At 36.4% G+C, this 72,089-nt stretch overlaps 1 pseudogene; it reads left to right on the top strand.

Moving 5' to 3' along the window:
- The first annotated feature begins 33,691 nt into the window (after nt 1-33,691).
- Nucleotides 33,692-36,526, top strand: LOC123848875 (glyceraldehyde-3-phosphate dehydrogenase-like; annotated as a pseudogene).
- Nucleotides 36,527-72,089: the final 35,563 nt, after the last annotated feature.

Raw genomic sequence — 72,089 nt, 5'->3', positions numbered from 1 at the left:
TGAAGAATTGCTATGGATTTGAGGCCTGGTATAACAACCTTTGTCTCTCGGGCAACTAATACACCTCTGTTACCTCGAGTTACAAGACTCTAAGTTCTGTGACTGTGGGGATTGATCTACTTCATTCACCTCTGTGTTCCAATACATACAATGACATAGCTGGTTCTCAATAAATAGTTGTTTGATCACTCAAGAAGTGATAGCATAATGAATAAGTAAAGCATGATGGAAAAAGCACAGTACTTGAAGTGGAAAAGTTTACATATGAATCCTAGTTCCACCAATTACAGTTGGTGCTGACATTTTAGTTAACCTATGACTTAGTTGTATTATCTGTTAAATGGGGATAATAATACTCAGGACCCTAATTATGTTTATATGAGTAGATTGCAGATCAAATTACCTAACTCAGCAGCATAAACATGGACCCTTATTTTTACTATAAAGCAAACATTTCTACTAGAGGTACTTTAAGCATAAAACCTGCATTATATAGGAACATATATCAAGTGAATAGCTTGCTGATAAAAAGTCACGGCTTGTTTTGTTTAGAATCCTTATGAGTAAACCATTAGCTCTACCAGTCAGTAAGACACTCATTTCAGAACAATGCAATCGATTTAGAAATATTTAACATAGATAAGACACTGAATTCTAGACCAATGAAAGAAAATCCTTCCAGACTCTGGGAAAACATTTGTCTGATCTGATCCAAAAAAACATGAGAACAAATAATTCTTACTTTGCCTCAGCTACATGAGTAGAAAGTGAGGAGTAATGTGAGTAATACCAGTCTTGATATAAAATACCTATGGAAGCTTATCTATTGAGTAGATATCTGTTAGGGTTATTATCTAATTTAATCTTTACCAGAGAAAGAAGCATGAAATAATTATTGTTGAGAAAACTGAAGATGAGGCAAGTTTTTTTTGCCCAAGATCATAGGCTATATTAATCAGGAGAACAGTGATTTGAATTCAGGAGTGTTTGCTTCTAAATCACACCTTTCTCCACTAGGACAGTCTCATTCAAAGGAAGATAGGAAAAAAAAAAATTGTGTGGTTTTTTTTTTTTTTTTTTAGTCTTCAGAGTAATTATATTTGTGGTTCGAGAAAGTACAAGGCTTGTCAGAGGAACTTCTTTCTCTCTTTGAGAGTAGCCCACCTGGCAGAAAAAGGGACACTCACCCAGAGTGGGGCTTTCCGTTCCCATGCAGTATGAGGAACAGAAATCATGTCCCCTTGCTTCCTCCCCCCACATCTCTGATATCTGTTACTCTCACACCAGTTCTGCAGCACGATGTTGTTCTTGTAGGGACATTGCTCCAGGGTGGAAACTGTTTCCTCTGTGTCTTCTGGCTGGTTCATGAGGCAAAATTTAAGTTACTACTGAATATGAGCAAGAAAACCCTGCACTTTATTCATTGTTTTAGCATCTTTCCAATGGCATATAACATAATGAATGTTTGAAATATAATCATATTAGGGTCATTTAGTGGCCCATATGGTTAAATTGATGTACTTCTAAATATATAAACTCTACAAAATATCTTCAGGTTAGTGGTTTTCATTTAGTATAGTATTGTGTGATTGTGTTTCAGAATTCTGTTATTGAGCGTGATTCACAAAAAAAGTATTTATTTTTGGTGTACCTTCTCACTTCCAAATTTAAAGAAAGATTTTTCACAAAGTCATAGGACTCAGACAACTGCCTGAACAGCTCATTTTTAAGTGGCCTGCTCAACTAACATCTTTATTCTTTGCCTTCATCAAAAGTTGTAATTTATCAATTCCTAACTTTACATGCATGAAAATACTATGCAAGAATATGTTACCTGATATACTTGAAAATAATGTATTTTTAATTTATAACCTTCAAAGATATAAAGTTAGAAAAGAGAAAATTTTGTTACTCCAAAATTTTCAAGAAATTAAGGGTAAAAAATGTCAAAATTATTTTTCAATCATCTGCAAAAGAATTCATATTATATGTCTGTCTTGCTGGATTTCTTTGTTCTGCAGTTGATTTATCAAGATCCTTACTTTGTTAAAGGAAATGTTGGAAATGAATATGAAATTCTTCAAATCCCAGTAAGCTTTTAGTTGAGTATTAACTATAACTCTTAAAATTAGGTTAGATTTAATTTGATAATCTATTATGGCAGCACCTGTTCAGGGAAATAGGCTTATAATATAATTTCACTTATTTTCTACATATAATTTTAAAGAGTCAGAGTCCTGAAAAATGTGCAGTATTTCTAACTTAAATTATTGTAGCATTATTATATATGTGAACTTTTACATGTTGTAAAAGAGTTACATCAATCCCGTCTTGAATAATAAAAACATCAAAAATGTTAACACGGGGTACACATGACTAATAAAATTGGCTTTTCTGAAATATTGTGTTTCTAAAAATACCAAATCTAATAGACAAGGAGGTCACTAAAAAATCACAAACAAAGACTAGCTCAAAAGCCAAGTTATGTTACCACCAACGCTAGCAGATACTCACCTGTGGATCAGATTATTAAGATAAAGGCCATCTTATTCCAAAATCGAAACATAAATTTCTTACTTTCAAATTTATATACAACTTAAAATTTCAAAGCAATTATAATGATTATTTAAAGAAAAGCAAGTTTATCTTCAAATTTCAGGAGAATTAGTAAATATTCTGCATTGCTTTATAATTTTATATTCCAATTCCTAAGACTAAAAGTAAAATTAAAGGTAGGTGTAAATATTTTTATTCTTAATCTTACATAAAAATTTCAATTTCTACTCTATGTGCACTCTTGAAGCAGTTTATGCCTACATTTTTTAGACCCAACAGCAGAACCAGTTTACACTGTTTAAGTAATAAATCAGTCAAAGATTTTATCAAAGTGCCCAAAATATTCAGTAGAAAATGACAATTACAGGGGTGCCTGGGTGGCTCAGTTGGTTAAGCATCTGCCTTTGGCTCAGGTCATGATCCCAGCGTCCTGGGATCGAGCCCTGCATCGGGCTCCCTACTCAGTGGGGAGCCTGTTTCTCCCTCTCCCTGCTTATGCGCTCTCTCTCTCTGTCAAATAAATAAATAAAATCTTTTTTAAAAAATGACGATTACAAAACAAGTGTGGAATATGTACAGAATTAGATACAGAGCTAGGTAGAAATAAAATGTGTAAATATGTCTATATATAGGCATTTATCTGTCTTTAGATCTATTTGCAGATTAAAAAATTTCAGAAGGAAATATCATTGGAATTAACAGTGGTTACATTTGGATGGTGATATTAGGTCTGTATTTTATTTTCTATATATTCTAATTTTTCTGTAAGCCATATACACTCACTTTTCATAGGAAAACGTAATTTTAAAAATTTATCTTATGATATTGCAGCAGCAAATACTCTCTTAATATTTGCAATCATATCCCCTTGTGTCTGCAGCATGAGTAATGAAGTAAATCAAATGTCATGGCTGAAATCACAATGAAAAAGTCTTCTGTAAATAATTCCCTCACTTTTTTTAATATAACTGGAAAAAGTAGGAAAAAAAGGCATTTATTCAACAATGACCAAAAAATGAAAGACTGTATTACAGAAGAAAGAAAAATTGAGAGAAGAAGAGAACCATTGATTGGGTGTTATGTGTCATTCTGCTGTGATTGTAGTGAACATTCTGTCAACACTCAAATGAAGTCGAAGGATTGGCAGGATAGTGAGAATTTCATGTTAGTTCAACTGGAGAATTCTAACAAGTCATTTATCTCACAAAGGCTAATCTAACAAACTCTATTGCTCCATTGGGTAAATAGAGTCATTTGATACAGATGGTGCAGATTTTAGTACTGGAAGCTGAGAGAATAAGGGAATTCCTTCTGTTCTTCACACTCCCTAAAATGGCACCCTTTAAAAATGAGCAGTAGTAAGATAGAAAATTCTTGTAACCAGATACTGGCTTAACTATTTTTCTACATTCCAGTTTTCCCACAGCTGAGGCCATTCTTCATCTTTCAGGATCTAAGATGTGGTTCAACTTCTAAGATGCTGCTTATAAAAACTGGTTTCTTTGCTCCTGTCATCTTTCAATGCCATAATTTGAAGATACTACATCAAGCATCAAAGCAGCAGGTGGCCAAAAAACTAAAACACATATAATTGAAACACTACAATGCATAGATGGTTTTCTGAGAGTCAAAATTACTACATGGACTATTACTGTGCGCAGTAACAGCTTTATTAAAATCAATCTGGGTTTTCACCAAAAATGTTAGCAAATGTTCGGTCGATGAAAAGCATGATAATTTGACTAGTATTTACCATATATTAACCACTCAGTGTACCCCTAATATAATCACTGTCCTAAACTAAACATTTATCACTCAGAAATTTCTTTATTTTTTACTAGAGCTCTATGAGCCCTAAGGAGCAGTGCCTTCTTTGTCTATCTATGACATTGATATAAATAGTCTCATAAGTATTCTCCTACTACCTGATTTTTAATTTAATCTCTGACAATTAATTAATTTAGTCTATTTGTATTTGTGGAATTATTTTCACTATTTTAGTATGTGCTTTCTAAATATCCTGTTTCTGCATGCTTTTTTTAAATTCCTTTGGATTAATTTTCAAATTCCATTATCCAATTCATTTAGAAATTATATACTGTTTTAATTCTCTAGTGGTTATCCTTAATTTTTATTATGCATACTTATAACACAAGGATCTTAAAACATTAGAAAACCAATTACACTCTATATTCTTACCTATTATTTTACATTATTTGAATGCACCTTTCATTATCCTCCTCCATATTACTCATTATCATTGTATTATGCAGTCTATGTTTTTCAAAGTTGCCTAATGTTTACTACTTTCTTTCCTTGCTATTTCTTTTTGCATCTCAGTTCTTCTTTCAGAAATCTTTTTCTCCCCAAAGAATATACTTCAAACATTTTTTTAGAATGGTTGGATGGGTGATAAACTTTCCATTTTCAATATGTCCATAATTACATTTTTTCTCTTTCGTAAGTGACGATTTAGCTATATTGACTTATTTTATCTCAAAATAGCTAACATATTATCTTGTAGTTTTGTTTACTATTGTCACTATAAGAATTCTGCTCTAAACATCTAAAAGTCCAACCTGTGAACTTGATAAGATCAAATGCATTACAATCCCCAAATGTTATAACTTGTATGACATTTTATTATATTAAAAAGTAAGATAAAAAAAAAAAAGAAAAACCGGCAGCTGAGTCTTCTGATTTCCAGATCCACGTATAAGGAACTCGAAGTTGCCACTCCGTTCTAACAAGGGAAAATACTGAACAGACTAAAAAATGAACATCTTCTTAGATCTGTAAGAGAGGGGAGAACACAGGGGAAAAAACGTGCCCCCCAACCTGGAGAAACAGACCAGTGAATACAAGGAGTCTTGTCTTACTGCATCAGACTGGCGAGTGGAAACTGACCTAGGTACCAGTGCGGGGATAGGAAAACCTGAACTGTAATTGAGAAATTGCTGAAAGCTTAGTATAAACAACTATGAGAGTTAAAAAAAAAATCGGGGCGCCTGGGTGGCTCAGTCGTTAAGCGCCTGCCTTCGGCTCAGGTCATGGTCCCGGCGTCCCGGGATCGAGCCCTGCTTCAGGCTCCCTGCTCCGAAGCCTGCTTCTCTCTCTCCCGTTCCCCCTGCTGTGTTTCCTCTCTCGCTGTGTTTCTCTCTCTGTGTCAAATAAATAAATAAAATCTTAAAAAAAAAAAAAAAAAATAGAGGGACACCCAGTTTTGGAGGGGCTCACACAATATTGTGAGATTTACCTAGAGGAGCTCAATCAAGTTCCCAGAGTAAATATAAGAGAAAAATGCCCTCATGCTTTTGGCAAGGGAAGAAGATAAAGAAGCATCTTGAAATATGCCAGAGCACTCTGTTCTTAACAAGACCTGCCCTTAGGTAAAACTAGTTAATTAAAGCCTAACCTGCTGGAGTATTATCAGAGCTTAACTAACCTGAGGGAAGGAAAATACCCAACTGAGTAACAACTGAGGAACCTTTCAAAACAGAAAGTACAAGACCAGCTGAGTTCACTGGTGGATTCTACCAAACACTTAAGGAAAAATTTATACCAATTCTCTACAATTTCTTTCAGAGGATAGAAGCAGAGGGAATGCTTCCTAACTTATTCTATGAGGCGAGCATTATCCAAATACCAAACCCAGAAAAAGATATTACAAGCAAAGAAAACTACAGACCAATATAACTCCTGAACATGGATGCAAAAATTCTTATCAAAGCATTAGCAAATCTACTCCAATGAGGTATACAAGGAACTATACACTCTGATCAATTTTATTATCTATGCCAGTGATGAATAGTGATTTATGCCAGTATGCAAGGCTAGTTCAACACTGGAAAATTAATATAATCTATCATATCAACAAGCTAAAGAAGAAAAATCATATGGTCATATCAATTCATCTGTTCTCTATAAGAGAAACCTACTCTCTAGGGTTAAAGACTTTCCCAGAGTCTCATCCCATCTGGGGAAGGGCATTTCTCCCAGCTCCAGCTCCCCTTATTCTTCTTATCTCACCTAGAGGTGGGGACTGGGAAATAAATACTTGTGAATGTTATAACTTAGAGACATAGGCTCACTAAAAGGCTGAGATGAAATCATAAGATTATAGAAGGCTTCCCTTCCACCACACTTTACTATCACCCACAGGAATCCATTGTAATATCAGTGAATTATAACAGAAAAAGGTGCCAGGCTCAGACTCTGACTAAGGAGGAGTTCTCAGGGAAGCTCAAAGACAATGGGGGAGACACCAACAAGGACCCTAGAGGGATTTGAAACTTCTGGCACATAAATATTAGACATAGCAAACATTAAACACAACCAAACTCCGAGTCAAGCAACATAAATCCTCACACTAATGTCTTATGACCTTAGTTCTTATTCTTCAATAAGACAAATCTGGCTTTCAACTGAAAGCTACAAACCATGCCAAAAAGCAATTAAGAAAGGAGATCAAGCAAGCGTCAGAGCCAGACTCAGGTATAAAATTAATATGGATTTAACAGACAGGGAATTTTAAATGACTGTAACTAATATGTCAAGGACTCTAATTTAAAAACTAGACAACATGCAAGGACAGATGGGTAATGTAAGTAGAACATAGAAACCATAAGAAAGAATCTCTGTGACTCAGGATTTGGTATGGCTCCATAGATTTGACACGAAAAGTTCAGGCTATAAAAGAAAAAATAGATAAATTGAACTTCCTTAAAATTGAAAACTTTTGTTCTTCAAAGGATTTTATCAACACTGTCTAAAGACAACCTACAGAATGGGAAAAATATTTTCAAATCATATGTGTGTTAAGTATTTAATATCCAGAATATATAAACACAACAACAAAAAAGAGCAACAATCTAATTTAAAAATGGGCAAAGGACTCAGACATTTTTCCAAAGAAGATATACAAATGACCAACAAGCACATGAAGTGACGCTCAACATCATTGGTCATTAAGGAAATGCAAATTAAAACCACAATGAGATACACAATGAAAAACACAATGAGATTCACATCCATTAAGATGGCTTTAATCAAAGACAAACAAAAAAACAAAAAAGGAAAATAACAAATGTTGGCAAGAAGGTGGAGAAATAGGAAACCTCACACATTGCTGGTAAGAATATAAAATGATGCAGACTCTGTAGAAACAGATGAGCAGTTCCTTCAAATGTTAAACATAGAATTACTATATGACCTGGCAATTTCACTACTAGATATAAACCCAAAAGAAATGAAAACACAGGGCGCCTGGGTAGCTCAGTCAGTTCCAGCGTCTCCCTTTGGCTCCGGTCATGATCTTAAGGTCCTGGGGGACCCAGCCCCGTGTTGGGCTCCCTGCTCAGCAGGGTGTCTGTTTCTCCCTCTACCTCTCCTCCTGCTCATTCGCGTGCTCGCTCACGTGCTCTCACTCTCTCTCTCTCAATCCCCCTTTCTAATAAAAAAAAATAAAATACTTTAAAAAAGAAATGAAAACACATATCCTCACAGAAACTTGTACATGTTTATAGCAGCACTATTTATAATGACCAAAAGGTGGAAAAACACCAAATACCCATCAACAGATGAATGGATTGACAAATTGTGACATACACATAAAATATAATATCATTCAGCCATAAAAAGGAGTGAAGAACTGATACATGTGACAACTTGGATGAACCTCAAAAATAATATGCTAAGTGAAAGAAGCCAGGCATGAAAGTCGTATATTCTATTGTACCTTTGATATGCTGTATCCAGAATATGCAAATCTATACAGAAGGAAGGCAGATTAGTGGCCATCGGGGGATAAGGGCAAGGAGAAATAAGGAGTGATTGCTTAATTGATATGGGGTGTTTTTCTGGGGTGATGAAAACGTTTGAAACTAGAGTGAGCTGGTGGTTGTACAACATTGTAAATATTCTAAATACCCCTGGGTTGTCCACTTGAAAATAAATTGTATGCCATATGAATTTCAGACTTCCTATTTCCTCCTGATTCAGTCTTGGAAGATTGTATTTCTAGGAATGTATTCATTTCTTCTAGGTTGTCCAGTTTGTTGGTATAGAATTGTTTATAGTCGTCTATTAGTCTTACCTGCATGTAAAAGGAAATGATAGAAATCAAAAGCACTAAACAGACATGAAGAATACCTGTGACGCACGTTTCAGGAGGCTAGACAAAATTGAGGTGAACGAGATAGGCCAATAGTTACTAAACTGAAAATGAGGAGAAAAAAAAAAGAAAAAATGGGGGGGGGAACAAAACAGAACATCCAGTGGGGACAATTTCAAAGATATAGCATATATGTAATTAAAATATTAGAAAGAGAATAAAGACTGTAACAGAAAAAATACTAAAAATAATAATAGCTAAAAATTTTCCAAAATGAATAGCAGATACCAAATCATAGATCTAGAAAGCCCAAGAATACCAAACCAAAAAAATCAAAAAATCTACACCTTGGCATATGATATCAAAAGTGAAGAAAAAAGTGCAGAAAACTAAAGACAAAAAAATGCATCTTGAAAGAAGCTATGAGGAAGGGGTAATCATCTTACATAGGAAGGAACAAGGATAAGGTTTACAGAGGACTTCTCATTAAAACCATGCAAGTAAGAGGAGAATGAATTAAAATGTTTAAAAAAATGAAAGATAAAATTCACCCACCTATAATTCTATATCCAGGGAAATTACTCTTCACAAGTGAGGAAGAAACAAAGAATTTCTCACACAAACAAAAATTTAGGGAATTCACTGCCACTAGACCAGCCCTGCAAGAAACATTAAAAAAGTTCCTCAGGTATAAAAACAGTAAGATAGATCATAAATGGTCTACCTAAAAAAGAAAAAGCACTAGGGAAGAAATACATGAAGGTAAAATAAGATATTTTAATTTTTGTTACTAATTGATTTAAAAGATAACAATTTGCAATAAAACAAAAACAATGTGTTTGGTGATTATAGCAAGTGTTTAAGTTAAATGAATTACAGTTACATCATAAAAGGGCAGGAGAGAAGAACTGGAAACATTCTGTTATAAAGCCATATACTATATATGGCTATAAAGAACAGGACATCACAACTTAAGGAGAAACCAACTATTTTCTGCACCTCAATGAATAGCAACAGTCCTGGGCTTTACTTTTTTGTTCTTTATTCAAATGTCATCTCGGTTCTTGAAATATCTCTGAATGACACAAGACCTTAATTTGAGGACAGAAGATTTTAGCAAGTTTAACAAGAGCAAAACTTTAGAAAGAGAAAGCGAGTTCCGAGTAATTGGAAGAACAAAATCCTATTTCCAATTCCTAGGCAAAGTTACTAGTAACCTCTTTTTCTGCCCACATTTATTAAGGATCTAGCAAGTTTGTAGCACTGTTTTTGCCAAAAGAGAGAAGTAAAAAAAGAAATAGCAAAGAAAGAAAAAAGAAGAAGAAGAAGAAGAATACTGTATAGCATATGGTACTTGCTTTTGAAGAATTTAGGATTTAGACAGGGAAACAAATGTGCCATGTAAGAACTCTCTGTCCAGAAGTGGGGCTGCTGTAGGGAACAAAGTGGCTGAGTGTTTAGCTGTCCTCATCCTTTGTACATAGAATGGAGTGGCATTGGGAAGGATTTAGCATTCTTGTCAAGTGCAGCTGAGCTAGAAAACTGTTAGATGCCCTGCCAGACTGATTTGTTTGAAGGAAGACCCTTCCTCCAAGAGAAGGAAAGGCAGCTTTCTCCTGCCCTTCAGACTAAAATACGAAGGAGCTTACAGTTGGAAATAGGGGTTTTCTAATCTACAGTGAAAAGTGGGATGGAAGATAGGAAAATTGCTCTCCAAAACTTATAAGGGAAGGGCTGTTATTTTGCTTCTCTCTAAAGAGGCTCCTAGCTCTTTATGATGGCGCAGACACCCTCTTATCCAGCTCCCTGGAGGCCAGGTGCTGGTCAGTTAATCACAAAAATGCTGCGACAGAGGAAAATAATTACAAAATAAAAAAGAAATATACAAACGTTAAACAAGTTCCTCTAAAATAAGGCTTTATGTTACATATTCAGTCCATACTTCATTTTTTAAGTACCTCGATTAGAGTTTTATAGTCTTTCCAACACCAATCGTACCCATGATGCATATATTACAATTTCTAGTTTTTATTCTTTGAAGTTTCATGAACTTAAATGCACTTACAAAGCAACCCAACTGTAAAACCTAATTGGGTCTTTTAGTCCTCCCCCCTCTCCGCCTTTGAGTAGGCTTGCTAATATCTAATTCCATAGCAATCTTTAAATGGGATTCATATTAATGTCTGTCCACAACTTTTAACTTGTTTGGGGTGCATGTGTGTGCATGGACATGTCTGTGTGTGCTTCCATGGGCACGATTTCTGTTTTTTGTTTGTTTGTTTTTGTTTTACTGGTATAGAGACAATAAAATTCAATGCCTCCTTGTAATCGGTAAATTCAGAGAGATGTGAAAAGACATAAAATCTATAAAACTAGAATAGAATACTATACAAAAAATAACTTTCAGGGAACCATACAAATTACTGAATTTCAAAAGTAAAAGGAACTATAGTAGAGGAATAGATTTGAGGGAATCTTACAGGAAAAAAAAAAAAAAGAAAGACCAAGTGTGAGTTAGAAAGTTATAAGAAATGGTGTAGAAAATTAGAGTTAATCCGAAAGATAATTTTTGCCTAACAGTTCCTTAAGAATAAAACACACACACACACACACACACACACGTGACAGCCTTGTGAATATGAATAGAGCTTGTGAAATAGTGCACATCATGGTAGGAGGACCATGTGAACATTCGGACATTTCCCAGCAGCATCCTGAATGTCTTCACTTGTATGTTATTTCTTTTAAGGCTGTCAGTTTCTATAGAAAATATATTCAGTCTTCTTTCCGGAGGGTATAAACATGCTGTAAGCCCAGCAGTGGGAAAGGGACTGGGCTATCAGCATCATGTGGGTATACTTAAATTCTCCCTTCAGCTCTCCCACAGCAGTGTCTGTCATCCTGAGTAAGAACAGGTCTGGTTTGCTATCTCTGTATTGCAAACCTCCAGTCTTCCATCTGCTCAGGAAGAAGGATGCGCAATGGATGAAGAAAAGGATCCACCGCTTTACTCTTCCTTGCACAGACGGTCAACCAGTCCTTCTGTTTTTAACTCCACCTCCTCACCCTTGCTCCCAGAATTCTCTGGTATCTAAAATTTTGAACTTTTGTACAATTCTGTGCTACAAACTGCTTTCTTATTGGTTCCTTTTATGATGTCTTGAATGTTACCTTTCTCTGACCTTGTAAGTTAGTCACCATATGTCCATCTATGTGATTTCTTATTTGTTATTGTCTCCTTTCACGTTCTCTTTTTCATTATGGGCTTGTAACTTTTAGTCCTTTCCTGTCTTGGGATTGTAGGAAAGAGCATAGATAAGCACATGTGTTCAATTATTCCTATTCATTGGGTAGAATTCAACTTACCTCTTATGGAAGGAAATGTATTTATTCAAATTTTCTTGGCGCCTGGGTGGCTCAGTCGTTAAGCGTCTGCCTTCGGCTCAGGTCATGATCCCAGGGTCCTGGGATGGAGCCCTGCATTGGGCTCCCTGCTCAGCGGGAAGCCTGCTTCTCCCTCTCCCACTCCCCCTGCTTGTGTTCCCTCTCTCGCTGTCTCTCTGTCAGATAAATAAATAAAATCTTTAAAAAAAATTTTTCTTTGTTTATTTCATGCTTAATTAAATAACGGTATTAGAATAACAATCAGCATAAAGGTATTTGGTGAACAAAAACACATTTGGGGATGTATAGCTCACTCATGGGAGTAGAATGTATGCAGCCATTGTTCTTTAAAAAAGGGAGGGAGAAAAACATTGTTAAAATGTCTATGCTGCCCAGAGCAATCTATACCTTCAATGCCATCCCGATCAAAATGCCAATGACATTTTTCAAAGTGCTGGAACAAACAATCCTGAAATTTGTATGGAATCAGAAAAGACCCCGAATCACCAAGGAAACTTTGAAAAAGAAAAAAAAAAGCTGGGAGCATCACGTTGCCCAATTTCAAGCTATATTACAAAGCAGTGATCACCAAGACAGCATGGTACTGGCACAAAAACAGACATATAGACCAATGGAACAGAATAGAGAACCCAGATATGGACCCTCAACTCTACGGTCAAATAATCTTCGACAAAGCAGGAAAAAATATGCAGTGGAGAAAAGATAGTCTCTTCCATAAATAGGGCTGGGAAAATTGGACAGCTATATACAGAAGAATGAAACTCGACCATTCTCTAACACCATACACAAAGATAAACTCAAAATGGATGAAAGGGGCACCTGGGTGGCTCAGCCGTTAAGCGTCTACCTTCAGCTCAGGTCATGATCTCAGGGTCCTGGGATCGAGCCCCGCATCAGGCTCCCTGCTCAGTGGGAAGCCTGCTTCTCCCTCTCCCACTCTCCCTGCTTGTGTTCCGTCTCTCGCTGTGTCTCTCTCTCTGTCAAATAAATAAAATCTTAAAAAAAAAAAAATGGATGAAAGACCTCAGTATGAGACAGGAATCCATTAAAATCCTAGAGGAGAACATAGGCAGTAACCTCTTTGACATTGGCCACAGGAGCTTCTTTCAAAATACATCTCCAAAGGCTAGTGAAATAAAAGCAAAAATGAACTTTTGGGACTTCATCAAGATAAAAGGCTTCTGCACAGCAAAGGAAACAGGCAACAAAACAAAGAGGCAACCCACACAATGGGAGAAGATATTTGCAAATGACACAACAGATAAAGGGCTGGTATCCAAGATCTATAAAGAACTTCCCAAACTCAACATCCAAAAAACAAATAATGCAGTCAAAAAATGTGCAGAAGACATGAACAGACACTTCTCCAAAGAAGACATACAAATGGCTAACAGACACATGAAAAAATGTTCATCATCATTAGCCATCAGGTAAATCAAAACCACATTGAGATACCACCTTACACCAATTAGAATGGCCAAAATTGACAAAGCAAGAAACAACAAATGTTGGAGAGGTTGTGGAGAAAGGGGAACCCTCTTAGACTGTTGGTGGGAATGCAAGTTGGTATAGCCACTTTGGAAAACAGTGTGGAGGTGCCTCAAAAAATTAAAAATAGAGCTACCCTATGACCCAGCAATTGCACTGCTGGGTATTTACCCCAAAGACACAGATGTAGTGAAAAGAAGGGCTACATGCACCCCAATGTTCATCGCAGCAATATCTGCAATAGCCAAACTGTGGAAAGAGCGGAGATGCCCTTCAACAGACGAATGGATAAAGAAGATGTGGTCCATATATATAATGGAATATTACTCAACCATCAGAAAGGATGAATACCCAACTTTTACATCAACATGGATGGGACTGGAGGAGATTATGCTAAGTGAAATAAGTCAAGCAGAGAAAGTCAATTATCATATGGTTTCACTTATTTGGGAACATAAGGAATAGCATGGAGGACATCAGAAGGAAGGGAAAAATGAAGGGGGAGAAGTTGGAGGGAGAGACGAACCATGATAGACTATGGACTCTGAGAAACAAACTGAGGGTTTTAAAGGGGAGGGGGTTGGGGGAGGTGTTAGCCCGGTGAGGGGTATTAGGGAGAGCACGTACTGCATGGAGCACTGGGTATTATAAGAAAACAATGAATTGTGGATCATACATCAAAAACTAATGATGTATTGTATGGTAACTAACATAACATAATAAAATAAAATTTAAAAAAATAAAATAAAAATAAAAAATAAATCTAAATCAAAAGGTAAAAAAATAAATAAATAAAAGGGAGGGAGAGCCCTGGTTAATACAGGAAAGAGATTAAGAGGTTAGTTAACAAAATAGGTAGTTTAAATAGACATTTACCTATACTTAAAAAGCTCCAGTGAGGTGTGCCTGGGTGGCTCAGTCAGTTTAGCATCTGACTTTGGCACAGGGCATGATCTGAGTGGCGGGGAGGGGAAGTCTTGTGTCAGGCTCCCTGCTCAGCTGGAAGTCGGCTTCTCCCTCTCCCTCTGCCCCTCCCTCCCTCTCTCTCTCTAATAAATAAAAATAAAGTCTTTTAAAAAAGAAGCTCCAGTGACACCATATTTGAAGAGATGTTTCTAAGACTGCAAGGACAAAAAGAAGTTTTGACTTCATTTTGTAAGATAATAGTAAAAGACATTGGATATTTATTTGCAGTCCCAATTACTGTACTAAGTTAATGCTCCTCGGTAGGAAAGCTAAACACTCCTAACCAGTATACCAATTTGCTAGATTACCAATGTATTTCAGGGAATATTGAAATTTAGAGGTATAACAAACTATTAGTTTCTTTCTTCCATGACCATTTAAGAAATAATCTAAGCACATGTGACCTAGTTCACAGGATGTCAAGTTATGTTCACAAGTGCTTATTAAGACAATTCTGTTTAGAGAATTTTCTCTGACAATTTCAAATCCTAAAGCCAACTTAGGACCAGGCCAAACTCATCAATTTCCTCCCTCCCTGTTGTACAGAAAGGCAATCTTTTCCTTTGTATTCTCTACTTGCTCCACTTGCTATTTTCACCTGATCTTTCCCTTTTCTCAGTCATATAATAAACATATTGCTCTCCTTTTCTTCATACTACAATGGACCATCAAAAATATAGTAGTATACCCCATTAAAAAATAAGATGATATCTATACTGAATATAAATCTTGATTCAGATTATTTATATCTCACCATATTCCATAAAGGAATTCTTTAATTCCACAAAGGTTGCTCCAGAAGAATAGACTATGTATATTTCTATTTCTATGTATAAAGAGATTATTATAAATAATAGGCTTATGCTATTATGGAGGCTGAGAAGTCCCAGGATGTGTTGTCTGCAGGCAGGAAAGGTGGGGGTGTAGTCCTGAGAACAGGAGGATCAATGGTATGAGTCTCAGCCTGAAAGGTTAGGAAAAGACTGATGTCTTAGTTCAACAGTCAGGCACAGAAAGCAAATTTCCCCTTCATCTGCCTTTTTATTCTATTTAGACCCTCAGCGGATTGGATGATGCTTACCCACATTAGGGAGAGCAATTTGTTTTTCTCATTCTACCAATTCAAATACTAATCTCGTCTAGAAACACCCTCAAAGACACACCCAGATATCGAGTTTAATCTGGGCACTCCATGTCTCAGTCAAGTTGACACATAAAATTTTGCATCACAGATATATATCTGAATGGCTGTGTGTGCATACACATCATGGCCATAGAAAATGTCCTATATATGCATATCACATACACTCACAAACATGCACACACAAACGTAAATAATACGGTTTTCCAAACATATAATGGATGAAAGGAATGGGTAGAACACTAAAAGATCTTGGTTAGGTTTTTTTTTTTAATTTTGAAGATTAGTTTTTAATATAATCTTTTAAAAAACACATGGATTGGGTGCCTGGGTGGCTCAGTTGGTTAAGCGACTGCCTTCGGCTCAGGTCATGATCCCGGAGTCCCGGGATCGAGTCCGGCATCGGGCTCCCTGCTCGGCAGGGAGTCTGCTTCTTCCTCTGACCTTCCTCCCTCTCATGGTCTCTGTCTCTCATTCTCTCTCTCTCAAATAAATAAATAAAATCTTTAAAAATAAATAAATAAATAAAAAACACATGGATTATAAAACAATACAAATCTTTCAAAAATGCAGTTAAGGCTTGCATTTTTCTTCTAAATACTATTAAGAGAAATCGCATTGCATTTTTGTTTCACATAAGATATGTAACCTCTTGTAGTATTGTGGGTGGTTTTTAGTGAGAAGATCAGAACATTTCATTTGTAAGCTGAAACAACTATCAAATAACATTTTAAAACGAATATCAAATAACATATCTTAAAATCTTTTAAAATCTTCTAAAAGATCACAACTAAAAGAACATAATTTCTTCTTAAAGAACTATATTGGAATATACATTCATTATAAATCCAATTATTAGTAAAGATGTAATTACCTATTAAGTTTATTAAGTTGTTGGAACTCATTCTGTGGGTTCCAATAGATAACAAATGGAAGTTTCATGAAATTATGCATTTTAAAAGCTGATGGTAGTTTCTATTGTCAGGAATATATTGAAAAAATGTCATGTCCTATCTAGAAATATTACAAAATATGGCATTATCATTTGTTATTACTGAGCAGAGAAGTTTCAGATGCTTTAATAAGTGAACATTTTCTATGGCCATGATTTAAATAACATATAACATGATAGACTTGGTAAGTTTTCTTAACACTGTGAGAATACATTATTGTCAATGAAATAACAAAGCATTGCATAGTTATTATGTTAAGCAGTTAAACACAAAAGCTAAATGTGAAGTTGCAAGATAATCAAAATAGAAGTATAAAGTTAAATATATATACTTACACATATATATCCATATATATCCATATGTGTTTCTATATATGTGGGGGGGGAGGTGTCTGTCTATATGTATCTGTGTGTATCATTGCAGAGTGGTACTCCACTCTTAGCCCACAATCTTATATAATGCCTAAATACTTCTCATACTTTACTTTGTTGTTCTGTCAATTGAATTAAATTATATTTACCAATACGGAAGCAAGTTTTAAATGTTTTAGCTTAAAAATTATTTGGTTATTATTTTATATTATTTTTCAGATAAGTATAGGTTAAATAAAAGGCTTGAGTTAGAACTCTTTTTTTTTTATATTTTGGAACCATAATCTATATTTTGAATTAAAAAAAAAATGGTCTCTATTGGGCGCCTGGGTGGCTCAGTTGGTTAAGTGACTGCCTTCGGCTCAGGTCATGATCCTGGAGTCCCTGGATCTAGTCCCGCATCGGGCTCCCTGCTCGGCAGGGACTCTGCTTCTCCCTCTGACCCTCCCCCCTCTCATGTGCTCTCTCTCATTCTCTCTCTCAAATAAATAAATAAAATCTTAAAAAAAAAAAGGTCTCTATTACCTACATCAACAAATGACAATAAATTATTAATGATTTTTACTATCTATCCAATAAATCAAAACATTCTCTTGCTTCATTTAACACCATGCTTTTGGTCTTTCTAAAGATATAAAGACTCTGAATTTTAATTCCAGATATATAATATACAAGCTTTACTCTATTTCCTCATTAATTCAAGAAGTTATGGACTACATAATTTCCAAGTCTCTGACAACTCTTCATTGCTATTATTCTATGAATTACATGTAGTGTCTTGGTTGAAATGACCACCAGGAACTTTGACAATGGTCTTCCAAGATAAAGACAATATTGAGAGGCATCAGAGCATTTGTAATTTCTTTTTTTTATTATGTTAATCACTATACATCACATCATTAGTTTTTGATGTAGTGTTCCATGATTCATTGTTTGTGCATAACACCCAGTGCTCCATGCATTGCATTTGTGATTTCTAGTTTATACTGGCAGACTGAATAATCCACCTACATACCACACACACACACACACACAAACACACACACACACATGTCATATCCTAATTCCTGGAACCTCTGAATATCAATTTACAATGCCGAAAGGGGGCTTTGTAGATATGTTTAAGTTAAAGATTTTGACACGGGAGATCATGCTGGATATCCTGATGGGTCGGATGTAATCACAAAGGTCCTTATAAAGGGGATGCAGGAAGAGTCCAAATTAGAGGACATGTGATGACAAGCAAGAGATTGGAGTGATGCGCCACTGTGCCTGAGAAGGAGTTTGAGCCATGTCTACAAGCCAGAAGAGGTAATACAACAAATCCTCACCCGGAGCCTCCAACCCTGCCAATACCTTGACTTTAGCATCTAAGACTTATTTTGGACTTCTGACCTCCAGAACTGTAAGAAAATAAATCTGTGTTGCATTAAGCCACAGAGTTTGTGGTAATCTTTTGTAATAGTAATAGGAAACTAGTACATATGCCAAATGGAAGAAGAAATAAAGCTATTTGCATTGCTTCAAACAGTCGAAATCTTATAAAACTTCTTAAATAGAAATACTTCATAAAAATAAAAAATTTGCATTAAAAATTACTGTTTAACTTTTTTACCTTATAGTTAAATAATAGAATTTAAAAATGAAAGTAACTAAAGTTTAATCTCTAACTCAATTTTAACCATGAGCTTGTATGATTTGTTTAGCTGAATTTCTTGTTTTCATCTCTTTATTCCCATGTCGATATTAACAAGCCAAATATTGGAAAACTCCAGATAAAGGGTACTGTTGTTGTCACATTGCCAAGAGATTATGGCTGAAAGAGTCATATATAAAATCAACAAGCCCACAAAATATTTCACCAACCTAACCACAAACACCAAGTCACCTTCCAACCCCCACATCCCTTCTGCCATTCTCCATCTCCATAGGAAAAGAAAACATGTCCACAGCCACACACATTCCTAATTTAACTACACATAATGATTCCCATAAGATCCCCCAAAAAGTAGCAGGAAAGAGCGCTACCTACTAAAATTCCAACTGGCCCACCTGATTATGTTTTCTTTTAACCAAATGGGCAATTTGAAAAATCCATATGTACTTAAATTTACTTGGCCAAGCAGTAAGCTGATCTAAAGATACAATTTTTTTTAATAAATATCTTTACTAAAGTACCTGTTTTAGAACTAGACAAATAGATACACACGAATTCACCCAAAATATCACTGCATTTATTGTCTATTGTAACAAATTACTACAAACTTAATGACTTAAAACAACAGAATTTATTATCTTACAATTCAATAGGTCAGAGGTTTAACGCAGATCTCACAGGGCTAGCATCAAGGTGTTGGCAAGGCTGTGTTCCTTTTAGAAGCTTTAGGGAAAAACTGGTTTCTTTGACCCTTTCTGACTTCCAGAGGCCTCCTGCATTCATTGGCTCAAGGCTTCCTTCTTCCATCTCCAAAGACAGCAAAACACAGCTCTCTGACCCTTTCTTCCATTGTCACATCTCTCTATAACCACAGCCAGGAGATTCTCCACTTTTAAAGGATTTGTGTGATCAGATTGGCCCACCAGATATCCAGGAAAAGCTCCCCATCTCAAAGTCTGTATCTTTAATCATGTCTGCAAGTCTTCTTTGCCACGTGAGGTAACATATTCACAAGTTCGAGGAATGAAGATATGGACATTCTTGGGAGTCAGTATTCTGTCTGCCACACTCAAGTGCACACACACATACACACACACAAATTTAACTCCATGGGAGATTACTGTACATAGAAACATAATGACCATGGACTCGGAAAAACAAACTGAGGGTTCTAGAGGGGAGGGGGGAGGTGGGATGGGTTAGCCTGGTGATGGGTATTTAAGAGGGCATGTTCTGCATGGAGCACTGGGTGTCATATGCAAACAATGAATCATGGAACACTACATCAAAAACTAATGATGTAATGTATGGTGATTAACATAACATAATAATAATTAAAAAAAAGAAGCATAATGACCAAAAAACCAACCCATTTAACAAAATTACTGAAAAAGGAAGATATACCAGTTATTTTGTGTTACTTGATTAAATAAAACTAACAAGTCTCCCCCCAGAATTTGTTATTCTTTAGTTTGTTATTTAGACAGTTATCTTTCTTTCTTGGTATTTTGTTGGGGGTGGGGGGTGGAAAAGTGGGGACTTTGGGAAAAGGAGTGTTATCAAAACAAAAAGACCATCATTATGGATTCTGAAATTTCCTGTGTTGGAGAGGATAGAAACAAGACAGACACAAAGTAAAATGTCCTAGACATGTTACTACAAACAAACTCAACTACCCAGAGCTTTATTATTCTTTCGTTCATTCATTCATTCATTCATTCATTCCATTAATAAAGAAATATTATGTCTCTGCTAAGCTCCAGGTTTCCAATAGGAGGTATTGGAAATAGATGAGTAGGACAAATAACATCCCTGCCCTCATGTTTCTCACAGTCTAGCAGGAAAGGCTGATGTTAAAGAAATTATTTTCACAGGATTATGTAATAGGCTGGATTCAATTATAGGTGAAATCTCTAAGTGGACATCTAAAACCATGAAAGTAAAAAATAAGCATGTTCCTGATTGATCTCTTTGTTTCAAATGCTTACCTACTCTAATTTCAAACACATTATGGTGGTTTGAAAAATACTAACTGTGGATGGTGGTGAGATTTAACTTTTTGAAAGCAGACTTATACTAGATTCTATAATAGAAGCATAATTAAAATAGTGACTTTAGCTAAAAAGCATCAGATGATGTTAAATGTACGCCAACATGAAATTACTTTTAAAGCATAGCATTTGTTATCATCACATAGTATTTTAGCCAAGACTAATACTGGGCCTTGAGGTATGGAAACTGTTCCCAGTTCTGTGGTACACCATAGTTTTGGTTCTGTCCATCATGTGGCATACCACCAATTAAAATGACTGGACATACTGTTGCCAACACAGCTAATCATGTCTTTACATTAAATCATAACCCTCTACTTTGCATTGGCAGGAGAAAATTAAGGAGCAAAAGAAATTGTTGGGAAAGTTCCTTTTTGTACACATAGACATTTTTATAAACCAAAACTGTCTTTAAAAGTTTCACTCCTAAGTCTTCTAATCTTCTTACCAAAGATATATAATGTAATAATTTTATTTATATCTCTGTATCTCTTTCTCTGTTCCTTTCTCTCTTTCTCTCTCTCTCTCTATATATGCATATATATTTAAAATCAATATTTCAATATAATCAAAATCATACTACACAGTAGTTTACATTTTTTGCTTAAACATTTTAAGGCTTTCTAATGTTAATGCCTTTTCTAATGTGAAATGTACTTTGGAAACATAATAAAGTGACTAAAATATTCTACTATCCAGATTTCACTATAAATCATTTCATCTTTCCTTTCTTTGTAAAAGTTAGTTTACTACTTTGTTATTATAAATGAGGTTCTGATGTATATTCCTTTATACAAGTCTTTGTGTGTGTCTCTTGTCTTTATGATAAATTTCTACAAATGTAATTATGGGTCCACGAGTGTGAACATTTTATTGCTTTTTAGATAAAAATTATCCCAAAAGTTTATATCAATGTATTATTCTTACCAGACTATATTTCTCCTCACCCTTTTCAACACCAGATTTTTATGAGTTGATTTTTTTAAGTGTTTATTTTTCATCTTTGCTGTTTAATGGGAGGTGTGAATGCTCAGACTCTAAAATAGCCCCCAGTGATCCCTGCCTTTGGGTATTCATACCTTTGTGTGATTCCCTCCCCTTGAGTTGGGCTGGATTCCTGATTTAATTCTATTCAAAAGAATATTAAAGAATCAATGGGATATCACTTCCAAAATTAGGTTATAAAAAGAAGATAGCTTCGTCTTGGGCTCCCACATCCTCCCTCCTCCTCCCCACTCTGAGCCCCCTTCCCCTGCCTCTCTCAGGTTCCTTGTTCTGTTGAAAGCTGCTAGGTGTGAGTAGTCCTATGAAAAGATGTGTAAGGCAAAGGAACTAATATCTCTGGCCAATAGCCAGCGAGAACCAGAGGTCTGCCAACAGTCGCGTGTGTGATATTAAGATCAGATATTCTCCTAGTCATCATGAGATGACTCCTGTCCCTCCAACTAACACCTCCACGGCAACCTTGTAAGAGATTCTGAGCTAAAGGTACTGCCACACCTGGATTCTTCACCCACAGAAAACATAAGGTGATAAATATTTGTTGGGATGCCTGGGTGGCTCAGTCGGTTAAGCGTCTGCCTTTGGCTGGGGTCATGATCTCAAGGTCCTGGGATGGAGTCCAGCATGGGGCTCCTTGCTCAGTGGGGAGCCTGCTTCTCCCTCTACCTGCCTCTCTCTCACTCTCTCTCTCTCTGACAAATAAATAAATAAAATCTTAAAAAAATAAAATAAAATAAATGCTTGTTGTTCAAGCCACTAAATTTGGGGGTAATTAATTGCACAGGAATAGATAACTAAAACAGAAGAGAAGTAGTACTTTATAGTTATTTTAATTTTAATATCAATGAGAGGGAGATTTTTCTTTTTCATGAATTAGTATTGGTTGTGTTTTCGTGATTTATCTCTATATATTTTTGCTTTTTCCAATCCAGGCCATTACCTTCAATTTGTAAGAGTTCTTTGTATTTAAGAATTCTATTTCTCAGTCTGTCATGTATATTGCGAATGTTTTTTTCAAGTTACCTTTTGTTCTTTTATTATGCTTTGGGTGTTTTAACATAAACAATGTTTAAAACTATGGTCAAAACTATCTTTTTATATTTCAAGAGTAGCATCATTTCTTTGCTTAGAAAGCAAGCAATAAAGTTGTAATTGGTTATTAATATTACATATTTATCTTATATCCTGCCACTTAATGAATGTCCTTACTAGTTCCAATAGTTTATCAGCTGACCCTCTTGGATTTTTCTAGAAATACAATCATACACTCTGTTAATAATGATGGATTTTTATTCTTCCTGAGAGTCACAGCTTTTATATCTGTTCTTGTGTTATTTTTTGTCAAGAAACTTCAGAATTTAAATGATTAAGAGTAGTAATGAGTACTTTCATCCTTTGTTTTTTAGTTTAAAGGACTGAGCAAAATAGATCACCTTCAAGTAAACTGAATTTATTTAGTCATAACTGAGATACAAACAATTGTAAAATGCACTTTAGAACTGACAAAATACAATTGATGATAGTTTTATATTCATTAAGTTGCTTTGCTCTCTATTCCTAATGTATTAATAATTTTTATTTGTTTACATATTGACTCAATTGAGGTGATCATGTGGTATCTTCCCTTTGTCTTTGTGAAAGGTCCTGCTAAGTTACATGACTTCTACTAAAGCCAAACTTTCTGTGTTTATGTTCAATCCTGGTGGTTGTTTTATCTAAATGTCTATTGCCTATACTTAAGAGGTTCAATGACAATCTTCTTCCTTCTGCAAGTGAGGGGGGATTTAACTCTTTCATGAGGACAAGTAATTATTGCTAAATGAATCATTAAAAATCACAATTTTGCATTTTTTTAAAGATTTTTATTTATTTATTTATTTATTTGACAGAGAGAGACACAGCAAGAGAGGGAACACAAGCAAGGGGAGTGGGAGAGGGAGAAGCAGGCTTCCCGCGGAGCGAGGAGCCCGATGCGGGGCTCGATGCGGGGCTCGATCCCAGGACCCTGAGATCATGACCTGAGCCAAAGGCAGACGCTTAACAACTGAGCCACCCAGGCGCCCCACAATTTTGCATTTTAGTTTACTCCCATGGACTGATAACTCTTTCACCCCATCCCAAGGGACAAGGAAAGGGACCATGGTGCCAACACAAGCGTCAGGGCCGTTTCTGCCCCAAGCACATTTGATTGGTTGCCATCCAGTACATAATAGTACTGTTGTCATTCCACCCACGCGATCCCATTCTCACTAGCCGACATCTGCGAGAGCTGCTGCTGGCGATCCTAAATCCCAGACTTCCCACCCACCACCCTACTCCCACCACCAAAGAACTACACCAGAGGCTGTTACCTGGTCTCCCCAGCTGGCCCTGCTTTGGTATCTTTCCAGCAGCCATCATCTCTGTGCAGTCTCCTTTCTCAAAGAGCCTCAAGACTCTGGGCTAAAAAGTCAAGATGTAGAAGCAGGGAAAACCATGCAGCGTTCAACAGGACTCTGGGCTTATGGCAACTGAGGCTCAAGAATGATTATGATACAGAGGCCTCAGAATTTGGGGCTCAGGACTATTATGGTTCAGCTCTATTATGAATCTAACTATGCATTATAACTTTTTTTTTCTTAAGAGAAAATAGCTTACTGACCATTTAAACACTGTCTGTTCATAAGTTCGGGACTGTCTGCGCCAGTCAGAAGCCATTCACTGCTCTGATGCACTAGACTGGGAGTACTTCTGGCTCTGCTGAGATGCTGTGTATGAACCTGGCCAAAGGCTGCCTCTTCCCTTCTGGACCTCTGCGTTCTCATCCAACTTTAACTTTGCAACTATGCCTTATTCTCTCTTTTCTATGAGGAAGTCCGTTGGCTGGATTTTGTCCTAGAAGCCCTTGTTCTAAAGCTGTAAAGAGATAAATGTTTTTAGTGACATCAATCTCCCCTTTCTGTAAGTATTCTTCTTTCAGTTTACCCCTTACCTTCCTCTTTTTGTCAAGGAACTTAGTAACCTCATGTCTGCTCTCTTTTCTTCCTTAGCAGATTCTTTTCTGCAGTGATGATCTGGAAAATATGTTTATATTGAAATATAAACAAATAACACAAAAATTAAAGGGTAAATTCTCTTCTGGATATAGGCAATGAAATAGTGTTTTGAAAATTAGGAACAAAAAAAGAGTTCTAGTGACAACAAGTCAGGTGAGCAAAATGTCTACATCCCCAGGTCAGTAACGCCTCTTAAGTCATCCTATTCACAAGGCAAAGCCTGGTGTAAGACTTATATCTATAGAAGGTAGAACACACAATGATAACAGAATTCCTGGGGCCTGTAGCACTCACACACAATTGAATAAGCACCAAGAGACATTCTTCTTTCTTGCTGTTATTCTTTCATACAAGAATACAAGTGCATTTTCTTGATGGCTGATAGCTATATGTTTTTCATCATCACCTGGAAGATAAAGACACACTGTTTTTCCAAAATCAAGCACAAAATGTTTTACAAATATTTTAGAACCACAAGCTATTGATGATTGTTCAATCTGAATAATTTTTTTTAAATATAGAAAAGAATCTGGTACTCTGGCAAAACTTAATCAGTAAATTCTGAAATGATAACTATGTTTGAAAGCCTGATGAAAATCTGCCTGGTAAATTGTTCTATTTACCAAAAAAGAGTAATTATCTGGAAGCCAGTGCATTCTTAGCCAAGAGTACCACTTGACCTAGTCTCTCATAGTCTTAAGGTCTTTTCACAAGTCCTTCTCCATGAAGCCATCTCTAATATTTCCATGTTAAATAGTGATCTGCCATGCCCCATTCTCAAACCCCTAACTATCCTTTTTTTTTCATTGCATTTACCACTTTTTTCCACATCATGTATTTATTTTTTATCTTACTTTCTCTCTTTGCTCACAAAGCTGTAAGCCTCAGGAGGGCAGAGACTTGGTTTTGTTTAGTGCTATAGTCACAATCCTTAACCACTGTTTGGCACACAAGAGGCCCTTGGTAAAACATCAGTTGCATAAATTTATTAATTTGAGAAATAATTTCAGAAATTACTAAATAATTTGTAAAACTATGGACCAAATGCCTTAATGTGGGTAGTAAATGCCCAACAAATATTTATTGCCTTTGAAAAACAAATTTTGAAAAGCAAAGTTCGCACGTATGAAAGTCATTAATGTAACTAGAAAACATGTCTGGTACATTCATAGCACACAATGTTATATATTTATCAAAGGACAACATGTATCAGATGAAGAGAACGTGGATTTTAGTGATGGTTAAAATATATTGATATATCAGAGTGATATTTATTAAAATATAATACTTTAATACCTTACTAAAATATTCAAACTAATCATTTAGAACTTTATTCCAGGTCAAGCTAAATGTATTTTTAAAATTCACATTATTTTTTTTAAGGATTTTATTTATTTATTTGAGAGAGAGAGAGAGCATGAGCATGGAGGAGGGACAGAAAGAGAGGGAGAAGCAGACTCCCCACTGAGCAGGGAGCCTGACGCGGGGCTCCATCCCAGGACCCGGAGATCACGACCTGAGCCAAAGGCAGATGCTTAACCGACCAAGTCACCCAGGTGCCCCCAAAATTCACACTATTATCTTTTACATTGCATTAGGTATTTCCTTAACTATTTAGCAACAATAAATGTGGCACAACACAATTTTACTGGGGAGAGGAACAAACAACTCATAAATCATTAAATGTTCAAACACTATTTAAAATTCATTTGTCATAAAATAGAATGCATTTCAATTTCGGCAATAAGATTTCACATAATAATATTTTTTATTCCGTTTTCTGTATGAAAGCAAACCAACTTAGCCACTCAGAAATTGATTGTATTAAATTTCTGAGATTTATCGAGAAAAACAGATGAAACTCCAAATACTTTTTTTCCCTTGCAATTAAAAAAATGGCTGGATTTTGCATCATGCTTTTAAAAGCTTTTGGATCTCATTGCCAGTACTCCAAAAAAAAAAAAAAAAAAAAAAGTTAACTCCCCAGAAATATTTAGAAAAGGCTAGCTTTACTTTCAAAATACTTGATAGATAACTAGTTCTACAAATATTGTGAATTACCTTAAAAGAGTCATACTCACAATAGACTTTGTTGAAACGGAGCAAAAATAAACCCTCTAACTGTGTAAGTTAATAAATGGCTGCATACTTTATAGTGGAGTTTTAGCAGCTTTCCAGTCCATGCTTATGACAGCCAAGAAGAGACGCCACAAAGGTCACAGGAAATATTTGTGCCACGCAGACCATTGGAAGGCATATTATTGTGAAGCCCAGATACTGTGAAAGGGTGATTCCGCCAACGTGCGGCGGGAGCCCAGAAGCGCCTGTCAGTTGTGGCAGACTGCAGTCGTGCACAAGTGCTCCCAGCCGCAGTGACATGGTGCTAAGCATGTTTTCAGACTAGTCCCAGTCGAGCGGCATCTTATCCAACCAGAAACAATCCCACAATCCAGCTCTTTTTAAGTGATCATCCTTGTATCATAACAGATTAAGGTTGCAGCTACTTTGGATTATGTTTAATCTAACCTTTATCCATTCACATCTTCACCTGAAACTTACAAGGACCAAGAGTCAATTGCCGGGGCATAATTCACAATGACACTGATCTTGCCTTCCTCACTCTAATTATCTGGATTAAGAATAACACTTTTGAGTAATTATTTTCACATTGGATAAACATTAAGCTTTCCCGGCTTTATCTGAGCTTTTTCCTAACATGAAATAGATCCAACCAGGCTTATAAGAACATAACTGACAGCAGGGACAGCTTAATCAAGGCAGCCCTAAACACCTAAAACAATAAGGAAATGTTTATTTCCCATGTTTAGAATATTCAGGAATCAGAAACTTGACAAATTTAGTGGCAAAAAAGAATCCTAGATATTCAAGTGCAGCACTCTAACATTTTTCTTTCCTTTTCATGATTCAGTAATCCTCGGTAAAGTTCAAACTCTGAAATACTGAGAACTATGATGATGATATAAAATTGGCTATGCTGCTACCCATCATGAAAACTAAATATCTTTATTTTCATAGTCAATGCAATGTCCTGAAAAGAAAGAAAACATCACATTAAAATCAATGGGCTGATTATAGTTAAAATGAATCAAGTACTTGCTGTATCACTTCTGATGGCTATTTTTGATCATTCTGAATTGTCCATCCAAGATTGCACACAATCCCTAAAATTGCTATCACAAACAGGCTAGAAAAATCTTCCAAGCTTGTCTTTGAAACTATCTAAGATCATATACAATTACACACTAAAATCACATCACAAAACCCAATTATACTTTGGCTTTGCAGATCCACAGATAACCTCTTAAAGAGCAAACTCCCTCACTGTGTCGACCTCTGACCTCAAGCTCTTTTTCCAATCTTCAGCAGGCCGTGCTCTATGTTTCTTAGCCAGGCTGAGAAGCCCAAACTGCCCGTGGTCAAAAAAGCCTGCAGGACTTCTGAAGGGTGCCAAGTGTTCCATCTATCACTAGCTTAAGATGAAAGTTAATATTCCTAAATATTTTATTCTTGCTCTTTAATATATGTTTTATACTCTTCTGTCACTTATGTATAACCAAACATTTTAAATGGAGAAATTTTTAATTATACTTGCCTTCATTTTAATGGTTTAATGATCACAACTTAATTAGCTTCAGAAGAAAGAAAGAAAAAAAGAAAGTCGCTGATTATTTTAATTGAACTGAAAAAGCACTGCAGAAAAACAAAAAGAGGTTACAAACAAACAAATTACAAACAAGCTTTTGCAGTGAGAGGAAGAAAAGAAGTGAGCTGGCTTTTACAGCAACATCTCTCCAAAGTCCACGATTACATGTTTGTCGATCCAAGTTTGGAGCATCATAATCATCGACTACATGATTTTCCATAGAACAAAGAAGGCCTCTAATTTCATACGAACTCTTCTCCACAGTTACTGAAGGAAATCACCCAAAAGCAAAATATGGGCCAGCTGTTTATGGCATTTTCTATGAGTGAATAAGTAACACTTAAAATACTATATAAAAAGAGGTAAATAAATCATCTAATTCTAAATGTGAAGGAACTCAAAACCGCTGCTGGTTCTTTTTCAGATTTGGGCTTGTGATGGCTTTAGTTATCTGTTCAGTGTGCCTTTAATCTTGCTTACCTACGTAGCAACAATCCTATGTCATCACATGGCAAAACTGCAATGGCATTTGGAAGTCATCTGCTCTAACTTCTTAAGCTTTATCCTCTGTAAAGTGTGTTGATGACTGGTAAATGCACATTAAAATGACCGTCTGTACTATCTCGAGTAATAATACCAAATATGTGTGAGTAGCTAAGTCAAAGATCCACCTTTGCAATTATCTTCCTCTCAAATGAACTATTTTGGTTTTGTAAGATCTCTCTCATAAGCTGAGAACAAAATAAAATTGTCCTAACACATAACTCAGGGCATCTTCAAAACAGGCCATTTTATAATTAATTCCTTGAAGAATTGCCCTAACACATAGGATATACCTCTGCTCATTTCCTCAAAGGATCTAGAATGAGTCAGGAAAATAATTATGCCTTAAAAATGCACTGTGGGCAAAAGTGAGAATTTTGAAAAATATTTGATACAATATGCTAGAGAACAAAAGATGACACAGAATTAACATCATAAAGATTAATGAACACCCTTAGATGATTACAGATCTTATGAATGAGTGCAAACATTTGAGTCCATATTTGAATCATATAAGAGGGGGGGAAAAAACACCTTGAAATTAAAGTCCTATTTTTCCCCTAGAATCTTTTCCATTTTTGAGAACTTTCCTTTAAATTAGGATGAATGGATGCTCATTCATCTATCACGTCAGGTTAGCTGGTAAATTTTATGAAGCCTGAAGCTATAGTCTTCTTGCTTAGTTGACACATTTATAGTGATTAGTCAAATGAATGAAATTCTGAGAGCACTCAAAATACATGAATTAAATTGAACTACAAGACTGTAATTACTAATAACCAAAATACAATTTCTATAATCTAAAATCATTGTGGATTTTCTCCATACCCCTCCATCTCCCTTACATAATAAATAAAGAAAAGATCTCTAATGATTTTGCATTCTTAAAGATCTGTGATGGATGAAAGAGAAGAAACTAGAAACATAGGTAAGATTATTAAAATCTGAAAAAAAGAGCAAAATATATTCTAGTCCCTGAAAATGTTCTGACATTAAAAATGTAATATAAAATTTTTTTTTAAGAAAAAAATAAATCAGGTGTTTGGTGGAAGAAGGTGTGAAATCTCTAACTGCTAACTGTGCTTTATAAACATTTACATTATCCTAGAGCTATTCATACTTACGGACTTCCTGAACACTATATAATTTCACCCATTGTTGTAGAAGTTGACTTCTTTCTACAAGTGTTGTACAAGTGGTATAAGGCATGTGTTCTTGACAATCTGGACAGTTCCTTCTTGACTGTGCTTAGAGGCTGAGTCTCTATGACAGGCCCAGATGGTTTTTAGGTGAAGGATAAAAAAAAAAAAAAAAAGGTATAATTGATTTGGTGCTAGTTGAGATGCCCTAAATGTTCAGTTTCAACTTTTACCTAATCCATCTATTCTAACTTTTTTATTTCTATTTTTTAAAAATTAAAAAAAAAAAACCTAAAAAACAAATAAACAACCCCACCAGGGATTGGGGGTATTTGTCTTGTATTCTAAAAATGTCTCAGAAGTTTTGCTAGGGAAAGAACTTCTTCAGAATGTTCTTTACCATTAAATTGCTAAGACTATTTAAAATAGATGTTTAGAATTAGTCTCTAGAAATCTCTACTGATATATTCACCAGGTTCCTAGGTAACCACTCTAAGTAGCCTCCCTTGAGTTGCTCTGGGTAAACATCCAGGGCTGTTTCCAAAAATACAGAAAAGCATTTCCAAAGAAAATTTTCAAATTGGTGTTCGAAAGTTCACACATTCATGTGTCTGTTAGCCATTTGTATGTCTTCTTCAGAGAAGTGTCTTTTCATATCTTCTGCCCATTTTTTGACTTGATTATTTATTTTTTGGGTGTTGAGTTTGAGAAGTTCTTTATAAATCTTGGATACCAGCCCTTTATCTGTAGTGTCATTTGCAAATATCTTCTCCCATTCTGTGGGTTGCCTCTTTGTTTTGTTGATTGTTTACTTTGCTGTGCAGAAGCTTTTTATCTTAATGAACTCCTGGGTATTTACCCCAAAGACACAGTTGTAGTGAAAAGAAGGGCCACGTGCACCCCAACGTTCATAGCAGCAATGTCTGCAATAGCCAAACTGGAAAGAGCCGAGATGCCCTTCAAAAGATGAATGGATAAAGAAGATGTGGTCCATATATACAATGGAATATTACTCAGCCATCAGAAAGGATGAATACCCAACTTTCACATCAACATGAGTGGGACTGGAGGAGATTATACTAAGTGAAATAAGTCAAGCAGAGAAAGTCAATTATCATATGGTTTCACTTATTTGTGGAACATAAGGAATAGCATGGAGGACATCAAGAGAAGGAAGGGAAAAATGAAGGGGGGTAATCGGAGGGAGAGATGAACCATGAGAGACTATGGACTCTGAGAAACAAACAGGGTTTTAGAGCGGAAGGGGGAGGGGGGATTGGTTAACCCAGTGATGGGTATTAAGGAGGGCACGTACCGCATGGAGTACTGGGTGTTATACGAAAACAATGGATCGTGGATCACCACATCAAAAACTAATGATGTATTGTATGGTGACTAACAAAACATAATAAAATTTAAAAAAAAAAAAAACTAGAAATAAAAATAGTTTTTTCAAAAAAAACACACAAAAGTTCATACATTCAGAGATATGGGAATAGGAATAATGTCCATAAACAGTTCATCAATGTAAGCAGAGGAATTCAGGGCTATAAGACTTGTTATGTATGAGTTTAGTTTGATTTCATTTGCATATAATATGACTTAATTTGGTTGGACTTGGCTTAGCTTGGTTTGATTTTGTTAGTATCATTGGTTTTGGAGAGGTAAGCTGAGGATGCTGGGAAGGGGGCCTTGACCTGAGTAGAACAGTCAATGTCTTGAGGATCTACCAGACTCAATGGGTAATAAATTTTTTAAAAAAAGTAATACCCACACACTTCTTTAAGACTCTTCAAACTAAAAAAAATGAAGTATTTAAAAAGGATGATGGGTATATAGGCCTTTCTTGTCTTATTGTACTTTATTGTACTTTGCAGATATTGTGTTTTTTACAGACTGAAGTTTTGGGTAACCCTGTGTTAAGCAAATATTGGCACCGTTTTTCCAACAGCATTTTCTCACTTCATGTTTTGGTGTGACATTTTGATAATTCCAGCAATATTTCAAACTTTTTTCATTATTATTACATTTGTTATGGTGATCTGTGATCAGTAATTTTTAATATTACTATTATAATTGTTTGTGGGGACCACAAACCACATCCATATAGGATGACAAGCTTAATTGATAAATGTGGTATGTGTTGTGACTGCTCCCACCAATCTGCTGTCCCCCTGTCTCTCTCCCTCTCCTCAGGCCTCTCTATTCCCTGAGACACAATAATATTGAAGTTAGGCCAATTAATAACCCTACAATTACCTCTAAATGTTCAAGTGAAAGGAAAAGTCACACATCTCTCCCTTCCAATCAAAAGCTAGAAATGATTAAGTTTAGTGAGGAAGGCACGTCAAAAGCTGAGCTAGGCAGAAAGCTAGGTCTTTCACACCAAATCATTAGCCAAGTTGTGAATGCAAAATAAAAGTTCTTGAAGGAAATTAAAAATGCTACTCTAGTAAACACACAAATGATAAGAAAGCAAAACCACCTTATCACTGATATGGACAGTTTCAGTGGTCTGGATAGAAGATCACACCAGTTACAACATTTTTTTATGCCAAAGCCTAATCCAGAGTAATGCCCTAGCTTTCTTCAATTCTGTGAAGGTTGAGAAAGGTGAGGAAGCTACAGATGAAAAATTTGAAGCTAGTAGAGGTTGGTTCATGAGTTTGAAGACAAGAAGTCATCTCCATAACATACAAGTGCAAGGTGAAGCAGCAAATGCTGATGTAGAAGCTGCAGCAAGTTATCTAGAAGATCTAAGATCATTAATGGAGTTGGTTACACTGAACAACAGATTTTCAATATAGATAAAACAGCCTTCTATCTTTTTGGGAAAAAATGCCATCTAGGACTTTCATAGCTAGAGAGGAGAAGTCAGTGCCTGGCTTCCAAAGCTTCAGAGGACAGGCTGACTCTCTCATTAGAGGCTGATGCATCTGGGTGATTTTAAGTTGAAGCCATTGCTCATTTACCATTCCAAAAATCCTAAGACCCCTAAGAACTATGCTAAATCTATTCTGCCTGTGCTCTATAAATGGAAAAAGGAAGTCTGTATGACAGCACATCTGTTTACAACATGGTTTACTGAATGTTTTAAGCTCATTGTTGGGAACCACTGCTCAGAAAGAAATATTCCTTTCAAAATGTTACTGCTCATTGACAATGCTCCTAGTCAGCCAAGAGCTCTGATGGAGATGGACAATGTGGTTAATGTTGTTTTCATGCCTGCTAACACAACATCCATTCTACAACCCATGGATCAAGACTTTCGAGGCTTATGATTTAAAAAATACATTTCATAAGGCTATAGCTGCCATAGATATTGAATCCTCTGATGGATCTGGGCAAATAAATTGAAAACTGTCTGGAAAGAATTCACCATTCTAGATGCCAGTAAGAACATTTGTGATTGAGGGGGAATGATGAAAGTATCAACAGAAACAGGAGTTTGGAAGAAGTTGATTCCAAGCCTCATGGATGACTGTGAGGAGCTTAAGATTTCAATGGAGGAAGTAACGGCACATGTGGTGGAAATAGCAAGAGAACTAGAATTAAATGTGAAGCCTGAAGATGTGACTGAATTGATGCAATCTCAGGATCAAACTTGAATGGATGAGGAGTTGATTCTTATGGATGAGCAAAGAACGTGGTTTCTTGAGATGGAAACTACTCCTGGTGGAAATGCTATGAAAATTGTTGCAATGACAACAAAGGACTTAGAATATTATGTAAACTTAGTTGATAAAGCAGTTGCAGGGTTTAAGAGGATTGACTCCAATTATGAAAAAAGTTCTACTATGGGTAAAATGCTATCAAATACCTTCACATGCTGCAGAGAAATCACTCATGAAAGGAAGAGTCCATTATTGTGGCAAACTTCATTGTCAGCTTATTTTAAGAAATTGCCACAGCCACCCTGACCTTCAGCAAGCCCCACCCTGATCAATCAGCAGCCATCAACATCTAGGCAAGACCCTCCACCAGAAAAAGATTAGGATTCACTGAAAGCTCAGGTGATGGTTAGCACTTTTTTTATCAATAAAGTATTTTAATTAAGGGATGTACATTGTTTTTTAGACATGATGGTATTGCACACTTAATAAACTATAGTACTGTGTAAACATCTCTGAGGTGTGCCTGTAGACAATCAACACTGTAGTTCAGTAGAGCAAAAAAAGATTAGAGTGGTTAGTGTAAATTTCTTACTTAACTATGAAATGGTTGGAATCTTACCTAATGATGCACTATTTAAAAGTTCATAATTGAGCATACTATGTAAGTGCTCTTTTTATGATATGAAGTATATAAAAGTAGGTACCAATCACAATAGGGAATAAAATGTGTAAACAAATACCCACAAGCCATACGATGTCATTAAAAATGTCAATAAGGGGAGCTTGGGTGGCTCTGTCAGTTAAGCATCTGCCTTCAGCTCAGGACATGATCCCAGAGTCCTGGGATCGAACCCTGCATGGGCTCCTTGCTCAGAGGGGAGCCTGCTTCTCCTTCTCCCCCTGCTTGTGCTGTCTCTCTCTCTCTTTCTCAAATAAATAAATAAAATCTTTTTTAAAAAGTATCAATAAATGATACAAACTAAGGATTAAGAGAGTTGAATGAGAGAGAATAATCATTCTCAGTTTATGATAGAGAAGAGACAAAATTTTTTGATCTGGATCTTTACTTCTTTATGTTCTCTCATTCGGTCCCCATTCTACTGCATTCTGGCCCATGCCTCCATCAAACTAACATTCCAGCAAACAGCTCATATTAATACTAACTGCCAAATCAAACTTATAATTCTTTGTTCCATCTGCTATTGCATTCCATAGCATTTGACTCTATTGACTAGTCCCTCCTCATAGGCTTTCTTCTTTCAATGTAGATGATACCAAATAACTTAGTTTGCTCCAACGTCTCTGATAATAGTCTTTCTTTGTTCCCTTTCCTGCCTCCTCTCCCTCCACTTACCTCTTAATTGTAGAAATTTTCAGGGAGCTCATGCTCATAATCTCCTCCCCTCATTGTGTTGAATCATCTGCTGGACTCAACACTCTCAGATCTACCTGTCTCTTCCTTATCTCCATCACTTTCAGACCTCTTTGCTTCTTCTTATGGTGTCCCCTCAGCTTATAATTGTTGCTTCTCTTCTTTCCACTTGAATTCTGTTCACCTTTGAAAGCTCAGATCAAATGCCATCTTCTCTGTGAAGTCAGATGTGTTTGTTTTAGTCATAATTGTTTTCATCTCCACATTTACTTACAAATTCTTTTGTACTTTCTACTATAGCACTGTTCTTTCAGATTAGTATAATGGCTGTCTCCCTAAAAATGGTTCTTACATAAAATAAATTGCATTATTGTCAAAGCCCAGGATATTTTTAAGGGATTCTGACACTGTATGTAAAATATGCATTCATTATACTTAATTCTAACCACATTCTCATGTGAGATAAACATTCCTAAGCCTAACAGGAACACGGGAGACACTGAGCTTCGTATGTTAATTTGACTGCTGGTCTTTGCCCCAAGTGGTTTCCATAGATTTTAAAAAGCATATACTGGCTCTCTGCTCCTCCCCATTTGACAGACAGCTACATCTTCTGGTGCAATGCCAGCTGCATCCCAAGACATGATGTGAAGGTCAGAGTAAACGGATTTGGCTGTATTGTGCTTCTGGTCACCAGGGTTACTTTCATCTCTGGCAAAGTGGATATTGTCACCATCAATCACCCTTTCATTGACCTCAACTACATGGTCTACATGTTCTAGTATGATTGCACCCATGGCAAATTCAACAGCACAGTCAAGGCTGAGAACAGGAAACTTGTCATCAATGGAAAGCCCATCTTTATCTTCCATGAGTGAGATCCTGCCAACATCAAATGGGGTGATGCTGATGCTGAGTATGCTGTGGAGTCCACTGGGGTCTTCATCATCATGGGGAAGGCTAGGGCTCTCACTTGAAGAGTGGGGCCAAGAGGGTCATCATCTCTGCCCCTTCTGCTGATGCCCCCATGTTTGTGATGTGCATAAACCATGAGAAGTATGACAACTCCCTGAAGATTATCAGCAATGTCTCCTGTACCACCAACTGCTTGGCCCCTCTGGCCAAGGTCATCCATGATAACTTTGGCATCCTGGAGGGACTCAGGGTCACAGTCCATGCCATCGCTGCCACCAGAGGACCCTGGATGGCCCCTCTGGAGAGCTGTGGTATGATAGCCAAAGGGCTGCCTAGAACATCATTCTGCTTCTACTGGCCCTGCCAAGGCTATAGACAAGGTCATCTCTGAGCTGAATGGGAAGGAAGCTCACTGGCATGGCTTTCCATGTCTCCACTCCCAAAGTGTCAGCTGTGGCTCTAACCTGCCACCTGTGATGTGGAAGAGTGAGGTTCTTGTCTCACGGAGTCAAAGAATGAATCTCGCAAAGGAGAGTGAGTAAAGTGATAGAAGTTTATTAAGTGAGGATACAGAAAAAGCTCTCAGGAGTGAGAGGGATCCCGACAGTGTTGCCACTGAGGGCTTTTAGGGATGGTCTTTTCTAGAAAGCTAACCAGGGAACTTAAATCCTTTTAACATCTCTATTGATATCACCATACAGCAAGGACTAGTGATAACACCTTCAATGTCTTACTTTCTTTTTAGGGCCTGGTAATTTTCTTGGTCACAAGTAGTTGTTACAACAAGACCCCACCTCTGACACCTAGGACAGGATGGTCTGGTTTGTTCCCTTATCTCTGTTCCCTTTCATCTTCCACATTTTTGAATTTTGTGAGCCTGATCCCATGGCCCCCTATCTATCTCTCCCTACATAGCCCCGCCTGTCCCTTACTCACCTGGAGAAAGCTGTCAAATACGATGACATCAAGAAAGTGGTGATGCAGGCATCAAAAGGTTCCCTCAAGAGAATGCCGGGCTACACTGAGGATCAGGTTATCTACAACTTTAACAGGACACCCACTCTCCCACCTTTGATGCTGGGGCTTGCATTGCTCTCAATGACTACCTTGCAAAGCTCATTACCTGGTATGACAATGAATTTGGCTACATCAACCAGGTGGTGGACGTTATGGTCCAGATGGCCTCCAAGGAGTAAGAGCCCCTTGGACCATGAGCCCCAGAGAGAGCAAGAAGAAGAGAGAGGCCCTTAGCTGCTGAGGAGTCATTGCCCCAACTCATCCCCCAGTACAGAGAATCTCTTGATCTCTATCCCAGACCCCCTGAAGAAGAGGAGGGGATTGGGGAGCCCTACCTTGTCATGTACCATCAATAAATTATACTGTACCAACCCAAAATGAAAAATAAATAAGCAAATATATTTCAGCTATAATTTAGAGGGAAAAATGCTGTGTGAGAATTTTAAACTGATGTTGTCCTCTACTTGGATAGAGATAGATAGAACTGATGTTGTCTTCTAACTTCTTCCTGCTGAATAGGGGTGTAGAGATGTCCCTACCTATGGGTCAACATTGGACATTTGGAGAATTTATATATAGGAGTTACCAAAGGCAGAGGCAGCCAATCCAAGTAGACAACATATACGAACCTCCCTGAGTAGAAAGGATCATCTGTCAGCTGGAAGTTATGGCAGTGAAGGAGTCTTGACACCAGGCAGGGAGACACCAGAAAAAGACAACAAGCGAAGGTTATTATAATAAGAAAGAGAAGCCTGAATAAAAAGACATTTGGTAGTTAACTAAAATTTTCTCCAGGGTTTTATTGATGTTTGAAGAGAAATGGGTCTTCCACTGGTTCACAGAAATAAGAAGGCACATTAGTTTGCTCACTGGTTTCCTGTGAGGGAGTTACAGGTTTTATTCTAGATATATGAGCCCATGAAGAGTGCTTCTCTAATTTTACTGTAGTGGAAGTACATACTATGACCCGGTAGGGGCCCTTCGATTTTAGAGTTAAATCCCCTGCTGTATTAGACTTCCAATCCTTTGAATAAACCCTGACTCCAGGGTTTATATGGGGTGGATTGCTAGTGACTGTCAGATCAGGTTTAGGGAGGATATGGTTTGCATATTCATTTAGAGATTTATGAATTAATCGGCATCAAGTGAATAATTTAACAGAGCATTAGAGTCTCCATTAATTTATAGTTTCCAGTGAGAAAAGGTGTTCCATATAGTAACTCAAAAGGGATAATAACCAATGACTGTTAGTTGCTTGGGGGCGATCCTCATTCAAAGAAGCCCTACTGGTAAAAGAATAATCCAGTAATCCAGTTTTTTTGAGTTTCAATGCTGAGATCTAATATTTACAAAGATGTGTTATTGAAACATTTTCTCTCTGTAATAACCCTCATTTTTAATCAAAGATAGCCAAATCAGGACTAATTCATTTGTAAAACAAGTCCAATTTAAACAAATTTCACCTTTTGATTTACATAAGTTCAGCAAGAATAGTGATTGATTATAGATCTTTTAGAATTTGCTTTGCTGGAACTTTTTATAAAGAATCTCTAGGCTGAGCTTTTAGTAGCCTCTCCAGGCCAGAAGCCAAGCCAAGTGCTTGCTATCAGACATGCCTGAAATACCTGAAGATTTGGGCAGATTCCTCTTCTCGAGATCCCAAAGTATGCTTCAGGTTCCTGCACCTTCCAGGAAGTGATATTCTTTACTCACCTGGTAAGGCTACTGGGAATTCTAAGCAAGGTATCAGGCCAACACATCCAAGGGGCTTTATTGGCTTCATGTTTCTTAAAGTCAACCTTAGTTCCTTAAAACAGTTCTTCCAGAGTAGCTTAACATACCAAATAAAAAGGCCCAATGAATCAGAGACTTTATTTACAATTTAAATCTTGGAAAGTTTGTTAAAACCTTAGAAAGTTTTTAAGTACATGCCTAAATAGGATTATAGAGCATTAAAAAAATTATTTTTTATTTAATCAAGGTTACATTAAGAGATTCAAAAGGCAAATATGTAGGGTTATATAGTTGTTAGCAAAACTTAGCTCCTTTAATACTGAGAAGTTTTAACCAAGTAATCAAAGACTTGATAAAGTCAAAACATAGAAATTCATTTTCTGGGCAGACAAAAGAGAAAAAAATCTTTGTTTATATTTTAGCAAGAGCAAACCAATAATTCAAGAAAACCTTGTCTTTTTAACTGAGAGAAAGCAGACTTTCAATCCTATGCCCAATACTTTTAAAATCCATTCATTTCAATCTTAGTCCATCCTGACCACAACTAAAATTCCTTCCAAAGGTTTCCCTACAACAAACCTACAACTTTCCTTTGCATTCAGATTTTGTCCTAAGCCATTTCTTCCTAAACAACCAGTCTCATTTAGGACAAAATTACCTTTTACCTTGAACAAAAATGCATTCCCATTCTTTGCAACTTTCTTACATATCTCCTACCTTTCTACATACAGAATTGCTTCCCTTATTTGCATCAGTCTTAATTACACTTAGCAGAATTTCGCACTCTTAGAAACCTTAGTCTCCAGTGAAAACTAAGTAGTAACCGATTGTGAACTATCACACCAGAATTCTTTAGATGGCAAATTTATGAATCTATTAAGCACAAAGCAGGTATACCAAGATTCAAATATCCTTAGTTTCTTTGCAATAAGAAGTCAAAAGCTCAAACCTACATCCAGTAATCAATGCTTTACCACTTTATCTCATTTGGAAAAGACCTAGATGTCCAACAAATTCAATCCCATTTATCATCCAAGCAAAACTTTCAAGTTTCAGGTTACCAAAGACTGTGAAAGTTATCTTAACAATTATCCATGAAAACTTTGAGACAGAAAATTAACCATCACTTAAGTCATCTTTTTGCTAACAAATTGCAATAGACATAACACGAGCTTATATGATCTTCAGTAAATCTTGGTAGAATAAAAGTTTCACATTTAATGCTGATAACTCTAAAGACAGGTCTATATTAATTAAACCAACAAACTTGAATTAGTTTAAATGCCAAACTATGTTTCACCTGGATCCACTTTTAAAAGTCAATTTTTCCCCATTGTCATTTTTACCTGGGACACTGGTGGGGAAATCTGAAGTGGGTGGTGTTAAATCCAGGGTGTGCTCTTCTTCACTCATTGATAGCAAGGGTAGGAGGAGGAACCACTGGTACTAAAGGCACTGAAGTTGGTACAGAAGACAGTTCTGCAGGCTGCACCCAAGGTGGTACAGAAACAGGAGGAGGAGGACAGGAAGGCAGAAGAGGCAAAGTGCTGCCAGAAGGCAGAGAAAGGGTTCCCGGATCTAGAGCTCATCAGCTCCAACAGAGGAGCAGACACCATGTTTTTCTGCCAACAAAGGGAAATAGGCAGTCCATGTCAGGCCAGAGAGGACAGGGAATTTCCCCCAAACAAATGGAGTTTCCCAAGCAGCTGCTTGGGAATATTTCTTCAAGTCCCCATCCCAAGGTAGACTAACCAGGGACAGTTGGTTCCAATTATAGCCATTAACCCAGGAAATGAATGAGGGAGAAGCCTTCAGGTACTGCTAGAGTAACCTGGGTCTATTAGGTGGACCAGTTGAGAGAGAAAGAGTCAGAGTCCCCTTTGCTAGGGATGGCCTGTGTTTCCTCCAGTAACTTGGGTTTATTTGGAAAAGGCCTATTTAGATAATTACATTCCAAAACATCAGGAGGAAGTTTACTGGTCTGGTTATGACCAAACATGTTCTGCAAGAGGCCCTTAGGTCTGGGTCCTGTTTAGAGCCCTGAAAGTCTGGGATAGACCTAGGATACCTCTGTCTATTTACTCGGTTTCTTGCAGAAGAGCTCTAACTGATAGATCTGACTGAGACCATGCAGTACCCTTAAATTTTGCAATCCTAATTATTTCCAGTGGGTTAAAGAGGCATCCCAAGGGAGAGTCCTTGGGGACTTGAAGAGAGAAGGTCCATTACCAAGAAAATCCACTCAGACTCCCAGGTGGCCTCCCATGCTCCGGATATGTCAGAGGTCCCTGATGTTAAAGCAACCTGAGGAGTCCCTCAAAAGAAATCCCTATGATCAGCAGCTGCCATAAAGGCCCTGTAGGAAGGAGGCCTGCCCTCCCCCACTTTCCCATCATATTCTAGACTACAGTGGGTGCCATCGTATGAACCAAGTATACCTTGCCTTGAAGGCCCTGCTATCAAGGCCACGTCCACCTTGGCTTGGGTGAAGCCAAGGGTGAAGGCCTTACCATGAAGGCCACATGTACCTTGACTTGCCTTGAAAGCCACACAGAAGTGCCATTTTAAACCTATGGAATACACTAGAGAAGTTTTACAAGAGGAAAGTACCTAATGTTGTAACTTAAGTAGTTGGTAGAGGACATTGAAAGGAAACAGTAAAGATAGAAATCCATCATGATCTAAGCAACATTCCATCACATGGAGTCTTTACAGCCAACTTCTCTAGGAAATGGTCCCTGGTTGGGTTTTAATTCAATTGGGTACTGGTTTCAGCCGGCTCCCAGTGGAGGTCCCACAGCCAGAAGCAGCTAGATCAGGGATGTGAAGGGGATCACATTAGATCAATCAAGAGGAAACCTCACACAAGAATCTTAAGATTGGCATCTGTCCCAGTGACTTAGGTGGCTGTCCTGTGCCAAAGACAGACAACTTTGTATGAGGACAGGAATAAAGAGAGATCATCAAGTTTCTGAGTCTTATTACCATTCCAGCAAGGTACTAATTTCTAGCCAAAAGGTAGGCTTTCTCCTCCTCATAGAGTAGCTATGGGCTAGAGGATTGCAGCCTGAGCAATTGGCATGAAAGTGTTCCAATAAGACCATACTCCTTGAAGAGGCCCTGGAATGAGTAAAGGGAATACTTACCAAGTTTGCACCGAAGCTCAGGGTATAGATGAAATGACTCAAAGGCCATGTCAGGCCAGAGAGGACAGGGAAGTTAGACTTAATGTTAATGTACCTGAAGGCTTCTCCCTCATTCATTTCCTGGGTTAATGGCTATAATTGGAACCAACTGTCCCTGGTTAGTCTACCTCAGGATGGGGACTTGAAGAAATATTCCCAAGCAGCTGCTTGGGAAACTCCATTTGTTTGGGGGAAATTCCCTGTCCTCTCTGGCCTGACATGGCCTTTGAGGTCCATCCCAGACTTTCAGGGCTCTAAACAGGACCCAGACCTAAGGGCCTCTTGCAGACCATGTTGGGTTCCAAATAATGTAGTTTTTGGAATATATAGGTGAGGTTTGGTGGGGTCCAGAGCTGATGGCCAAGAAAGAATTCTTGACACGTCTTTGGTGCAAAATGGTGGTTTTATTAAAGCACCGGGGGACAGGACCCATGGGCAGAAAGACTGCTGCTCCCTGCTGCCCAGGGATTGTGAGGGGCAACTGGTTATATACTTTGGGGTTGGGGGAAGAAAAGATAAGGGAAGTTTCAAAAGGATCTTCATATGCTAAAGAAGACACAGGATACTGGAGGCTTTGCTATTTTCAAACCAAGGTTATTTTTCCCTCTAGCAAGGCATTAACATTAAGACAGTTAAGAGCTTCCTGGAGGAACATTACATTCTGCCTGCCTCAAGTATTTGTCAATGGGCTGCAGGTTCTATGGACATTTAATTTTATCTACATTTCCTTCTGCCTTTGTTTCCCACATCATTAGGAGAGTAATTTAGGAAAATCAATCTGTATCCTGTGTCCAATTAGAATAAATTGGAAAAGAGGCAGATAAGAAAAAGCCTACTTAGTTTTTGGAGAGGGAAGGACCTGAATAATGGTGATAGACTTGAGAATTAAAATAAGAACAATTAATTTTGGAGATTTGAGTCAGTTGTCAAGAAGAGCTAAAAATATTTTGGGAAAGGGTAAAAAATTCAAAATGAATAACAGTGGTGAAATCAAAATGACGATTACAAGGTGTGTGTTTAGGGGACAGCTTGCAAACATGTAAATAAGGATACATTTAATAAATTGGTGCCACATGTTACTAAGAATTTCTGCCTTGCCTAATATTCAATTAATGTCTTTGAATATATTGGCTAAATTTTTTTTTATTGAAATGTAGCTTACATATAGAAAAGTGCACAAATTTTAAATGTACACATTCATGAATATTCACAAAGAAGAAATTCACTAATAGCCAACAAGGTTAAAAAGTAGATTAGTGGCATCACAAGAGTCTCCCCACCTCCCTTCCCAGCCAATACTCCCTAAAATGTAACCACAAATCTAACATCTACCAATATGTTACTTTTACATGTTTTTGAACTCTTAGAAATGGAATTACATGATATGTATTATTTTGTGCCTGTTTCATTCATTCAACATTATATTTATTTTTTTATTATGTTCAATTAGCCAACATATAATACATCATTAGTTTTTGATGTAGTATTCAACGATTCATTAGTTGCATATAACACCCATTGCTCATCACCACACATGCCCTCCTTAATACCCATCACCCAGCTACCCTATCCCCCACCCACTCCCTTCAGTATCCCTCAGTTTGTTTCCCAGAGTCCAGAGTCTTTCACGATTTTCAACATTATATTTGTGTGATTCATCCATGTGGCTGCATGTAGCAGGATATGGTTCCTTCTTATTGAGGTATAATATTCCATTGTATGAATGTGCAACTATTAATAGACATTTGATTTGTTTCCTTTCAGTGGTTAGTGCTGTGCATTCTTGTATGTGTCTTGGCCAACATAAGCAGAATTGCTGGATCATAGGGTATGCAGAGGTCAACTTTATAGATGGTATCAAACAGTTTTCTAACGTGGTTGATCAAATTTATGCTCTTAACAGAAGAATTTGGGTGTTCCTTTTGTTCCATATCCCCACCAAAATTTGGTATTGTCTGCAGTTTTTATCTTAGCAATTCGAGTGTATATGTGTAGTGCTGAATTGACTGAGCCACCCAGGCACCCATAATCTTATCTTTATGGTTAATTTTGTGTCAGTGTCCTGCCTAGAAAAACTTTGCTTCAATTTCATGAAAATACTCTCTTTTGTTTACTTTCTTAAAGCTTTATTGTTTTACTTTGTACCTTAGGTTTACGATCCATCTGGATTTAATTTCTGTGTATAATGAGACATAGACATTCAAGAATTTTTTTTGCATATGACTATTCAATTGACCCAGCACCATTTATTAAAAAAGGTCATTATTGGGGCACCTGGGTGGCTCAGTCATTGGGTGTCTGCCTTCAGCTCAGGTCATGATCCCAGTGTCCTGGGATCGAGCCCCGCATCGGGCTCCCTGCTCAGCAGGAAGCCTGCTTCTCCCTCTCCCACTCCCCCTGTTTGTGTTCCCTCTCTCACTGTGTCTTTCTCGGTCAAATAAATAAATAAAATCTTTAAAAAAATAAAAATTAAATAAATAAATAAATAAATAATAAAAAGGTCATTATTTCCCCACTATACTGTGTTGTCACATTCATCATAAGTGAAGTTTAAGTGTATATGTGGGGTCTATTTATAGACTCTCTATTCAGTTCCCCTGTTATATTTGTGTTCTAGTTCTTAATTACTGTAACTTTATATTAAATCTTAATATGTGGTAGTGTTAATCCTCCAACTCTGGTTTTCATCAAGATTGTCTTGGCTGTTTGTGTCTTTGATAAACGTATTTTAGAATCATCTTGTCAATTTCTACAATAAAAAATCAGGTAAAATTTTAACTGGGGTTGCACTAAATTTATAGATCTAATAGGGTAGAATTCACGTAGTGAATTGAGTCTTCAAAATCAGGAATATATATTTCTCCATATATAATGTTTTTTTTAATTGTCTCAGAAATATTTAGTAGAAATGTCTGTGCATGGGTCTTGTACAACTTTTGTTAGATTTATGCCTAAGTGCTTGATGCACTTGATGCTATTGTTGACGGTATCTTTTATTTTAATTTCATTTCCCAATTATCACTACTTTGTGGAAAGAAAGTCATTTTTAATATTGAACTATTTCTTCATTGTATGTATTCTCCTTCCTTTATCTTACCTAAATTTCACTGAATACAATATCCAGCTCGATCTTGAGTAGAATTCTTTCAATAATTCACCATTAACTATGATACTAACTATATATAAATATAGGTATAGATGATATAGATATAGATATAGAGAGATGTAGATAGATCAGTTTAAAGCAGTTCCCTTCTGTTTCTAGGATGCTAAAAGTTATCACTTAAAAGTTTTTAATTTTATCAAATTCTTTTTCTTAGATCTATTGAGGTGATTATATAATTTTCTCCTTTTTTTCTATTAACATAGTGAGTTACATCAGTTGATTTTTAATGTTAAAGAATCTTTACATTCTTACAGTAAATCCTAAGTGGTTACGATGTATTAGTATTTTTATATATTACTTACTTCTATTTACTAATTCTTTAGCATGCTTTAAGATTATTGTGAATCACTGTTCAGAGTCAGTGCCTTATTTCCATGGAACATTATTTTTTAAAAAAGACTAGAAAGAGGGGTGCCTTGGTGGCTCAGTCGATTAAGCACTGGACTCCTGATTTCAGCTCAGATCATGATCTCAGGGTCCTGCAATCAAGCTCTGCATTGGGCTCTGCCTTTGGCCTGGAGCCTGCTTGAGATTCTCTCTCTCTCTCTGTCTCTCTCCCTCTGCCCCTCCCCCATTCGTTCACGCTCTCTCAAAATTTTTTTTTTAAAAAGTTTAAAAAGACTAGAGAGAAAACTAACGGATCAAATATGCATATATCCCTTTCTCTTCAGACCTACATACCATTCTTTTTTCCTTTTTCTCTTCATTGCATTATAAACGTCATAATTATTTAAGTCTACATCAAAATGTTTTTGACATAAACTACTTCTTCTAGTATAGTTTTAGATTTACAGAAACATTGTGAAGATAGTACAGAGAATTCCCATATATGCCACGTCCAGTTTCCCCACTGTTGACATCTTATACTAGTATGGTCTATTTGTCGCAACTAATGAACCATATTGATACATTATTATTAACTAACGTTTACACTTATTTTTAAAGATTTATTTATTTATTTTAGAGAGAGAGAGAAAGTGGGGAGGAGCAGAGGGAAAGAGAGAGAATCCTCAAGCAGATTCCCTGCTGAACCTGGAGCCTGACGGGGGACTCAATCTTAGGACGCTGAGATCATGCACTGAGCCAAAATCAAGAGTTGGCTGCTTAACTGACTGAACCACACAGGTACACCTAAAGTTTACACTTTATTCAGATTTTCTTTGTTTTTACTCAGTGTTCTTTTTATTTATTTACTTTTAATTATTTATGTACAATTCCTTCTGTCTTTAGTCTTAATCTCTATTCATTCTCAAAATTACTTAGGCCAGCACATTTTCTCCCCACAATCTCCAGTGAGGATATTTCATTCACTGATGATATACTCAGATATTATTATCACAGTCTGCATTCAACCCTAGGATCTGATTGTCTAAATATACTTAATTAATTTGCATACATTGGGGTTCACTATGCTGTAAAGTTCTATGAATTTTAACAAACTCATGGCACCATGTATCCATTACAATGTCATACAAAATAAATTCACTACCCTTGAAAATCTCCTTTGCTTTAGCTATTCAAGAACCCAAACCATTGTAATCACTAGCCTGATATCATTTCTATAGTTTCATATTTTCCAGAAAATCATATAAATGGAATCATATAGTATGTAGCTGGCTTCTTTCATCTGTTCAATTTTATATAACAATATAAATTTAAGAATCATTCATGTGCCTGTGTGACTGACAGTTCATTCTTTTTTATCACTGAATGTATTCCATTGTATGAATGTACTACAGTTTGTATATCAATTTACCTGCTGAAAGACATCTTGGTTGCTTCCAGTGTTTGGCAATTATGAATAAAACTGCTGTAAACATTAGCATGGAGTTTTTGTGTGGTCATAAATTTTCAGATCAGTTGGATAAATAGCTAGGAGCATGACTGCTAGATCATAAGGCAAGATTATTTTTAGCTTTGTAAGAAATTACAAAAATACCTTACAAGTAGCTATACCATTTTGCATTCTTATAAACAATGAATGAGAATTGCTATTGTTCTAAATCCTAACCAGCAATTGGTATTAGTAGGGGACTTTAACACCCCAGTCACAGCAATGAACAGATCATCTAAGCAGAAGATCAACAAGGAAACAGGGCTTTGAATGACACACTGGACCAGTTGGACTTCACAGATACATTCAGAACATTTCATCCTAAAGCAACAGAATACACATTCTTATGGAGTGCACATGGAACATTCTCCAGAATAAATCACATGCTTGTTCACAAATCAGGTCACAACAAGTATCAAAAGATTGGAATCATTCTCTGCATATTCTCAGACCACAATGCTTTAAAACTTGAACTTAATTCCAAGAGAAAATTTGGAAAGAACACAAATACATAGAGGTTAAAGAGCATCCTACTAGAGAATGAATGGGTCAACTGGGAAATTAAAGAATTTGAAAACTTTATGGATATAAATGAAAATGAAAACACAACAGTTCAGAACCTTTGGGATGAGGCAAAGGTTGTCCTAAGAGGGAAGTATATAGCAATACAGGACTGTTTCAAGAAACAAGAAAAGTCTCAAATACACAAGGTAACCTTACACCTAAAGAAGCTATAGCAAGAACAGCAAATAAAGCCTAAACCCAGCAGGAGAAGAGAAATAATAATGATTAGAGCAGAAATCAATGAAATAGAAACCAAAAGAACAGTAGAACAGATCAGCATAACCAGGAGCCGGTTCTTTGAAAGAATTAATAAGATCAATAAACCCTTAGCCAGACTTATCAAAAAGAAAAGGAAAAGGACCCAAATAAACAAAATTATGAATGAAAAAGGAGAGATCACAACCAACACTGAAGAAATACAATTAAAGAACATATTATGACCAACTACATGCCAACAAATTAGGCAATCTGGAAGAAATGGATGAATTCCTAGAAACATATAAACTACCAAAACTGAAAGAGGAAGAAATAGAAAACCTGAACAGACCCATAAGCAGCAAGGAAATTGAAGCAGTAATAAAAAATCTTCCAACAAACAAGATTCCAGGGCTGGATGGCTTCCCAGGGGAATTCTACCAAACATTTATTGATTTTTTTTTTTTTTCAAAGAGAAGGGTTTAATTTTTTTTTTTTAAGATTTTTATTTATTTATTTGACAGAGAGAGAGAGCATGAGCAGTGGGAGTGGCAGGCAGAGGGAGGGGGAGAAGCAGGCCCCTCACAGAGCAGGGAGCCCAATGCAGGGTTTGATCCCAGGACCCTAGGATCATAACCTGAACTGAAAGCAGATGTTTAACCAACTCAGCCACCCAGGCACCACCCTACCAAACATTTAAAGAAGAATTAATACCTATTTTTCTGAAGCTGTTTCAAAAAATAGAAATGGAAGGAAAATTTCCAAACTCATTTTATGAGGCCAGCATTACCTTGATCTCAAAACCAGACAAAGACCCCACCAAAAAGGAGAATTACAGACAAATATCCCTGATGAACATGGATGCTAAAATTCTCACCAAGATACTAGCCAATAGGATCCAACAGTACATTAAAAGGATTATTCACCACAACCAAGTGGGATTTATTCCTGGGCTGCAAGAGTGGTTCCATATCCACAAATCAATCAATGTGATACATCACATTAATAAAAGATAGGACAAGAACCATATGATCCTCTCAAGTGATGCAGAAAAAACATTTGACAAAATACAGCATTCTTTCTTGATTAAAACTCTCCGCAGTGTAGGGATAGAGGGTACATATCTCAATATCATTAAAGCCATATATGAAAATCCCACAGCAAACATCATTCTCAATAGGTAAAATCAGAACATTTCCCCTAAGGTCAGGAGCACAACAGGGATGTCCACTCCCACCACTGTTGTTCAACATACTACTAGAAGTCCTGGCCTCAACAGACAACAAAAAGAAATAAAAGGTATCCAAACTGGCAAAAAAATCAAACTCTCACTCTTCACAGATGATAGGATACTTTATGTGGAAAACCCAAAAGATTCCACCCAAAAGTTGCTAGATTTCATACAAGAATTCAGCCCAGTGGCAGGATATAAAATCAATGCACAGAAATCAGTTGCATTTCTATACACTAACAATGAGACAGAAGAAAGAAAAATTAAGCAACCAACCCCATTGACAATTGTAGCAAAAACAATACAATACCTAGGAATAAACCTAAGCAAAGAGGCAAAAGATCTGTACTCAGAAAACTTTAGAACTCTTATGAAAGAAATTTAGGAAGACACAAAGAAATGGAAAAACGTTCCATGCTCATGGATTGGAAGAACAAATATTGTGAAAATGTCTATGCTACCTAGAACAATCTACACATTTAATGCAATCCCTATCGAAATACCATCAACTTTGTCTCACAGAACTGGAACAAATACTCCTAAAATTTGTATGGAACCAGAAAAGACCCTGAATAGCCAAAGGAATGTTGAAAAAGAAAACGAAAACTGGAGGCATCACAATCCCAGACTTCAATCTCCATTACAAAGCTGTAATCATCAAGACAGTACGGGGCGCCTGGGTGGCTCAGTTGGTTAAGCGACTGCCTTCGGCTCAGGTCATGATCCTGGAGTCCTGGGATCAAGTCCCGCATCGGGCTCCCTGCTCGGCAGGGAGTCTGCTTCTCCCTCTGACCCTCCCCCCTCTCATGTGCTCTCTCTCATTCTCTCTCTCTCAAATAAATAAATAAAATCTTTAAAAAAAAAAAAAAAGACAGTATGGTACTGGCACAAAAAAACAGACACATAGATCAATGGAACAGAATAGAGAACTCAGGAATGGACCCGCAACTCTATGGTCAACTAATCTTTGACAAAGCAGGGAAGAATATCCAGTGGAGAAAAGATAGTCTCTTCAACAAATGGTGTTGGGAAAATTGGACAGCAACATGCAGAAGAATGAAACTGGACCATTTTCTTACACCATAAACAAAAATAGACTCAAAATGGATGAAAGACCTCAATGTGAGACAGGAGTCCATCAAAATCCTAAAGGAGAACACAGGCAGCAACCTCTTGGACCTCAGCCACAGCAACTTCTTCCTAGAAACATCACCAAAGGCAAGGGAAGCAAGGGCAAAAATGAACTATTGGGACTTCATCAAGTTATAAACCTTTTGCACAGTCAACAAAACCAGGAGACAACCGACAGAATGGAAGAAGGTATTAGCAAATGTCTTATCAGATAAAGGACTAGTATCCACTATCTATAAAGAACTTATCAAAATCAACACCCCAAAAAAACAAATAACCCAGTCAAGAAATGGGCAGAAGACATAAACAGAAATTTCTCCAGAGAAGACATACAAATGGCCAACAGACATATGAAAAAATGTTCAACATCCCTCGGCATCAGGGAAAATACAAATCAAAACCATAATGCAATACACCTCACACCAGTCAGAATGGCTAAAAATAACAAGTCAGGAAACAACAAATGTTGGCAAGGATGCAGAAAAAAGGGAACCCTCTTACCCTGTTGGTGAGAATTTAAACTCACACAGCCACTCTGGAAAACAGTATGGAGGTTCCTCAAAAAGTTAAAAAATATAGCTACCCTATGACCCAGCAGTTGCACTACTGGGTATTTACCCCAAAGATACAACTGTAGTGATCTGAAGGGGCACCTGCATGCTGATGTTTATAGCAGCAACGTCCACAATAGTCAAACTATGGAAAGAGCCCAGATGTCCATCAACAGATGAATGGATAAAGAAGAGGTGGTATATATACACAATGGAATATTACTCAGCCATAAAAAGGACGGAATCTTATAGTTTGCAATGACATGGATGGAACTGTAGGGTATAATGGTAAGCAAAATAAGTCAATCAGAGAAAGACAATTATCATATAGTTTCATTCATATGTGGAATTTAAGAAACAAAACAGAGGATCATAGGGGAAGGGAGGGAAAAATAAAATAAGACAAAATCAGAGACGGAGACAAACCATAAGAGACTTTTAACTATAGGAAACAAACTGAGGGTTGCTGGAGGGGAGGTGGGGGGGATTGGGTAACTGGATGATGGGCATTAAGGAGCGCAAGTGATGTAATGAGCACTGGGTGTTATATGCAATTGATGAATAACTGAACTCTACATCTGAAACTAATATACTATATGTTAATTGAATTTAAATAAAATAACAAAAAACAAAAAACAAAAAAAAAATCATTTTAGCCATTCTAATAGAAATGCAGTGGTATCTTCTCACAGTTTTGTCTAATTTGTCTAGTATTCTCAATTCTCAATTTGTCAGACAAATGATACTGAGAATACTCTCATATGCTTATTTGCCATCTTTGTATCTTCTTTAGTGAAGCGTCTGTTCAGATCTTTAGCATATTGTTTTTTTCTTTTGCACATTTTTAAGAGTTTATTATTATTATTATGTTTTAAGTGTTCTTTTTACATTGTGGACACAAATTCTTCATCTGATATGTGATTTGCAAACATTTTCTCCAAGTCCATAACTTATATTTCATTCTCTTAACATTTACTTTTGTAGAGGAAAAAGGTTTTAATTAAAATAGTCCATTTTTTTTCTTTCGTGAGTTGTGTTTTTATTGTTATATCTAAAAACTTCACCAAACTGAAGAACATGTATATTTTTTCCTGTATCTTCTTCTAGGAGTTTTATAGTTTTGCATTTTACATAGAGTTCTGTGTTCTATTTTGAACTAATGTTTGTGTGGAGTGTTAAATTCTGCATCTAGGTCACTTTTTTGCATATGGACTACTCTAGCACCGTTTGTTGGAAAGACTTCTTTCTCCATTCAAATGCCTTTGTCAAAGATCAGTTGACTATATTTGTCTATTCCTGAAATCACTATTTTGTTCCATTTATCTATGTGCCTATTTTTTCTCCACTACCAACTGGTCTTGAGTACTGTAACTTAAAATAGCTAGCTGAAGTTTTGATTAGGATTGTGTTGAATCTCTAGCTCCAACTGGGAAGGATTGACATCTTTGACCCATGTACTATTTAGAATTGTGTTGTTTGATTTTCAAATAATTGGTGATTTTCTAATTATCTTTCTATTATTGATTTCTAGTTATTCCCATTGGTCTGAAACATACTCTGTATACATATAGTTTTTTTTTTTTTTATTTGTCATTGTTTTATGGTACAGGATCCAGTCTGCCTTTAGGAATGTTCCATGTGAGCTCAAGAAGAATGTATATTCTACCATTATTTGATAGATCACTCTTTACTATCAATTAGTTCAAGTTAGCTGATAGTGCTGTTAAGGTCATGTATATTCTTACTGATTTTGTCTGCTTAATGTATCAATTCAGCAAAAGGTGTATTAAGGTCTCCAACTATTGTAATGGCTTTGCTTATTTTTTTTCTGGAAGTTTTATCAGTTTTTCCTCACGCATGTTAGGTTCTGTTATTATGTCATAGAAGTTTAGGAATGTTGTGTCTTCTTGCAAAATTGATACTTTAAACATTATGTAATGCCCCTCTTTATCACTAATAATCTTCCTTGTTCTGAACTCTGCTTTGTCTGAAATTGATATAGTTATTCCAGTTTTCTTTTGTTTAGTATTAGCATGTTATATTTTTCCCCATCCCTTACTTTTAACCAATTTGGGTGCTTATATTTAAAGTTTTTTTTTTTAAATATAAGGAATATCTATAGTTGGATCTCTATAGTTGTGTCTTTTATTATTATTATTATTATTATTATTATTATTATTATTATTCCCTGTAACAATCTTGTCATTTATTTGGTGTATTTGGACTACTACCATTGAAAGTAATTATTGATTTAGTTAGATTAATTCCTATAATCTTTGTAACTGTATTTTGTTTGTTGTAGTTGTTCTTTTTTTCTTTTTTCCTCTCTTTTTCCACCTTCTCTGGTTTTAATTGAAATTTTTATGTGATTCTTTTTTCCTTTTTTAGCATATTATTTATACTTCTTTTAATTTTTTTTCACTGGTTGCCCCAGTGTTTATGGTTTTCATTTTAAAATAATCTAAGTCCCAGGGTGCCTGGGTGGCTCAGTGGGTTAAGTGTCTGCCTTCAGCTCAGGTTATGATCTCAGGGTCCTGGGATGGAGCCCTGCATCCAGCTCCCTGCTCAGCGGGAGTCTGCTTCTACCTCTCCCTCCAACACTCACCCCCCCCATGCTCTCTCTCTCAAATAAATAAATAAATATATAAATAAATAAAATCAATCTTAAAAAAAAATAATCTAAGTCCACTATCAAATACCACTGTAACACTTCATATATAATGCAGGTACCTTAAAACCAAGTATTCTCAATTCCTTTTTCCCATCCCTTGTCACATTGCTGTAATGCATTTCACATAACCATATGCTATAATCATCCATTACATTGGCATTTTAATTTTAAACTTCAAACAAATAGCTACACTTTAGATCAATTAATAATAATAAAAATACTTTATTTTACTTCATTCATTCCTTTTTTAATGCTCTTCTCTCTTTATGTAGATCGGATATCTGATGTGTCATTTTTCTTCTACCTGAAAAACTTCTTTTAACATTTCTTGCAGGGCCAGACTTCTGGCAAATGAATTTCATCAATTTTTCTTTGTGTGAAAGAGTATTTCTCTTTCACTTTTTTTTTTTTCTCTCCTTTTCACTTTTGACAGACAATTTCACTGTTTGTAGCATTCTCAGTTTGTGGGTTTGTTTTTTTTTTTCATTAGTTTTGGAAAAACTTCAGTCCTTATTACTTCAATATTCTGCTCCATTCTGTCTTCTACTGGTACTCAAATTGCTCATAACTTACATCTTTTGAAATTGTCCCAGAGTTTTGTACTCTTGTACTCTTCTCTCCATGTTATTTTTTTTCCTTTGCATTTCAATTTGAATAGTGTCTATTGGCTTATATTTAAGTCCACTGATTCTTTTCCCAGCTGTGTCCAGTCTACTAGTGAGCCCATCAAAAGCATTCTTGCATGCTGCCTACTTTTTTAGTTACTATTCTTAATATGTTAATTACAGTTACTTTAAATCCCTGTCTCATAATTTTAACATCTGTATCATCCCTGAGTCTGGTTCTGATGTTTATCTCTTCAGACTGTGTTTTGTTTTGTTTTTTTCATACTTTTGGCATACTTTGTAGTTTTCTGCTTTGTTTGCTTATTTGTGTGTTTGTTTGTTTTTGAAAACCAAACATATTGTATTGGGCAATGGGCATTAAGCAAGTAAATCTTTAGTGAGAGAATATGGTAATCTGGTTAGGAGCTGAGTTGTATTTCATGCTTACTACTACAGCTATCAGATGCTTCAGATTCCTAGTGTGTCCTTATTTTACCTCTCTTGTTAACTTCAAGTTTCCTATGGACTCCCTTCTGAGATTGTCTGTATCTGGCAGATCTTTTAGCTATAATCACTATTACTATATTTACAGCCTTGTTGGTATAGTGGTAGGCTTGGGGAATGGGGAGCAGTCTTAATCTTCCAGTTAACTTTCAGCTTTTAATAAGCCCATGCCTCCAGGCTGTAGCTTTCCTAAGTATTTCTGACTCTCCTACACAGAGCACCACCTACACTTTCTTTGGTTTCAGTGTCCCCAGTCTGTTTCCTTGAAGCCCTTTCCCCTCTGACTCTACGTCCAATCACCACCCTTTGGTGAGACAGGAAAGCTGGAGGGGGCTGGATGGGAAGGAATTTCCTTTCCCCAGCTAGAATAAGATCTCAGTATGGACCTCTGGTGACATCCCTTCCCCTGAATTGTAGGCCTTTGTAATAGAGAAGCCCTGAGTGTGTTTCACAGTGGTTATTCTTCCCTTTCCCCACCAGAGTAATGGGGGAATTTGTCTGGGATATTCACTGTGAGAACCTGGAATCTCTTTTGCAGCTTTTAGAGAGAAGGTCCACAACAGCAGGGGCCATTCCCAAGGATTGTGGTTTCCAGAAGTTTCTCAGTCTAGGGCCCAAGAATGGAGCTAATTAATATTCTTTCTTAAATTCTTACTATGTTGATAATGTCTACTGAGAAGATACTTCCTCTCCATTTCCCACCCCAAAAGGTGACCTATCTCTTACTTAGAGAAGATACCTAATTATCCTCTGCCACTCATCATCAATCTCCATCCAGCATTCCCAAAAATGTTTTAAAACCTTTTCTTAAACTCAGTATACTACAGAATCAGCTACACTAGAGAATTAAACTAAAAACTACAAAAGATCTATGAAGTATATGACTATGCCTGGCACAAAGATGGAAATAATAAAGATCCCAGTCCCTCCTCCTCTCCTTCCAGAATTGCCCACAAGCCTGCTCTATTAGTTTACCTCCATCCAAAACTTCTCAGTGTAAAGGGAAGCCCCGCCCAACAGCCCCCTTATCTCCCCAAAACTGATTACTGAAAAGGAAAAAGAAAAAGCAGGACTCAGAAAGGAAAGCTCTTACTCCAAATAAATAAAATTTCATAAAAATGCCCCTGATTGCTTACTCAAGTTACTAAACTACTTCCATACAAGGGTGTACAAAGATGTTTGTAATTTTAAGGCACTCAGGAGCTGAGGGGGTTGAGAGGTTCCCCTGGGGACTGTGTAGTCTCTCTCTTCTCCTTGTATGTAGAATATTAATAGGGAAGACAGCGCCTTACTTTAAAATTTTGAATAAGTGGTTTTATTTCCAAAATTATATATGTAAAGGATGTGCATATTTTATATCCTTGTTACATAAATGCTAGTATGCTCTTCATACTGTTCTGAGCTTTGTTTTTTTATACTATCACTGTATCATGGAGATTCTTCCCCAACATTATATATAGATCTGTGTTATTATGTGGAAGGGAGTACAGTATTACAGTGTTCATTTGTAGCATGACTGATCTAATTTGTCCCCTACAAATGGACATTTAGGTGAGTTCTTATATTTTTGCTCTGGTAATTATTGCTGAAGAATATGCAAATACTGCATGTGAGAATGTCTGTAGGACAATTGCTAAAAGTCAAATTCTCATTTATGTTCATCCAATCTTTATCCCTTCTTTGATTGCAGGCATCATCACTACAGAAGAAAAAAACTTGCTTTTAGAAAAACCCAACTATTATCATCATTAAAGAAGCCTTAGCATTTTAGGACCAAAGAAAGCCCTCATATGCTGAACAGCATTCAAAATTAAATTAGATACATAATAAATTGGTCTTTTAAAATAAAAACTGATTTTTGAAATCATGCTTGATTTTATCTGGATCACAGTTTTTAAATTAAATTAAATTTTAGTCAATTATTTATTTTTTGATTCTCTAATGTTATAAATCCTCTACTTAAAACTTTTCAAATAGATTGTATTTTACATGTGTTGGCTTTCTAATGCTTCTCTTGTCAACATTTGTCAGTGTCCTATCATTCTGATACCTATATTAAATTTTTCCTTTGGTTTACATGAAGATGGCTTGGTCATCCAGAAAATTTACCTCAGGAAGTTGTAAAACCCTGATCATGTTTCAGTTATTAGGAATTCCAAATTGGAAATTAATCTTCCTCAGACTTTTAAGAAGTTCCTATCATGAAAATAAATTTGAAATCAACCTTTTCTTCATGTCCACCTGCCATCTTTATAAAAGTCAAAACCATATGTGCTTAGTCTTTGAAGTACAATTTTGTCCTCTAATGATATCCTTCATATAACAGCATTATTCTACTAGCTCTAACTTCCTGTTGCCCAACTAGAGCCAAATTCAGCAGAAGAATGACAAATATATGTGCAGATGGGTGATGCCTGGGTAACAAATGACCACAGCCTATGAAGTTACGAACACGAAAAATGTCAACAGAAATTGCCCAGATAAAATGGCATACAAAATGAGCCAATATAGGCTGAATATTTAGAGAAATTTCTGGTTTGAATTACAAAATCAATTTTTCTTAGATGAAATGTTCCTTGGAACAGAGGATCTATTGTTTATTTGTTTAAAATATATGCCATAGCCTTTTACAAAGTAATTGTGATTAATGTGTACAGATTCACTTATTTTGTACAGTAAATGAAACTTCATTTTTTCTAAGTAAAATATAGGCTTCTCTATTTTATCTTTTAACTGAACAAATACAAATTCTAATTATATCTTTGTTAAAAAACTTTGTGTTAAGTGAATTTTTATCTCATCTTAGCTCATGGATCAAAAGTAGAAAGCTTTTACTCTACTAATACCAGGTAATGGAATATTTGACACATGGAGTAGAGTCCTACAGAACACAAGATGGGCTCCAGTTTTCAGAAAAAAAGGAAAAAATAAAAAAAAAAAAACTTGGTCAAATAAAAAGGAGGCCATTTTGAGGGATAAATGATATAGCCCTGGGATAGTTAAATGAAAAAAACAGATGGAAAAGAAAATCAAACGGAGAGCTCTTCCATTTTTCAATCACACATCACAAAGGTAAGCCCAGAATGTTTTAAAGCCTATAAGTTATGGTGCCTCATTTTCTGCATACCAACCATTATAATCTTGTCATTCCTGAATCTTGGAAACATTTTTGAAAAATTGAAATGTGCAATTTTCTTGTGTGTTCATTATTCACAGTGTGTCCAAAGTATTGCATCTGTCCTTATAACAAAGCTTCATATATAAAATATGCTTTTAACCAACTCCACCAAATATTCTTTGGGTCCAAAAGTTCTTAAGCAGAGAGACTCTGTGAGAAAATTCCTTCTTGAAAACTTTTGAAAAAGCTATGTAATAAGCCTCAGGTGGAAAGAGTCTGGTCTAAAGCATCTTGGCCGGAGTGCCAAAGTGCATTGATGTTGCACAGATAGGTAAAAGTTCTGCCCAAGAAGCTGCAGAGGAGCAATATCTGGAATAGATGGACCCTGGGCCAGCAGCCTCCACCCAGTAAAAAGATCCATCATTTAGGTCTCCTTGACAGGAACTTCAGTAGAACCGAGTCTGATGGTGCAGCACTATCTTGCCCCAGAGGGCAGAATGGAGAGTCACATTCACACTTGCTGCCCTACTGCAATATATAGAGCATACCCAACAACAAGTTCCTCCATGATGACATCTACTTTCAGCAGCCCAAGCAAGATGTGCTCCTGTGGAGCTGCTGGAGAAGTTTGTATTCCTGGTCTTTAATGGGAGCAGCCTGAAGTCCAAAGAAAAGCTAGTTGGAATGCGGAGTGGTGAGTGATGGAGAGGCTGAGCAAGAATCATGAGAAGAAACTCCATGCGAAATTTATCAAATATTTTTATGGTTGTCAAACAAGGTCACTTGTCTAAAAAGACACAGGTATTCTGCAAATTAGAATGTCATCGTATTGCATGAGTATGTGGGCTAGATTCAAAATTAATTCAAATTTTAAAATGTTCAACATTATGATTCATTAAGAAAATGCAAATTAAAATCATAGTGAGGTGTTACTACACATTCACCAAAACGGCTAAAATTTTTAAAGACTGACAATATCAAGTGTTGTTAAGGATATGGAACAACTTGATCTCTTATTCATGCTGGTGGGAATGAAATGGTACAGCCACTATGGAAGACTGTTTGTTAGCTTCCTAAAAAATTAAATCTATACCTATCATATAGGCAGATATCCCAGCATTATGTATTTATCTACTCAAGAGAAATGGAAACATATATCCACACAAAGACTTATACACAGGGACACCTGGGTGGCTCAGTCAGTTAAGCATCCAACTCTTGATTTCAGCTCAGGTCATGATATCAGGGTCATGAGATTGAGCCTGCATGGGGCTCTGTGCTGGGTGTGGAGCCTGCTTAAGATTTTCTCCCTCTCCCTCTCCCTCTCCCTCTGCCTCTCCCTCCCATCTTCGTGCACTCACTCTCTCTCTCTCTCTCTGTCCCTCAAAAAAAAACACAAAAAACAAAAACTTACACACAGATGTTCATAACAGCTTCATTCAGAAGAGCCCTAAAGTGAAGGCAAACCAAATGCCACTTACAGGGGAATACATTAAAAAAAAAAAAAAAAGTACAATACAATAAAATACTACTCAGTGATAAAAAGTAATAAACTATTGAAAAAATGCAACAACATAAACGAATTTCAAAACAATATACTGAATGAAGATCCAGACCAAATAGTACATTCAATAGGATTTCATTGATGTAAAATGCAAATTAGTCTATAGTGACAAAATATAAATCAGTAGTTGCCTCTGGCCTGGAGCAAAGGACAAGATGAACTGAGAAGGGGCACAAGGAATCTTTGAGGATGATGGAAATGTGCCATATCTTTACCATGGGGAGGTCCATCGGTATGTACAACTGTCAAAATTCATAAAATGTTATACTTGAAACTGATGCAATTAATATACATGTTATTCTTCAGTAGTGATTAGAAAAAATCATATTACACAAAATTTTTAACTTTGTGAATAAAATAAAAATGTTTGCTTATATATGATATAAATTGTTAAACAGTTTAATATGTATAATTACTTAAATTTTTTATTCTATTCTTATTGGGAAAATACATATTTTATAGTTACTACTAAGAATTTGGAGATCACATAAAACATCTCTATTCAAAATGATAAATAATCATCTCAAACATAAAGCCAGATATAAAACAATTATGTAGATGAGAAATCTTATTTCTCATTTTAAAATTTGAAAATATTTTACTTGAATGTAGAGTACAAGTTCAATATTTGTTATGTCTGTTAATACTTTATATTTCTCTTTAAATTATATAATAAAAAGAAAACATTTCTTTTCAATAAACCTTTTAGAAATATCCTAACATACCTCCTTTATAATTTTCATTTCCTATATGTGCCATGAAGGGATAACATTGTGATGCTCCCCTGCCCAAGTCTGGCAAATCAATCAGATACCACAGACCTGCCCTAACGTTCCAGGAGCTTGGAAAAGGAGTATGAATGGAATGGAGCCCATGTCCTCTATGTCTCAACATTTAAAAGTTATAAGTCATGCTAACAACCTTTGATGTATCTTCCTCCTTTGACAGATACACTTTTAAACAAAATGAAAAATAGGTGTAAAGCTATGGTTTTTCATATGACTGAAAGTCACAAATATATCAGTGATGACTAAATTGTTATTACATATGTTTGGGATTTCTATTGATGAGCAAATGATGTCAATATATTATAAAAATGAAATCTCATTCAGCTTATGAATTATTATATTTTATTTAATAACATTTATTTTTGCTTCATTTCAGCAATATCTTTGTTTTGTTATAATTAAGATTTTTACTCAGTTTTTGTTCTATAGGTTATAATGATCCAAAGTATTTAAGTATACATAATGTAATAGGATTTAATGCATATGAAAGCTTAATATATTTGTATTTAAAATGTAAAATAAAATTAATTCAAAAACTAGAAAAATAAAGTTTATGTTTTTAAAAACAAAATGTGAGAATTGCAAATTGCTTTTATTCTTATAAAATATTTATTAAAATAAACATTAAAGAATAATCATTTAGCTTTCACTTATGTATCTATTAAAGATTTTGGGTATTTAATACTTATATATTTTGCCTGTTAATTTATATAATCTTTTGTGTATTTTGCCAGTAATATCCAGTTGATTGATGTTGTTGTGTTCAATTATGTCCTAACTGATTTTCTGCCTGCTGGATCTGTCCATTTCTCATAGAGGGATGTTGAAGTCTCCAACTATAATGGTGGATTCATCTATTTCTCTTTGTACTGCTATCAGTTTTTGCTGCACGTATTTTGAGGCTCTGTTGTTAGGAGCATACACGTTAAGGGTTGTCATATCTTCTTAGAGAATTGATCCCATTATTATCGTTTAATGTCCCTCTTTATCCTTGATAATTTTCCTTGCTTTGAAGTCTTCTCTGTCTGGAATTGACATAACTCCACCTTTCTTTTGATTTGTGTTAGCATGGTATATCTTTCTCCAACCCTTTTTTTTTTTATTATTTTTAGTTTTTGGTTTTATTTATTTATTATTTTGTTATGTTTTTTTAATTTTTAATTTTTTATTGTTATGTTAATCACCATACATTACACCATACATTACATCATTAGTTTTAAATGTAGTGTTCCATGATTCATTGTGCATCACACCCAGTGCTCCATGCAGAATGTGCCCTCTTTAATACCCATCACCAGGCTAACCCATCCTCCCACCCCCCTCCCCTCTAGAACCCTCAGTTTGTTTTTCAGAGTCCATCGTCTCTCATGGTTCGTCTCCCCCTCCGATTTCCCTTCCTTCATTCTTCCCCTCCTGCTATCTTCTTTTCTTTTTTTTCTTAACATATATTGCATTATTTGTTTCAGAGGTACAGATTTGAGATTCAACAGCCTTGCACAATTCACAGCGCTTACCAGAGCACATACCCTCCCCAGTGTCTATCACCCAGTCACCCCATCCCTCCCACCCCACGCCCCACTCCACATCCCTTTATTTTTAATCTATATGTATCTTTATATTTAAGGGGGTTTCTTGTAGAAAATACATATCTGGGTATATATTTTGATCCACTCTGACAATCCATGTATTTTAATTGGTGTATTTAGACCACTGGTGTTTAAAGTTATTACTCATATGATTAAATTAACACATACCATATCTGCGGCTGTTTTCTATTTGTTGCCCTGTTTTTTATTCCTATTTTGTCTTCTACTCTTTTTCTGCCTTTTGTACTTAATACCTAAGTAAGTATTTTATATGATTCCATTTTCTTTCCTTCCTTAGTTTGTCTTCTTTTCTTATTTCTTTCAGTGGTTGCCCTAGACTTTGAAGTATACATTTATAGCTAATCCAAGTGCACTTTCAAATATATGGTTCAATTTAAAGGGAGTAATATTTATAATTAGAACAGTAACAGATCTACAATAATACTTTTTACAAGTTTGAGAATAGAGTGATAAATACCAAATTTGAGGAAATGTATGTAAGTTCAAACTGGTTTTATCAATATTCCTGTAAGTAATTGTATCTCCAATGTATGAATAGGAAGAAGATGTTCATGAGATAATTAATACAAAGTTAGGGATATAGGGTGTTATGAAAGAGAATCAATCAGCTAAAGAAATTTCAATTTTTAGTGTGTGTTATATTTTTTAAAAAGGCTTATATTTACTGTTTAAGGGAAGATTAGAATTTAGATAGTTTCACAAACTAAAATGTTTTATTATTATTATGAAAGGTATTAGAATATTTTTGTGGCTTAACTCTAAACAGAAACTATTCCATGTATTGATGGGGGAGGATTTTGACATCCAACTTAATATCCAACTGAGCTGCTTTTCTTAGCACTTCAACTTAATGAACCTCCTTTTCTACCAGTTTGTATTCAATGATTTCATCAGTAACTGCCTGGCTACAGTTAATTTTTAGCTTTGGGGTATTTGAGCTAAGTCTAGGTCGGAGCAAATGGAACATGCTTAGTGAGGTGATATTCTACTTTGAATTTTGTATTTGTGGGAAAAATTTAGTTACATTTGCTCACAGATGTGATACTTGGGTCTTAAAATATTTTTAAATCCAGAATCCATTAAAAAAAAACAGTATGAAAGTTGTCAATAATTTTGATATGCAACAGAAACACCAGTATTTATAGTAATAAATTTTGCAAGAGAAAAGCATCTAAAAATGTTCTGACAACTATACAATAGCTATATCCACCTGGATGTTTCAGTATTAACTTAAAGTCAATACACTTACACCTGAAGTCATCCTCTTCACCTTATGGCCAGTTCTCTCTTCTGACAATTAATTGCCACACCGTTCTAGTTGCTAGGAATTAAAAGCTTGAAAGTAACACATTATTCTTTCCAGTTTCCCTCAATTCCCAACAACTAAGATTTATAAGATTTCACAGTGAGCCTGTTTATTTCCATTCACACTACTTCCCATCTGGTCCCTTTCTACTACAGGGTAGCCAAGCAGATGTGATTTTTACTACAACATGCTTTCCTCCAGCAGTTTTCAACCTCAGTTTCCCTATGGAAAGGGAAGCTTTAGAATTCCTGATTCCTGATAACGTCCACAAAGAGTCTCACTTAATAGGTCTAGAGTGTGGCCTGGCACAAGACTCTTTAAAGCTCCTCAGATGATTCTAATGGGTTAAGAACTGTTCCTTTATTCTATTTTATCTGCACACTGTTCTCAACTAGTTTTTTTTTTGTTTTTTTTTTTTTTTGCTTAAAAGACCCTCACTCCTCACCGTTGAACCATTCTTGAAGACTTTTCTTAAATTCTCTCCACCACCTAATTGGCACTACATTTAGCACCTGCACCAAAGTTATAGCATCACTATGAATTTGCCTTATTTTTCCAGCCTGACTATGTATTCTTAAGGGACAAAGACCAAAATGTGAGCTTGTTATCCTCATCACAATGTCTAATATGGTAATAGTGATGATAATATGTCTAACAATACAGAGGAAAAAGTATATATACACCATGTGAAAAGAAAAAAATATATAGTGTTCTTTGAGATTATGGTAGTATTTCTAAACTTTATTGATTTCTAAATTATGTGTTCTTGCATAAAGTGACTTATATTATAAAGCATTAGTACTAGCTTGTACTGACTAGTACTAACATTTAAATATTAATTTATATTCTTATATTAAGTATCTTGATCATTCTAATTATTTTTAATACCTTAATAAAATCCTTAATAAATATAATAAATAAATAAATAAATAAAATATAATAAATATAATCCTTTAATACCTTAATAAAATCCTTAATAAATATAATTAATTTGTATTTTGGCTATATCCTCAGCCCTTCATTAAACAGGGCATTTGGCAAAGGTGGGGTTTTTTTTTTCCTATCAAAGTAAATGAAAAGGAAACTTTTTAAGATCTAAGAGTACAAAATTTCAGAATCACTGATGAAAAGAAATATGTAAATGAATGCCTAAAAATAAAATTATTAGTCTCACTTTAGGATGATGTAAATTACTGCTAGAATTAAATGAAGATGTGTGTGTGTGTGTGTGTGTGTGTGTATATATATATATATATATATATATATATATATATATATATATAATGGAATATTATGCAGCCATCAAAAATGAAATCTTGCCATTTGCACTGATGTGGATGGAACTAGAGGGTATTATGCTAAATGAAGTAAGTCAATCAGAGAAAGACAATGATCATATGATCTCACTGATATGTGGAATTTAAGAAACAAGGCTGAGGATCATAGCGGAACAGAGGAAAAAATGAAACAAAATGAAACCAGAGAGGGAGACAAACTATAAGAGACTCTTAATCTTAGGAAACAAACTAAGGGTTGCTGGAGGGGAGGGGGGTCGGGGCATTGGGTAGCTGGGTGATGGACATTAAGGAGGGCATGTGATGTAAAGAGCAATGGGTATGATATAAGACTGATGAATCACAGACCTGTACCCCTGAATCAATATATTATATGTTAATTAAAACAAAATTTTAAAAAAAGAATTAAATGAAGGGTTCTTTTATAGCTGCTTAGTCATATATATTTACATTTGCATGAGCACAGCTCCTACAAAGAATTTTCATTCCTTTCCAGTTGTCCATGTGACTTGTATACAGCACAAAAAATAAACAAATGGAATCTTGATATATATTTTTTCAAAAAAGTGACAACTTAGAAGCTCAGTAATTTTTTATAAGAATATGTCAAATTTCACCTAAGTTATAGAAAAAAAATCTGTGCTTAATACAAATAAAACCTATTTTTTTAATTCTTGGATGAGGAATATTGCCAAAATGTTTGAGGCATAGAAAACCACAGGTAAGGAAGAAATTAAATAATTTATCTGCATATCTAGATAGTCTCTAACCTATGTTATATAAAAATATTTGCTGATACTTCAAACATTCATTTAATAAACAATTATTGAGATTTTAAAGTGTTTAACAAAGCATAGAACAAGATATTTCTGGATATACAACAGAACATAATCCCAGCCTCCATGAGTTTAATTTCTAGCAGGATAAATTATATAAAATCTGTATCCAAATATCCATAATACAGTAAATGGTGATAAGTGCCATAAGAAAGATTTGCTTCAATTATACAGTATTTCGAAGTTGAGAGAGATTGCTTTCAATCTCTTGGATCAGACAGCTGAGTCAAGAAACCTGGTTCCAACTCCTGATGCAACAGAAACCTAATATGCTTCATTTGAAAAGTAGCAACTTCTCTCTTGTTCACGTCCCCATCTGTAAACTAAATATTTTCCTCAATATACTCCTATCTTTGGTATAAAGTTGTTATAATAAATGCTTTGTCAGTTGTATTAACTATGGTGATGCTGGCCGCTGAAACAAACAAACCCCCAAATCATAGTGGCTTACTCATTCACACGAAGTCCAAAAAGGATGTTCCTAAGCAGTGGAAGCCAATTCACATATTCAACGGTCTTTCATTTCACTTCATTTCACATATGTCTCCCAAGGGTCATGCTGAGAGTGACCTCCGTTCCAAACAGCCAGAGGGAAAGGAGCTAGGAGATTCACCTATGAGAGTTTCTTACACCAGGTTCTTGTGTCAGGCTTGCCAAAGTTCATCTCTTGGTCATTAGCTAAAACCTAGTCACATGATAACACCAAATTGCAAGAGAGGCTTGGGAATGAACAGCAAGCCATCTATGCCACTGTCCTGATTACACTCATGAGTCCAATAAGGGCATGGCTTATAAAGATCCCAAGTTTTTTCTTGACACTGAATGCTTCTTTTATAGACCTGAGCTTTTGATTATTAGCGTATCTATTGTTATCCCCACCTCCCAAATTGTTCTAGGAAAAAAACACTGTCCATAAGAAGCATTACTACTGTTACTACTCTGTGAATATAACCACAATTTTCCAGACTCCTGATCTGAGTATTTATTAGAGATGCCCTACTCTCCCTCAGTTTTCAATGTCACCAGCATCTTCCCCAGCCAGTTACTCAAACACCTGGTGAGTACCTCTGTGCTGACTTAATTATTTTGAGACAGAAGTTTCAAAGAACTCTAATGACTGTTCATGAACTTCATTAGTTAGCTGTGGCCTGGGCCTAGTTAAATTGCATTTGAATCTAATCTTGCTGGTCTTTAAAATCCAAATACATGTTTAGTTCCTCCCCTGAAGAGTTACTCTGCCAGTTGCTAAACAGAGTGAATTGGCAAATGACATCCGCTTCTAGGAAATTAACCTCCAAATTTTTTAATGTAATGCTTCCAGAGTTCCACTTCAAGAGCTTGGGGGAAAATGTATTGAAAACTGTCTGCCTATTTTGGCCAATATACAAAATTTACTCTCATATAGGACCTTTTTCTGTATAAGAGTAGGTTTTCCAGTTGGTTTTCAGTTATTATTTGAAACATTAGCAGTTTGACATGAAAATGTCAACAAATGTCCTTTGCAACTGGATGTATGAAATACTAGAATTTAAAAGTATTTTGTTAATTAGACTTAAATTATTTCTACATATTCAGTAGTAGGATAACTCTGAAAGCAAGTGTCTCTTAATCCAATCAGCTGTGGCCCTTGTAAATGGTGGGAAGATCAAAGTGACTCAAATGTCTGTGTCTTTGTAGAACACAAGTACCACAGCTGATCTGTTGGATCAAAAGAATATTTTCACCTCAGTTCTGCATTTCTTCATGTAGAAATCGCTTCTCTTATGATTGGAGACGTAGCATGATTTTGGTTATTTGCCTGAATTTTAAAGCAAAATTAGAACCCCCAAATTCAATATACTGAGATTAGAAAGAAAGAAATCATATTATATAGCAAGAACAGTATTTCCAAGTTTTACAGTGAGGCCCCACTTTGTTCCCATTGCAAAACTGCCGACATTCGCAGGTTGATGTTCATCTTGGAATTTTAAATTTATTTATTATCATTCATTGAGTGTTATCTGCAAATTCACACATGGGTAGGTACCCTCCATAAGACACATTGGTAGATTACAACCAACAGTTACCAACAAAATTGCTTCAGGTAGGGATTCTGTTTAGTTAGCCTGAGTTATGACCATAGAAGCTGGAAGTATATTCATAACTTAAAGGCACAGTAGCTTAGTTACTGGTTAACTTCCAGTTTGTTAACTTCATATCCTCATTTCACACAGACATTGACTGCACCACAGTTCTTGTTGTTCTGTTTAGCTTAGTATCATCTTAAATTTTACATTCCAACTTCTTTTTTTTTTTTCTTTCTCAAAGATTTTATTAAAGGTCTTTACCTGGAAAGAAAAGCTACATTCCATCTTCTAAGTTTGATAAAAATGTTTAATGTTAGGGGATCTAGATATAGCTTAGTAGCTTAATGTAAGATAAAGCCCCTTAACCACCATTCATAGGATACACTGAATTCTATTTTTAAACATCTTCATTTAGGTATAATCACTGTATTTAAATTGTATAATTTGATAAGTTACAACATATAGATGAAATTATCACTAAAATAAAAAGGATGAACTTATCCACCAATCCCAAATGTATCTCCATGCCACTTGTAATCCTTCCACACCTTCCTATCCTCCTTCCAAAGCCACCACTGCTCTGTTATCTGTCACTATGAATATTTTTTAATTATGAAAAATATGCCCTTTCAAACCTCTGATTATTTAGTATTTTTTTCAAAGTTCAGTAAAAACCTAAGATATGTTATAAGGGCCCTAAGTAACATTCCAGATCTCATCAAAATCAAGTAATTAAAGGACAGCCAAATAAATACAAAATGCTAAAAGCTGAAATGTAGACAGAGATCCTCTATTTGAAAAGCAGCTATGCCTCTCACAGAATTGTCTAAAGTAGAAGGAAAAGATTTTGGTACAAATCCAGAGCTGGGGTGGACCATAGAGCTCTCCTAGCCATCTCTAACACTCAACTGGATTTTATCCTCCAAATTAATGAGTGCAAATATTACTTTTAAGCTTCTAGGGAAGGAAAACATTTTTCACAGCTAACTAATCCACCAGTTAATAACCTGGTTTTATATCTAATACTAAAAATTCATTAGTTTTCTCTTTCTCTAAGACATTACTCTCTTCTAGTGTATTTTATATAATTTTCCATCATAAAAACAATATATATTCATTATGCGATATTTGAAACAGAAAGTAAAAAACAAAATGGAAAAAAGAAAAGAAAAGAAAAATTACTCAGGTATTCCTGATCTACAAACAGCACTCTTAATTTGGGTATATTGCCTTTTCTATGCTTGAATTTTTGCTTTTGGATTCTAGCATGAATTCCACACATCAAAAATTATATGAAGTGGTAAATATTCCTTTAGAGAGAAACTGCTTCGTCACACAAAGTCAAAATCTAGTCTTTTTTTTTTTTTAAGCTTTTTTATGTATTTGCGAGAGAGATTGAGAGAGAGCATGGGGGGGGAGGGTCAGAGGGAGAAGCAGACTCCCCGCCGAGCAGGGAGCCCGACGCGGGACTCGATCCCGGGACTCCAGGATCATGACCCGAGCCGAAGGCAGTCGCCCAACCAACGGAGCCACCCAGGCGCCCCAAAATCTACAGTCTTGATGCAGTTCCCACATAGGCACATTGGCAACAGCAACACCGTGTCCTCCAACAGACACCTTGTATTGGTTTTTTTTTCAAAATTCTTCCTGAAGACACACTAGAGCCAGAAGGTAAAGAGGAAATAAGTCTCCTACGAATGCCCATTTCAATAGCGTGGGCTGGAGCTATTGCTGTCAGACTTGATTGTAGGTAAGAACCATCTCCGGAATATCTGGTAATGGGTCGCAGGCAACTCAGCATCTGAGAAGTACTTCAGGTGGTTTCCGCGGACCAAAGCTTGAGAAACACAAAACTAGAGACCCCTCAAAAGCATCCTCATCTCTTTTGCTAGAAAGTCTCGTTAACAAAGCGGGGAAATGATGTGAAATCCTGGGGGTGACGTTGTTGGAAACGAAAAATGTAATGCTTGTTTTTACTTTATAGCTATTGGCCCCTTTGTGAGTGGGAGATAGAGGGTAAGATTCAGAGCCAGGTTCTTTTCAGTAGTAAGGAAAGATCTTTAAAAATTGTCCTAGGGCGCCTGGGTGGCTCAGTTGGTTAAGCGACTGCCTTCGGCTCAGGTCATGATCCTGGAGTCCCGGGATCGAGTCCCGCATCGGGCTCCCTGCTCAGCAGGGGGTCTGCTTCTCCCTCTGCCCTCTTCCCTCTCGTGCTCTCTGTCTCTCATTCTCTCTCTCTCAAATAAATAAATAAAATCTTGAAAAAAGAAAAAAAAAAAAAGAATGTAGCGATCAGGGCGCCTGGGTGGCTCAGTTGGTTAAGCGACTGCCTTCGGCTCAGGTCGTGATCCTGGAGTCCCGGGATCGAGTCCCGCATCGGGCTCCCTGCCCGGCGGGGAGCCTGCTTCTCCCTCTGACCCTCCCCCCTCTCGTGTGCTCTCTCTCTCACTCTCTCAAATAAATGAATAAATAAAATCTTAAAAAAAAAAAAAGTAGATAGGGGCTCTTGTTGAAATTGGTGACATTTGGGGCGCCTGGGTGGCTCAGTCGGTTGAGCAACTGCCTTCAGCTCAGGTCATGATCCCAGGATCCTGGGATCCAATCCCACATCAGGCTCCCTGCTCTGTGGGGAGCCTGCTTCTCCCTCTCGCACTCCCCCTGCTTGTGTTCCCTCTCTCGCTGTGTCTTTCTCTGTCAAATAAATAAATAAAATCTTTAAAAAAAAATTGTCCTAAAGACTTTATATGTATTAATTATGCGTACGTTTTTATTTAATCTTTACAACAACTCTGCTATGATCACCATTACCACACAAGGAACTGGGGAATGGAGAACGTAAGTAACTTGTCCAGGGTCACATAGGTAGTAGGTGGAGAGCCAGGATTCCAAACTAGGCATTTCTACGCCAGAGTCCGTGTTCTCACTCAGGGCTACTGAGCACCTAAACAGAGACGCAGGCCGCTCGTAATAAACACAGGGCGTGGCCCCCCGGCGGTGTCCAGTACATCTCTGTCAGGGGGCGGGTTCAAAAGTTATAACGTAGCCCTACATTTTAGATACCTGGCTACTTTGAGGCAGGAGTTCCCAATTGGGTTACACATTAAAATAACCTGAGGAGCTTTTAAAAAATTCCAGCGTCTCAGCTCCACCACAGGCAAATGAAGTCAGGATATCTACGGATGAAGCCTCGCATAAGTGCTTTTTAAAGGTTCCCCAGGTCATTGTAAGGAGACACTGTTCCACTGGAGAGTTAAAAACCATGTATTTACTTAGAATGTTTAAACATACACATGTCTTTTCAGATTCTCTCCTTTTGCTTTGCTTTGCTTTAAGAGAATGAAATAAATTTACTAAATATGTCACATATAGTTTACGCAGTGTTGTGCAGTGGACAGAATTTATAATGATACTCAGTTACCCATATAGGCATAGTTATAATTTTATTCAAAGTTTTATTTGTTGCATTATTAAAAGGAACTTGGTGATAATGATCTGGCAAACCAATTATTTAGAATAATAATTTGTACGATGACAGTAATGGATGTGTTAATTAACATGTGGTAATTGTTACACAATGTACATATATATCAAATCATCACATTGTACACCTTAAATATACACAATTCTATCTGTCATTTACACCTCAGTAAAGCTAGAGAACAATTAGTGTGAGGACTATTGAGTCATTCAGAACCCATTCTATCCTGATTTACTAATTCTGAATACCTTCCCTTTATTCAAAGGTAAACGATGATTATTTTAGAGCACACTACGCCTGCTAGATGAAATGCCAGATTTTTCCACATTCCCTTCTTGGATCTAATCCATCTGAGTAGCCGGGGCCCTTCATCTATACGTGACACTTTTAAAGCTTTGTATGAAACATCTGTTTTCCATTTTTTAAATGTCGACTTGTCCATCTTGAATGGGCATTGGGTAAAGTAGACAAATCCTGCTTTGTCTAAAGAGCCCATCTTGATTGTTATGCCAAAACCATATTTGCTCCATTAATCAGATCCCTTAGCAACTGATCAGCAAAGGCAGTGGGCAGTGGGTAATCCTCTGGTGCAACCCAAAGAACACTGTGTCATGGGCAATAAAATCTGCTTTCTCCCAAAGTTGTATTTTCCTACTACATCTTGTTCTGTACTCTCTTAAAAGGTAAGTATTACAGTCACAAAAGAGGTCCGGGAAATTTTTAAAAATAAAGGGCAATGATCCTTTTACCCCTCCCATGCTCTTTACCTGCAGAACCTCTGGTCCTTGTGCTCGGCTCAATTCATAGTCTTCTGCATTTCCCATCTGAAGGCCAAGCACAGGAGCTGCAACCCTGAGGATTCTCCTAAGTAAAGAGATTTCCATAGAATGACAGTTGGGATACTAGACCCTCAACCCAATTCTAAGCCTGTCTAAGGACCATCTGCCTCTCTTCATCCCAGTCCCAGAATATGGAGCCTTGGAGTTTTCCAAGAGGCAATGGGGAAGGCTTAGGGTAGAAGCAAGGCAGTCTCCTCAGTGGTAAAAATCTTCTCTTCACCATGCTCAAGCCAAGCACGAGTCCATGGCTCCAACCTTGCTGAGATACAGGTGAACTATAGTCAGGGATGGCGTGCCTGTAACAGGACCTGGAGTAAAAAGCCCATGCAAATCAGGAGTGGTGGGCCCAACCTCTCTTCCAGGATCCCATATTGCTTCTGACTGTAATGCCTAACTTTTAGTAGAGGACAAAACCAGATGTAGTAGGAAAATACAACTTTGGGAGCTTCCTGGGTTCCCAACATGGGTCTTGGTCATTTCCCAATGTCCCCAGCTCCCTGAAACTCGGCAGATTTATGAATGACCGGCCCTCTCCGCCAGTAAGTCCCATGTACAAGCTGGCCTTTATTTAACAACAGTGACTACAATGCATTTTTTTTTTTCCCCCAGCTCTGCCCTTCTGGTTGGCCGTCAGCATGATCTCGTTAAGTCTGAGTGACCCGGGGCTGACTGTGGCAGCTCACACAGTTGCTACACCGCTACTGTTTCCTCTCCCAAGACATCTGCTTCAGCACTGCTTCAGATAATACTTCATTATGTTCTGGAAATGTTTCTTACCACTTTGTGTGCCTTGTGTGCCGTTCTCTTTGAAGTGAATGGG

Source organism: Mirounga angustirostris, unplaced genomic scaffold, assembly GCF_029215605.1.
Source record: "Mirounga angustirostris isolate CCGP_5_RB_7025 unplaced genomic scaffold, mMirAng1.0.hap1 SCAF_2, whole genome shotgun sequence".
NCBI classification, from domain to species: Eukaryota; Metazoa; Chordata; class Mammalia; order Carnivora; family Phocidae; genus Mirounga; species Mirounga angustirostris.
Note: the sequence above shows the minus strand (reverse complement) of the source record. Positions and strands in the feature narration are given on the sequence as shown.